The following is a 72,089-nucleotide window of genomic DNA, read 5'->3' on the forward strand; positions in this document are numbered from 1 at the left end:
AGCTCATAGCTAATATGATACTGAAATATAATATTGAACATTTTAAAGATTGACCTTAATGTCAAATTATGATTTTACAGCAGAACTTAAATAGCTCATGATAAAAACTGACAGTATGAAACAAACATTCTCATATTTTCGTTACATTCACTTTTTAACCAGACAAGTAACTTCAGGTTTTTGTTCAACACACAGTTTTATGTCACTTTATGTTTGATGGTGTCTTGTGTTTGAAGCATCATCCAGCTGGTTTGTCATTGATGTGGATTTGCTGCTCATGTGAATCCTCCCACAGTGTTTCATTAGCAGCTGTAACCACAGTGACTCTGATAAAACAGGAATTAGCAGAATCCATCTGATATGAAGCTGTGGTTTGAATACCACTTCCCTCCTCTTTGAAGAGTAGTCAGATATCTGTGTTCAGGTTTTTGTACAGCCTCTTCTTCACTTTCTATCGCTGTGGGCCTCAAAGCACAGTAGTAGAGAGCTGTGTCTGCCAGGATTAGACTCTGTATGGTCAGCTCAGTTGATGTAGCTGATCTCATTAATACATATTGTCCATTTCGTATAACCTGAGGTGACTGAAGGTCAGAATGATGTTTGAACCAGTTAAGGTTTACATCCCCTGGACTTGTCTGATAGGTACATGTGAGTGTGACAGATTCTCCTTCTCTTCCACTGACTTCATCCTTTACAGGAGAGATTGTGTCTCCAGCTATTAGTCCTGGAAAAAGTAGAGAAAATGAAGCCATTAGACTAACATTGTTCATGAGGCTGAGAGGAGAAGACAGTGGAAAATGTCAACTGTACAGTGTTACTCTGTGGACACAAACTGATCAACTGTTCATTTGACTGATTTCTATAGAAATCATCTTCCAAGGTGTTACCTAGTGAAGGAAACATGTTGTATTAAAGTTCTGTTCCAGAGTCAAATATCCATCATTTGGAAAATATCACACAATGACAAAAACATACGTACCCACAAGAGCTGAAAACAGTAAAATGACAGCCAGTGTTTCCATGGTTACACAAGTGAAATGTGCTGTAAGTGAATGTTGAGTTTGAATAAGTGTTGAGTGGTTTTGTGAGTTGTGTTTGGTCTGATGTTCACAGCTGGAATCAAACAGCTCTCTGCCATGCAGCCACCTCTGCAGTCAGTAGGAGGAGACTCATATGTCAAATGACACTCATTTGTAAAACTCTTCATCACAACTGTGTCTCATGAGGGAAAAGAATCTAGACTGTTTGATAAGAAACCACTGAAGTTTAACAGTGTGTGACTCCCTCTAGTGGATGTTGTGGAGTATTCTGTTGTCTTTGCTCCAAAGGTTTTTGTACAGAGTTTTGGTGTTTCCTGTCACTGTGGGCTGCAGAGCACAGTAGTACACAGCAGAGTCAGACAGCTGCAGCTTCTGGATCTTCAGAGGAACTGAATTGGAATCCAGTGTAGATGAAAATCTTTCTTTAAACTCATTTGGTGTGTTCCCTTCATCCAGTTTAAATCGGCTCAGGATGAATTTGGGGCTGTTTTTTCCATCCTGTTTGTACCAGCACAAAGTGGGACCTGAGTAACTGGTCTCAAATGTACAAGCAAGTGTAACTGTGTCTCCTTCAGCAGCAATGACATCTCCTGTTGGCTGGGTCACGCTGTCTTGTCCTTTACACTCTGGGGAAGAACAGAACATGCAGAGGAAGAGATGAATCAATAAAGATCATTGATTAAAGGAGAACAATCAGCAGGTTTGTTTGTGAATTTACTTCCACAAAATCATCCAGCTATGAAAAACAGATATCTGGTTAATACATCAGGTAAAATGAGACTTTCATCTCTGTTCTAACACTCACTTATAAAGTGAGATAAAAGTATAAAGAGGTAAAGCAACATGTCTTTGGAGTTGTTGAAACCAAACAGACAGCAGATGATCAATGTTCTTCCACTGCAGTAGAATGAAGAAACTAAACAGCCTCTCTGCTGCACAGCCCTTCTCCTCAGCATCAAGCTGATTGGGATTTTACTTCCTCAAACATTTCTGCTCTGCAGACAGAAATAATCTCATTGGTTGAGTCGAACCTCAGTGGGCGGGGCCAGGAAATCACCTCTATAGGTTGTTGAACCATCACAGTTTGTGTTTGAAGCCTCATCCAGCTGGTTTGTCATTGATGTGGATTTGCTGCTCAAGTGAATCCTCCCGCAGTGTTTATTCAGGCTCTGACTGTAAAATTGACCATCAGACTTTTCACAGACTTTGTTCTGCTGCAACAAATACTTCACACATATCCTCAAGTTTATCTGATCATCATGTATCATCTATCTGCTCACCAGGCAGGAATCCAGTCCATGCAACTGAAAGACCTCATAGACCATTTTAAAATCTAATTCAACAAATCTCAGTCTCTTATAAGACCTCATATGCATCCCTGCATCCAGTAGCTGTTACCAACCACTTACAGATCAAAGCAAGACAGTAAATCTGCAAATAGCACTTTTAAATATCAGGTCCCTCAGCAGTCAAACCTTTTAAATGAATGATCTTATTGTAGAGCCTCAGTTTGACTGTCTATTTTTAACTGAAACCTGGCTAAACACAGATGCTCTTAATGAAATTTAACCTGCAAACTTATAATTTCTCCTACTCCATTAGACAAGGGAAGAGGGGCGGAGGGATAGCCGCCATATGTATCGATGCTCTGAGGCTGAGGGATGTTTCTTTAGATGTTTTTAGTTCATTTGAGTACCATGCTGTCATACTGAAATGTCTTTTTGCTGTTATTGTCTGTAGACCACCAAAGCATTGCCCAAATGTCTTGTCTGATCTCTCTGAGCTCTTATCTATCATCAGCTCTAACTATGACAATATAATCATCATTGCTGACTCTAATTTACACACTGACAATAACACAGACAAGAAGGCTTCTGACTTTTCACATCTATTGGAAGATCTGAGCTTCATACAACATGTCAATGAACCAACTCACAGCTGTGGTCAAACCTTAGACCTTGACAACCAAAGTGACAAACGTGCATCTGAATTCCTTGATCTTATCAGTACTTTTGACTGTATTCAGCATGTCTCTGGCTCTACTCACCAACATGGTCATACTCTTGACCTAATTATTACTTATGACATTAATCCAGTAAATCTACAGTCCTTAAACAAGCATGTTTCTGACCTTGCAGCTATCCTTTTTAACATCCCATTAGTGCCTATGGTTTCGAACCCTAGAGGCCCTCGTTATTTTAGACCCATCACGCCACAAACCTGTGAGAATTTCTGTAATACTCATCATGCTTCTCAGCAGCTTGACCCTTTAGATTATTCCTGCTCTGTAGAGGAGCTGGCTTCTGAATATTAGCAATGTTGTGCTACTACACTGGACACTGTAGCACCTGTTAAATTGTCCAAAGTCCTATTTTGACAAAACCATCTCCATGGTTTAATGAGTGTGTCCAGAACATTAGAAGGGCATGTAAACGTGCTGAACGGAAATGGAAAGTTTCCAAATTAAGACATGATTTTAATGCCATGAAAGAGCTTTTAAAAGAATTTAATTACACTGTAAAGGACAAAAGATCAAAATTCTTCTCTCATCTTATTGCTGCAAATCCCCAACAAGTTACTTTTTAGTACCATTAACTCCCAATTCCATAGAAGTCTCCTCAATTGAACGGTGTGTGAGTTTTCATTCGTTTTTTGTCAATAAAGTTTTCAACATTAGAGCCCAAATCATACCATTTCTGCTTAGTTTGCCACACTGTGAAGTGCATCAGTTTTTTAATTCTTTAAGTTAGATTTACTGAGGATAATCAGTGGCATGAAATCTTCCACCTCTCCCTCTGATGTTTTACCCACTAGATTTTTAAAGGAGTTTTCTGCCTTTTTATCCTCAGATACTTTAACAATTTTTAACAAATCTATGTCTTCAGGGATTGTGCCTCCGATTTTTAAATCTGCTGTTTTTCACCCCCTTCTCAAAAAATCAAATCTTGACACCACTAATCTAAATAATTTTAGATCTATATCCAAATTACCCTTTCTCACCAAGGTGCTGGAGAAAGTGGTTTACTCTCAGCTTATTTCTTTTATGAATGACCACTCTCTCTTTGAAAAGTTTCAGGCTGGTTTTCACACTCATCATAGCACAGAAACTGCACTTTTAAAGTAAGTTTTAAATGACATTAGAATGAATTTGGATGCTGGCTGCTGTACTGTTCTGGTACTTTTAGACCTTTCTGCAGCATTTGACACAGTCGATCATGGAATATTAATTAATCGACTAGAAAACTGCATCGGCATGACTGGTACTGCTCTAGACTGGTTTAAATCTTATTTGACAACAGAACATTCTCAGTTTCAATTGGAAATGTCTCTTCCAAATCCTCAATTATCAGCTGTGGCGTTCCTCAAGGATCAGTTCTTGGCCCTTTACTGTTTTCCATTTACATGTTACCACTGGGTCAAGTCATTCACAACTCCAATATTTCCTTCCATTTTTATGCAGACGATACACAGATATGTCTATCCATAAATCCATCAGACATTACCTCACTCACAACGTGTCTTGCAAGTATTAGATCTTGGATGTCCAATAATTTCTTAATGCTCAATAATGACAAAACTGAAGTGATGGTGTTTGGGCCCAGAGCACACAGGGACTCTATAAGCAAGACCTTAGTTTCCCAGGGTTTGCAGTGCACCCATGAGGCCAGAAATCTGGGTGTAATCTTTGATTCAGACTTGAATTTTTCTAAACATTTTACCAAAATTACCAAATCAGCTATCACTCAAATCAGGAACATTGCAAAGATTAGATCTTTTCTTTCTTTCAGTGATGCTGAAATACTCATTCATGCTTTTGTCTCTAGTCATTTAGATTACTGCAACTCCTTATTTGCTGAACTGCCCCTAAAATCAATCAACCACCTACAGCTTGTACAGAATACTGTGGCTAGGCTTCTTACAAGAGCTAGAAAATATGATCACATTTCCCCTGTTCTCGCCTCATTGCACTGGTTACCTGTGGTTTTTAGAATTGATTTTAAAATTTTACTGCTTGTTTTTAAATCTCTGAACGGCCTAGCCCCGTCTTAAATCACTGACCTTCATCCCTTGCACCCCAGCTTGTTCTCTAAGATCTGTGGACCAGCTGTTACTCTCAGTCCCCAGGGCAAAGCTTGAGACGGGGTAGAAGGGCATTTGCTGTTAGAGCTCCCCAATTGTGGAATAACCTTCCTCTGGAAATCACACAAGCTACCTCAGTGTCCTCTTTTAAAACTCTTTTAAAAACTAATTTTTATACAAGTTCATTTAATTAGAGTTTTTTTGTTCTTTTTATTTGTTTATTTGGTCTTACCTTTGTTTCCATTTCTTACTGTCTTTTAGCTTTTCGATATGTAATTGCATTGTGTATTTTGTTTTATGTCTGTGAAGCACTTTGTAAACTTGTTTTTGAAAAGTGCTATATAAATAAAGTTTATTATTATTGTTATTATTATTTGTTTTTTTCATTTAATATTTTTTGTCTCTGAAATGGTGTCTTGTGTTTGAAGCATCATCCAGCTGGTTTGTCATTGATGTGGATTTGCTGCTCATGTGAATCCTCCCACAGTGTTTCATTAGCAGCTGTAACCACAGTGACTCTGATAAAACAGGAATTAGCAGAATCCATCTGATATGAAGCTGTGGTTTGAATACCACTTCCCTCCTCTTTGAAGAGTAGTCAGATATCTGTGTTCAGGTTTTTGTACAGCCTCTTCTACACTTTCTATCACTGTGTGTCTAGAGCACAATAGTAGAGAGCTGTGTCTGCCAGGGTTAGACTCTGTATGGTCAGCTCAGTTGTTGTAGTTGATGTTTGGGATGTATATCGTTTATTAGGAATATATCCACCACCACTCGCTGATTTTGCTCCTTTCCAGAGTATAAACTGAGGTGCCTGAAGGTCAGAATGATGTTTGTACCAGTAAAGTGCAGGGTAATCTGAGCTTGTCTCATAGGTACATGTGAGTGTGACAGATCCTCCTTCTCTTCCACTGACTTCATCTTGTTCAGGAGAGATTGTGTCTCCAGCTATTAGTCCTGGAAAAAGTAGAGAAAATGAAGCCATTAGACTAACATTGTTCATGAGGCTGAGAGGAGAAGACAGTGGAAAATGTCAACTGTACAGTGTTACTCTGTGGACACAAACTGATCAACTGTTCATTTGACTGATTTCTATAGAAATCATCTTCCAAGGTGTTACCTAGTGAAGGAAACATGTTGTATTAAAGTTCTGTTCCAGAGTCTAATATCCATCATTTGGAAAATATCACACAATGACAAAAACATACTTACCTACAAGAGCTGAAAACAGTAAAATGACAGCCAGTGTTTCCATGGTTACACAAGTGAAATGTGCTGTAAGTGAATGTTGAGTTTGAATAAGTGTTGAGTGGTTTTGTGAGTTGTGTTTGGTCTGATGTTCACAGCTGGAATCAAACAGCTCTCTGCCATGCAGCCACCTCTGCAGTCAGTAGGAGGAGACTCATATGTCAAATGACATTCATCTGTAAAACTCTTCATCACAACTGTGTCTCATGAGGGAAAAGAATCTAGACTGTTTGATAAGAAACCACTGAAGTTTAACAGTGTGTGACTCCCTCTAGTGGATGTTGTGGAGTATTCTGTTGTCTTTGCTCCAAAGGTTTTTGTACAGAGTTTTGGTGTTTCCTGTCACTGTGGGCTGCAGAGCACAGTAGTACACAGCAGAGTCAGACACTGCAGCAGAGGACATCTGCAGATCAACACGTTTCTCTTTCTCTGTTTTGTTAATGTGAGCTGAGAATTCAGAAACAGTTGGATGAATCAATCCCCCCTCAGTGATGTAGAGCAGGAATTCTGGTCTGGATCTCTGGTATTGTCGGTACCATTGGATATTGTTGATCAAACCCTCATATTTACAGGTCAGGTTGATGTTTCCTCCCTCTGCAACACGTTCTTCAGTATTTTCTGGCTTTATGCTGTTCATGGAACCCATGGCTGCAAAATGAGTCATTCATGTCAGTTAGTCTGCAAGAGATTTTAAAAGAGACTCAACAGAGGTTCTTGACTTTTACTGTCATCTTTGATCATTTTAAAATGCATTAAAAACCCAACATGTTCTTTCTGTTTGTGAATTTACTTCCACAAAATCATCCAGCTATGAAAAACAGATATCTGGTTAATACATCAGGTAAAATGAGACTTTCATCTCTGTTCTAACACTCACCTATAAAGTGAGATAAAAGTATAAAGAGGTAAAGCAACATGTCTTTGGAGTTGTTGAAACCAAACAGACAGCAGATGATCAATGTTCTTCCACTGCAGTAGAATGAAGAAACTAAACAGCCTCTCTGCTGCACAGCCCTTCTCCTCAGCATCAAGCTGATTGGGATTTTACTTCCTCAAACATTTCTGCTCTGCAGACAGAAAGAATCTCATTGGTTGAGTTGAACCTCAGTGGGCGGGGCCAGGAAATCACCTCTATAGGTTGTTGAACCATCAATGACATCATGAACTTCATCACAGTTTAACACGGCTTTCAGTTCTGTTAAGTTTGAGTTGAACACTGAGATCCATCAGCCTCCTGACAAACTCATCATTTTTACTTGGAGCTCCTGACAGTTATCTCAGGCCAAACACTCGCTCCAACTATTTATAATGTCAGAAAATGTCTTTCTGTGTGCATGAAAAAGAACAGCTTACCTGAACTAAAACTTGTTACTGATTATGTTTGTTATATTTCTGTGTCATGGAAGCAGCAGGAGACGTTCTGTTGTTCAGGAGGACTGTGTGGAAAAAGCAGTGCTGGACCAGCACAAAGGGGAGATTCTGTTAAAACAGTTTCCCACCGTGAAACTAGAGGCCTCAGTGTTATACGATACAGCAAACACTCCCTCAGTGTTTGCAATAGATCTGCAGCCATCAATCAACCAGTCAATCGACAGGAAATTAATCAGCATGTATTTTGATAATCAAATAATAATTTCAGCCATTTTTTCAACAGAAGTACCAAATATTTGATGGTTGCAGCTTCTTAAATGTGAGGATCTGAAGCTTTTCTGTGTCATACACGATCATACACTGGATTTCTTTGGTTGTCAGACTGCTAATCAGACCAAACAGGACATGTGAAGACGTCAACATAGTCTTAAAGATGTAGGGTAAAGTCCCTGCATGTTTTGAAGGCAGACAGCACAATCCTCAAGCAACAGACCAACTCTGTCTTCAACCCCCCAGGAATGCTGGCCAATAATATATAAGTGAGAGTCCCAAACTCCTCACTGACCAGATCATCTAAACCACCTCCTGCTAACAGAAAGGATCGGATAAGGATCCCCCATCTCCTGCATGGTCACCAAACCAGACCACTGACCCAAACCATCTTTGATCCTTCAAGCTACAAGAGCCAGCAAGATGGAGAGACCAATTCACACCCCAATGTGAACTGATGGTACCATCTGGATAAAAGACCCCCACCATTGGAATCTAGGATCGTGAGTTGAGGGTCAAGCCGAGGAGAGCATGAGAGCATAAACCAGGAGCTCTCTTCCAATGGGAACCCTTCAAGTTCAGACCGGCCGATTTACTCATCATTACAAGATCCAGACTCCAGCTCCTCACCCCAGCACATCAGACTCGATTCTCCGTAAGAAGCCACCCCAGAGAGCAAGCAAGTATTCATACAAAACCTTCATCAACTTGCTTAAACCCTGGTGCTTTCATGATTTCTCATTTCAATTGGCAATTCAGAACTCAGTTGTTGTACCATTGATTTGACTCACTGCTTCTCAGGTAACAGTCATCTCATCTGTTTATCAGGTCTCTCATACCAACTACACAATAGATAACTCTGCATCATGCATTTCAACCATTCACTAGCCATAGCATTGTGTACCAGTTTCTCTTTCCCTCTTGTGTCTTGTCTGTAAAATGTTGTAGTGTTTAGTACTATTATTAGTAATAAATGTGAATGTAACTAAAGTGAACTTGTTTCTGTTGTCTTGTGCTTGCATGTTAGTCACTTAACCTTAAAAGACCTTATACTCTTGCAAAATCATAATTAATATTAATAACAATCATAATTCTAATTGACCTTTCTTGTGCGGCCAACAAGGAGGACTATTTCCCTGTTATTATACCTACTCTAATATGAGTGTAGCCCGTCTACCCTCTATATTATGTAGATGGGGCCCTGAGTTCTTTATCCTAATTTCCTTTGTTATATTATCTCTGATTAATTTAATGTTTTTTGCTTGGGTCACTTTGGAAATCCTATACCTCTTGAATATACCTTATTGTAAGACCACAGTGTAACAAACAATTGAGTGTACTAACCCTTTAACACAGTACAATACCACACTCTAATATAAGTTGGTATAGAGTATGAAGGCTATATAGCTTTTAACCTCTGAAATAGTAAACACACTCAGAAACCATTTAAAATTAGAAGTAATAATTTCCTCCTTTAATTTTAAAGCTAAATTAAATGAAAATAATATTAAATTAAATACCAGGAGTGTTCACTGCTTTTGTTTCACAAGTCTCTATCACATGTAAAACCAGTTCAAGTGTTGGTGCCTACCTCAACTGGTACCTTCAAAAAGATGGAGAATGACCCAAACTCCTGATTTATCAGGCTACAAATCATCGGTCTGGAGTTTCAGACCATTTTAGTAGAAGTGGATATGAGACTGACTACACTTTGACCATCAGTAGAGTTCAGACTGAAGATACAGGAGTTTAATACTGTCAGGAGTTTATTACAGGAAATTCAGGATTTTACTACATTCAGTAGTGTGACAGTTTTCTGTTCACACAGTGATACAATATCATACAAAAACCCCCCTTAGTTGGAGAGGAACTGATCTGACTCAAGCTGCACAGAGATTTAATCACTAGAGGTTTGATTAAATTACAGTTTATGGTAGAACACCAACACTAAAAACTCATTAAACTTTCAGCATGATGATATTGTTCATGTTTTACATCAATGTACATTTAAAGTTACTCTTTGTGGAATTTTTATAATGCAAGTTATCAAAACATTACAGTGTTAGTAACCGAACACAATCAATAAATTAATACATTTGGGAGTAAAACTTAAAAGAAGTAAAAGCTTCTCTTTTCATCTTTGTTCTACTTTTAAAAAAGTCAGAAGCTTTATTATCTCAAACTGATTCATGCTCTCTTAAACTGCATAGTAATATTTGTAACTTTTAACATTTTTAGTGTGTTTGTAGTTCATATTGTGATTCATTGTGGAGAATAATAATCGCAACACGTAATCTCAACAAACTAATACAGTAGAATCCAGTGGCGGGCAAGGCCTGGAGCATTATTTCTTTGTAAAATCATCACCTGAAATCCTTGTGACCTTAACCTTTAACCTAATTCTGTGTGCGTGGATGAAATATATCTGTTTTCAGTAGTTATAGTAACATACAGTATAACAGCAGTTATATTTTTAACAATATGGACACAACTGATTTCATGTATAGATCTGCATAGTTTTAACATATAAAGCACATCAATATTACTGCAAGAAATAAAAAAGATAATGTGAAGACTGCTGACAGAGAGAGAGACTGTGCTATCTTCTTCTCTCAGTCTGTCGCTGAAGTGGAACTTACTTATGACTTGGTTTAAATCTCAGATCAGAGACATTTTATATCACATGATGCTGATGATACCCTGATTTCTCTATCTAATGTTGAAAATGAAAAAAACATGTCCCTCTTCAAGAAGATCCATGTTTTTAACCAGATATTTAGTGGTGACAGATACCCTAGATTGGTGGATTACCGTTGCATCAATAGAGATGATACTGCCACATGAAGAACATATTCCATGGTACACAATGGAATTAAAAGGTGATCTGGGAAAAAGACTGACTTGTTTCTATCGTGGATGTGTATATTAACTGAGTTAATGCTCCTAATGGATTCTATATATGGAATAGAAAAAAGGTCAAACAACATGTCACTCTTATTGTAAAATACACCTTGACAGTTGCATTTTTGATGAAACTTTATTGTTTTAAAATTTTGAAACATTCAACATTACAGCAAACCAGAACACTTAAATGTTGAAACATGCAACGAGAGAAAGAAACAGACAAAGTGCAGACTGAAAGCAGTAGCAGAGTAAAACCAGTAGCAGAGTCCCAATGAGTCAGGTCAGGACTGGGAACACTGGTCTCTCCTCAGTGTCTCTGAGACTGGAGTCTGGGAGCCCTGGGTGGCCTCACAGGTCACAGAGCCCACCTTCCTCCACTGGTCTGCAGGGAGCCTCAGGGTGCTGCTCCAGCTGTAGCGGCCGTCCTTCTGCAGCACCCCGGGGCTCCTGCTCTCCTCCCCGCTGCTGCTGCTGCTGCTGCAGTCCACCTTCCAGGCCAGACTCCAGTCTGAGGGGTAGCCCTTGTTGGCCAGACATATGAGCGTGGCCTTCCCCTGCTGCAGCTCCTCGCTGGAGGGCGGCAGCACCGTCAGGGTGGGGGTGACTCGACCCACTGCAGGGAGAGAGATTGATCACATTTCTGCTCTACAGTGTTTCACTTCCCTCTTTGAGCTCAGTAACCATGGCAACAGAGAGGCATCACTGCTGAACCATGACAACAGACAGGTTTCAGTACTAAAGATAAAAAGTTGAAAGTGCTCTGTCTTACTCCGATGTATCATTTTCAACAACTAAACTAATAGTTTACATCTTCATCATTTCAGAAATCGCCTGTTAGCAAGAGTGTAAAACTTTAGTTTCACTATATTAAAATGATTTCACTGAAGCTTAACGTTTGCACAAGATACACATGTTTGCTGTCCTCATGTAAGCAGGTATCTCTACTGAATAACAAGGTTTCATTACTGGAAATATAAAAATGAGCATTTTAAACAACTTTAATTGTGTTTTTTAAATCCAGTTTAATTCTAATAATCCAGAATATGATTCATCTCCTACAGTGGGATTATATTTACTGTCAATTCTGAAATTAATCTTTCATTAGTGTGAAAGTAAGACTGAGTAAAACCAATAGAACATTTACAGAAACTGTAATTACTCATTAAGCAGGTTGGAAGATTTCTTCATGTAAAATGTATAAATTGGTTGTTTAAAACTTTACAGAATGTTTCTCAGACATTAATTAATTTAACCAATTAAATAATGAGAATTTACAAACTGTCAAAACCTTTTTGTATAAAAGTTTTTAGTCTCTTTGAATGGATTTAAGGAAAGAAGAAAAAGACGTCTTCATAACTTCAACAATGTTCAAATATAAATTGTTAAATACTGAACATGTTACATTTATTCATTAAAATATATATAATTAGATTGATCAAGTTCATGGAGAAAGAAAATGTACTTACAGTCAACATCCAGTCTGGTTCCTCCACCGAACGTGTACCACAGTGATACAAACTCATGGAGCCGTCGTACAAAAACCTCTCAGTGTAGAGAGACACGGCTCTCTGACTTTGACACAAACAAACTCATCACGATTAGTCTGTTTGTAACATTTATAAGATCATTTAAAAACAACAACAAAGTGCCACAAATGTAATAAATGTGTCATTTTATTTATACAGTATAGTAATTTTAAATGAAATTGAGTTTCATTCTTTTAGCGATAAATTTAAATATAACAAAATACATACTGAAGAAAAGCCCAAACCACATAAAAATAAGCACTGACACATCCTAATCAATACTCTGATAAGTTGATTGATCTACATTGTTGAAATAAATTTTAATTCAATGTCATAATAGTTCCTTACTAAAAGGAACATTTAAATACATATTTTGGTTAACATTTTAAAGTTAAAGTATTCTTCTTTTATCTTTTCTTCATTTCAAGCTGTTCACGTTTGAGTTTTTTTTTTTTCAATGCAATTCAATTTTATTTATATAGCGCCAAATCACAACAAAAGTCATCTCAGGGCACTTTCACATGGAGCAGGTCTAGACCGAACTCTTTAATTTACAGAGAGAGAGACCCAACAATTCCCCCCATGAGCAGCACTTGGCGACCGCGGTGAGGAAAAACTCCCCTTTAAGGAGAAGAAACCTCAAGCAGAACCGGCTCTAGGTGGGCGCCATCTGCCCTGACTGGTTCGGTTGAGAGAGAACAACAACAGCAACAACAACAACAACAACAACAACAACAGATACATGACTAGCAGCAACAAACAGCAACCACAGGAGGAACAGCTGGTGAAGGACAGGAGAAGGACGTCAACACGTCAGCATGGTTTATGGGGTTTCCTGCGGATGAGAAAGCACAAAGAACTGCAGGTTAGAGGTCAAGTTAGTAACATGCATTAATGGTAAAAGAATACATACAGATGGAGAAGAGGAGAGAGGAGCTCAGTGCATCATGGGAAGTCCCCCGGCAGTCTAGGCCTATAGCAGCATAACTAAGGGCTGATCCAAGGCGAGCCTGGTCGGCTCTAACTACAAGCTTTATCAGAAAGGAAAGTTTTAAGCCTACTCTTAAACGTAGAGAGGGTGGTGGTAGCAAATATTCAAACGAGAACTTTGAAGGCCGAAGTGGAGAAGGGTTCCATGTGAACAGCAGTTGAACATGTGAGACAATAATGTTTAAAGATCAGTTTATTGAAGCTGCTCTGAGTTACTCCATGATTAAAGTGATGAAATTAGAGACACGGCTCTCTGACGTTGAAACAAACAAACTCAACAAAATTAGCCTTTAATATTAAAAGAAACATCCACCGAGTGCCACAGATTCACAAAGGTAAACTTTTATTTCATAAATTTTAGTGTTAAATTAATTTTATACTAAATTCTATAGAAATAAACTTTCATACACAATCCAAGTCCCTGTTGGAGTCAGTCAGAGCATTTCCATAAAGAGCCACTTTGCATCAGCGGCACCATGCTCCAGTGCTCTGGGAGAGTTTATAGTCCTGAGAGTTGAACACTGGATGACTGACAGCTGTCCTTCATCACAACAGAAGCCACAGAAATCCTCCTCATCAACAACATGACTTTGATCTCCGTCCTCATCTGGACTCTCCTCTGCTGCTGCTTCACAGGTAAAGTCCAGAGAATCAAACTCCTCTCCTCTATGAACATCCGTCCCTCTGAAATGAAGCCCACAAAACCATCAAAACCATGACGCTGCTTTATGTTTTTGTCTCTGTATCCTCAGAGTCCAGAGGCCAGATCACAGTGACTCAGCCTGCAGCAGTGACATCTGCTCTGGGAGGCTCCGCAACCATCAGCTGTAGGACCAGTCAGGATGTTTATAGTTGGACTTATAGTGGGAGCACCTACTACGCTTTAGCCTGGTACCAACAGAGAGATGGAGAAACTCCTAAACTTCTCATTTACTCTGCTAATCAGCGAGTATCAGGGATTCCAGGTCGTTTTGCAGGCAGTGGAAGAAAATCTGACTTCACTCTGACCATCAGTGGAGTTCAGGCTGAAGATGCAGCAGTTTATTACTGTAAGAGTCGCCATGATATCAACAGTCAAGTTGTGTTCACACAGTGAAAAAGCGTCGTACAAAAACCTCCCTCAGTCAGACTGAACAGAAACTGACTGATACAGTTCACTGAACACACACACACACACACACACACACACACACACACACACACACACACACACACACACACACTTTATTAATTATTATCAAAACTACAAGTATATTCAAACAATGAAATAAATGACTCACACAAACATTTTTATTTATAAGGAGATTCCTCTGAAATCAGTGAAGTTTACCATCACAGCTTCTTAGCATCAACTCAACAATGATCCCATTGATCCCTGAGCTCAGTGTTTCCTCTTTGAAGAGAGAGAATATACCTTTATATGACCTTTAACCAAAACCATCAAAACAGGTGATATACTGTGGTTATTACATATGTAACAACAGCTCACATGTTGTAACAAGATCATTAAGGAACAGAAACATGTCAGGTATTTGGGCGGAAAAAAAATCAAGGTGGTTAAGCTGTTTCCTTAATATCAAATATTTTATTTGTGCAGGTTTTGAGACACACAGCTCTGAGATTTGTCAGGCCAACAAAGGAAGCGGGAGTCATTTTCACAGACCTATCTGTATGGAAAGATATCACATGAAAGAGCCGACCAGCAGTGTGTTTGAGAAGGAAAAAAACTACTAAACATTGACATACATTAGTATTAAACTGTATCATCCTTATGATGGTATGGTATATATGGCTGTGAAGTCAGAAGGAGGAGGATGGAGTGGATGGCAGGCGTACAACATGCAGGACTCTGGCAGCAGAGACCCGGGTTTGCATCCTGAGTCCCGTGTGTAGTTGGGTTTAGGCAACAAGTCAGGGTGGGGGCGACTCCACCCACTGCAGGGAGAGAGACTGATCACATTTCTGCTCTTCAGTGTTTCACTTCCCTCTTTGAGCTCAGTAACCATGGCAACAGAGAGGCATCACTGCTGAACCATGACAACAGACAGGTTTCAGTACTAAAGATAAAAAGTTGAAAGCGCTCTCTCTTACTCCAATGTATCATTTTCAACAACCAGACTAATAGTTTACATCTTCATCATTTCAAAAATCACCTGTTAGCAAGAGTGTAAAACTTTAGTTTCATTATATTAAAATTAAAAAATAAAATTTCTGGACCAAAACCTTCAGGTTGTGTGAATCAGTTTCAGTTTGAAGGATAAACAGCAGCAGAGAGAGAGAGAGAGAGAGAGAGAGAGATAGAGAGAGAGAGAGAGAGAGAGAGAGAGAGAGAGAGAGAGGACACCTTTAGTGGATGTTCCTCAAACATTTGTTGTTTAATATCCTTAAAGTTTAACAGTGTGTGACTCCCTCTAGTGGATGTTGTGGAGTATTCTGTTGTATTTGCTCCAAAGGTTTTTGTACAAAGTTTTGGTGTTTCCTGTCACTGTGGGCTGCAGAGCACAGTAGTACACAGCAGAGTCAGACACTGCAGCAGAGGAGATCTGCAGATCCATTTGGGTTTTGTCTTCACTCACTTTAAAAGATAGTCTAGGTACTGCAGCTGATAGTGGATTTCCTGTGCCATAATGAGAAATAAGGAATTCTGGTGGTTTTCCTGGATATTGTCGATACCAGAAGAATTGATCAGTGCCAGCAGCTTGTTTGGAGTATTTGTAGGACAGAGTAACAGTGCTGCCTTCTAAACTGTACTCTTCATTGTTGACTGGAGTGAGTTCTTCACAGCTGACACCTAAAAGAAGAGATAACTCTGTTATAACATGTTGTCTCAGTAAATGAATCACATCCAGATACTATTAGTATTCAACTTTTATAAAATACAGAATCCAACATACCTGCAAGAATGGCCAGAAATAGTAAGTAAAATACGGAGTATTGCAAAGCCAGCATGTTGAATGAAGGTAATGTTTGTGGTTTGTGTATTGAACTCTGCTGAATATGGAAGTTCGTCTCTCTTCTATAGTTCAGTAACAGTTTAGCTCCTCCCTGAATCTCTCCGTCTCTTTGTAGTTCTGTATTTATAGTTCTCTCTGTTAGGAAAGGCAAGTTTATTTGTGTAGCACATTTCACCAACAAGGCAATTCAAAGTGTTTTACATAGAGCATAAAAGGCATCAAAACAGAATGTAAAGGCAACACAAGTAAAAAGACATTTAAATACAATAAAAAGTGTTAAATTTGGAAATAAAAAGAAGCTAAAAAAAGAATAAGACAGATAAAACAGGAGAATAAAATTTACAGTGCAGTGTAAAATATTGACCCTTAAATTTGGTTCAATAAAACTCAAACAGAAAAGTCTTCAGCTGTGATTTAAAAGAACTGAGAGTTGCAGCAGATCTGCAGTTTTCTGGGAGTTTGTTCAGATATGTGGAGCATAAAAACTGAACGCTGCTTCTCCATGTTTAGTTTTGACTCAGGGGACAGAAAGCAGACCTGATCCAGATGACCTGAGAGGTCTGGATGGTTCATAATGAAGCAGCAGATCAGAAATGTATTTTAAACCATTCAGTGCTTTATAAACATACAGCAGTATTTTAGATTCAATTCTTTAACAGACAGGAGCCAGTGTAAAGATCCAAGAACTGGACTGATATGATCCACTTTCTTGGTCTTAGTGAGGACTCAAGCAGCAGCATCTGAATCAGCTGCAGCTGTCTGTTTTTTAGGGAGACCTGTGAAGACAGCGTTACAGTAGTCGAGTCTACTGAAGATAAATACATGGACAAGTTTTTCCAAATCCTGCTGAGACATAAGTCCTTTAATTCTTGATATATTCTTCAGGTGATAGTAGGCTGACTTTGTAATTGTTTTAATGTAGCTGTTGAAATTCAGGTCTGAGTCCATGACTACACCAGATTTCTGGCTTGGTTTGTAGTTTTTAACATTATCGATTGAAGCTGAATGCTGACTTTTAAACGTTCTTCCTTTGCTCCAAAAACAATTACTTCAGTTTTATCTTTGTTTAATTGAAGAAAATTCTGGCACATCCAATCATTGATTTGTTCAGTGCACTTACTCAGTGCTTGTATTGGACCATAGTCCCCTGGTGATGTGGTTATGTAAATTTGTGTATCATCTGCATAACTAGTAACATATTTAGTTGTTTTCCATAACCTGAGCTAGTGGCAGCATGTAGATGTTGAACAGAAAAGGCCCCAAAATGGAGCCTTGAACAGACAAACACTGACAAACTACATCAGTATCTGCAGTAATACTCAGGTGATTCATCAGATCAAGTATCTGCCATGATGAGACCAATCTACCTGTAATACAGTCTCTTCTTCCATGTCATTATAATACTTCAGTGTTTTCACTACCAGTTATATTCATTCAGTCACGTCAGCAATCCATGACCTCATGAGACCTCATGTTGAAGTTGTTCCAATGAGTTTCAAGCAGTGGGGTGCACAGGTTTGAATGTGGGAAAAAGAGAGCACTGCTATGGGATCAGTACTCTGCATCAGCAGATACTCTGAGCTGAGAGACAGGAATCCTTATCAAGAGAGAAAGAGTCGGACCCATTCATCCCTTCTGTTACACTTCTATGATTCAACTGTGGAAATGACACTGATGCTGCAGTCACCATCATAATCCAGGTTTCACACATGTTGGATACAGATGAGTCTTTTGTAGGGCTGAGTCAAATATGTGAAGATTCAAACCACTGAAGTTTAACAGTGTGTGACTCCATCTAGTGGATGTTGTGGAGTATTCTGTTGTCTTTGCTCCAAAGGTTTTTGTACAGAGTTTTGGTGTTTCCTGCCACTGCCACAAGGAAGCCTTACAAACACACAGCAGTGAAAACAACATCAATAAATCCAAAAAAGCAGCATCATACAAAATAGGTTTAAAATAGTAAATAGAAGTATAAAATTATCATCAATGCAAAGTTGATTTGAATAAAGCAATCAGAGAGAATAAGCCACTTTGAAAAGGTACGTTTTGAGACGGGATTTGAAGGTTGGGAGAGAATCAGTGTTGCGTATGTCTGGGAGACAGAGGTCCAGAGGTGAGGGGCAGCACAGCTGAAGGCTCTGGACCCCATGGTTGTCAAGCAGGCAGGAGGTGTAGTGAGGAGAATGGCAGAGGATGATCTGAGAGTACAGGAGGGTGTGAAGGTGTGAAGGAGGTCAGAGAGATACAGAGGTGCTAACTTATGAAGGGCCTTGAAGGTGAGAAGTAGAATCTTAAAGTCAATACGGTGTTTAACAAGAAGCCAGTATAGTTGCTGGAGAACAGAGGTGAAATGTTCTTTGGAAGAGGTTCTGGTAATGATACAGGCGACAGAATCTTGAACCAGTTGAAGTTTATGGAGGAACTTGTGAGGAAGACCAGAAAGGATAGAGTTGAAGTAATCAATACAGGATGTAATCAGAGCATGAGTGAGAATGGCGGCACTGTTGGATGTAGAGCCAGAAAGGATAGAGTTGAAGTAATCAATACAGGATGTAATCAGAGCATGAGTGAGAATGGCGGCACTGTTGGATGTAGAGACAGACAGAGATGAGAGATATTGTGTAAGTGGAAGTCAGCAGACAGGGTGATATTATTGATGTGTGGCTCAAAGGATAATGTGCTGTCAAGGATGACGCCCAGACTCTTAACCTGGGGGGAAGGGGTGACTGTGGAATAATCAATAGTCAGTGAAAAACTGGTGAGTTTGGATAAAGTAGATTTTGTACCCACGAGGAGAATCTCTGTTTTATCACTGTTAAGTTTGAGGAAATTATGTGAAAGCCAGGATTTGATTTCCAGCAGGCAAGCGGAAGAGGAAGAGGATGCAAGAGTGGAAGTAGGTTTGGTAGACAGGTAGAGCTGGGTGTCATCCGCATAGCAGCGGAACTGTATTCCAAATTTTCTGAGAATATGGCCAAGTGGTAAGAGATAAATGATAAAACGAAGGAGGCCCAAGACAGAGCCCTGAGGAACACCGCTAATAATAGGGAAGGAAAGGTAAGAAATACTTCATCTACATATTTAATATCCCACAACTTTGGGTAAAGATGAAGATGAATTCCCTGGTTTTCTATATTAAACATCCTTGTAACAGTCTTTTCTGCTGACGTTCTTATCCAGAACAGCTCATGAGAGGCTTGAAAACCTGGAAACAGTGAAAGTTTGTGTCTTTTCTGTCCTGGTTTACATAACTTAAAACTTTTATCAGGTAGATAATAGTAAAACACTGACAACTGACAGTTCTTATGTCAACAAATATACCTGAAGACAACATGAAGTCAGTGACCATATCTCATTCACACTCGTATTTCCAACAGTGGAGGCAGCAGACACCCTTGTTGAATGTCTAATGGAAACAGCTCATGATAAAAACTGACAGTATGAAACAAACATTCTCATATTTTCATTACAATCACTTTTTAACCCGACGAGTAACTTCAGGTTTTTGTTCAACACACAGTTTTATGTGACTTTATGTTTGATGGTGTCTTGTGTTTGAAGCATCATCCAGCTGGTTTGTCATTGATGTGGATTTGCTGCTCATGTGAATCCTCCCACAGTGTTTCATTAGCAGCTGTAACCACAGTGACTCTGATAAAACAGGAATTAGCAGAATCCATCTGATATGAAGCTGTGGTTTGAATACCACTTCCCTCCTCTTTGAAGAGTAGTCAGATATCTGTGTTCAGGTTTTTGTACAGCCTCTTCTACACTTTCTATCACTGTGTGTCTACAGCACAGTAGTAGAGAGCTGTGTCTGACACTGCAGCAGAGGAGATCTGCAGATGGATTTGGGTTTTATCTTCACTCACTTTAAAAGACAGTCTAGATACTGCAGCTGATAGTGGATTCCCCGTTCCTGTGTGAGAGATGAGGAATTTTGGTGGTTTTCCTGGATATTGTCGATACCAATAGAAATAATCGTAGTTTTCAGCTTTTTTGTAGTATGTGTAGGACAGAGTAACAGTGCTGCCTTCCAAACTGTTCTCTTCATTGTTGACTGGAGTGAGTACTTGACAGCTGACATCTAAAGGAAGAGATAACTCTGTTATAACATGTTGTAAAAGTTTCAATGAATGATTCAGAATTTAAAAAATACAGGAATGAAATATAACATACCTGTTAGAATTACAAGAAAAAACACAGGAAATACATAATAGTCCAATGCCAGCATGTTGAATGAAGGTAATGTTTGTGGTTTGTGTATTGAACTCTGCTGAATATGGAAGTTCGTCTCTCTTCTATAGTTCAGTAACAGCTTAGCTCCTCCCTGAATCTCTCCGTCTCCTCTTAGATCTGTATTTTCACTTCTCTCAGTTACTCTTCCTCCTGGTTAACAGACTGGTTACATTTATAACTGGAGTTGCAGAAAGGTAGCTTATCACCTTTTCAAGCTTTACAAACACAAAAAGGACCTGATTGTTTGCTTCAAACGTGGAGACGACATTATTTCATCACTATTCAACTTAACTCAGCTGATGATGAAAGTAAAACACAGCATCAAATATTATACCCAGACTATGAGCAGTAAGATTAACATCAACAGACAGTTTCAGCAGGATTTACTTTACTTACTTACACCACTTTCCACACATATTCCACTGCAGCTTGAATATTATGTAACAATATGATAACCATGTTATTCATATACTGAATATTTTACTCAAATATATTGTTCACATTATTAAAACAGTTTTGTATTTGGGCAGTTATGAAGAGTGCCTCATAAAAATAGTTGATTCACAGAGTTTAATGTGAGCTCTATTAGATATCAGAGGTTTTGCTGTAACACTCAGTTATGATGTTATTGTTTATATAAATAATACATGTTTTATCTGTAGTGTTTCATTTTCTGATGTTTTTATCACCACTACAAGAAATCTAGACTGTTTGATAAGAAACCACTGAAGTTTAACAGTTTCAGTACTAAAGATAAAAAGTTGAAAGCGCTCTCTCTTACTCCAATGTATCATTTTCAATAACCAAACTAATAGTTTACATCTTGATCGTTTCAAAAATCGCCCGTTAGCAAGAGTGTAAAACTTTAGTTTCACTGTATTAAAATAAAAAAATAAAATTTCTGGACCGAAACCTTCAGGTTGTGTGAACCAGTTTCAGTTTGAAGGATAAACAGCAGCAGAGAGAGAGAGAGAGAGAGAGAGAGAGAGAGAGAGAGAGAGAGAGAGGGGACACCTTTAGTGGATGTTCCTCAAACATTTATTGTTTTATATCCTTTAAGTTTAACAGTGTGTGACTCCCTCTAGTGGATGTTGTGGAGTATTCTGTTGTCTTTGCTCCAAAGGTTTTTGTACAGAGTTTTGGTGTTTCCTGTCACTGTGGGCTGCAGAGCACAGTAGTACACAGCAGAGTCAGACACTGCAGCAGAGGAGATCTGCAGATCAACTCGCTTTGTCTTCAGTTCAACAGTCAGTCGAGGGTGTGGAGGTGTTGCATTCACCACAGTAGGAGATGTTGTATCAGTGATCAGGAGAAGGAACTGAGGAGCTGATCCAGGATCTTGTCGATACCACTGGAGATTATCAGCTTTAACTGAATAGTTACAGGACAGAGTAACACTACGGCCCTCTGATGAAAACACTTCAGCACTGCTGGCAGTAATATCATCTTCCAAGGTGTTACCTAGTGAAGGAAACATGTTGTATTAAAGTTCTGTTCCAGAGTCAAATATCCATCATTTGGAAAATATCACACAATGACAAAAACATACGTACCTACAAGAGCTGAAAACAGTAAAATGACAGCCAGTGTTTCCATGGTTACACAAGTGAAATGTGCTGTAAGTGAATGTTGAGTTTGAATAAGTGTTGAGTGGTTTTGTGAGTTGTGTTTGGTCTGATGTTCACAGCTGGAATCAAATAGCTCTCTGCCATGCAGCCACCTCTGCAGTCAGTAGGAGGAGACTCATATGTCAAATGACATTCATTTGTAAAACTCTTCATCACAACTGTGTCTCATGAGGGAAAAGAATCTAGACTGTTTGATAAGAAACCATTGAAGTTTAACAGTGTGTGACTCCCTCTAGTGGATGTTGTGGAGTATTCTGTTGTCTTTGCTCCAAAGGTTTTTGTACAGAGTTTTGGTGTTTCCTGTCACTGTGGGCCTCACAGCACAGTAGTACACAGCAGAGTCAGACACTGCAGCAGAGGAGATCTGCAGTTTGACTCCACGCTTGTCTTCAAACAGATCAGTAAAGAATCTGGATTCTGACTTCAGAGAATCTGCTGGTCTTGTTTTGTTCAGTCCTGAGATGTACATGAGGAACTCTGGTGGTTTTCCTGGATATTGTCGATACCAGAAGAAATTATCAAAGCTATCAGCAGCTTTGGAGTATTTGTAGGACAGAGTAACAGTGCTGCCTTCTAAACTGTTCTCTTCATTGTTGACTGGAGTGAGTTCTTGACAGCTGACACCTAAAGGAAGAGATAACTCTGTTATAACATGTTGTCAAAGACTCATAACATGAATACATACAACTGCATGCTCAGTTTTCAATCAAACATCAATAGAAGTAAATATTAAGTGTGTCACCTACCTGTTAGTGTGATCAGAAACAAAGTTGAAAACAGACTTAATTGCATTGACACCATCTTGAAGATAAGAAGAAACTGTCTGTGTTGTTTAGTATGAAACACCACAGTGAAAGTTTGTGTCTTTCTGTACTTCAGTGACAGTTTTGCTCCTCCCTTAATCTCCTCCTCCCTGCTCTCACAGCTCTGACTAATAATGTGTTCAATGTACTTTTCAGATTGATATAATATCAATCATTAAGAAAATACTATTTATAATTAATTAAAATATAATATTGAACATTTTAGTCAAACACAAATATCAGTAATGTTGTATTTGTGTTACATGTCAGGACTAATAAACACATAAAACTCAAATTTATTGATAAAGCACATTTAAAAACAACAAGTTGACCAAAGTGCTGAACAATCAAGATAACAAAAGCCATAAACAACACAATAAAGACACAAAGACCAGTTTAACAGACAAAAAGACAACGCAATGCAACTCTCATACTGAGTTAAAAGTCAAGGAATAAAAATGTGTTTTAAGACGGGATTTAAAAACAGGCAGTGTGGGAACCAGTCTAACATGCAGAGGCAACTGGTTCCAGAGTTTGGGGGCTACAACTGCAAAGGCACCATCTCCCCTGTGCTTCAACCTGGATCTTGGAACAACCAGAAGCAACTGGTCAGCAGACCTGAGTGACCTTGATGGGACATGTGGTTGTAAAAGATCAGAGAGACAGATTGGAGCTAGCCCATTTAATGATTTCTAGACAAACAATAAAATCTTCAAATCAATCCCGAAAAAGTGGAGGGAGGCCATTACGGGGGAAAGCTGCTCTCACTAGTGTTCCTGTTAAAAGACCAGCTGCATGAAAGAAAACCTGAACATTATATTTTACCTAAAAAGACAAAGATTGACTTTAATGTCAAATTATGATTTTACAGCAGAACTTGTTCAGGTCGTCCATGGAAGAGGTTTTTTGGTCATTTATTTATGTGTCTTGTTTAGTTTATTTTTAGTTTCCAGAGGGATCACCTATATTTCACAGCTGCTACACTTCCGAAGGATAAAACAGTGGACAGAAAGGTAAGAAATACTTCATCTACATGTTTAATATCCCACAACTTTGGGTAAAGATGAAGATGAATTCCCTGTTTTTCTATATTAAACATCCTTGTAACAGTCTTTTCTGCTGACGTTCTTATCCAGAACAGCTCATGAGAGGCTTGAAAACCTGGAAACAGTGAAAGTTTGAGTCTTTTCTGTCCTGGTTTACATAACTTAAAACTTTTATCAGGTAGATAATAGTAAAACACTGACAACTGACAGTTCTTATGGCAACAAATGTAAATACCTGAAGACAACATGAAGTCAGTGACCATATCTCATTCACACTCGTAGTTCAAACAGTGGAGGCAGCAGACACCCTTGTTGAATGTCTAATGGAAACAGCTCATGATAAAAACTGACAGTATGAAACAAACATTCTCATATTTTCATTATATTCAATTTTCAACCTGATGAGTAACTTCAGGTTTGTTTTTCAACACAGTTTTACGTCACTTTATGTTTGATGGTGTTTTTCAGAGTAAAATGAAAACAGCTAAAGTCATACCCATATATAAGGCTGGAGATAGACACATACTCTCAAATTACAGACCTGTTTCTTTGCTTTCACAATTCTCTAAAATATTGGAAAAAATATTTTATTCGAGATTAGACGACTTGATCACAAAACACAATATACTGTGTGATCAATAATATGGATTTAGAAACAATAGGACTACTTCATATGCACTCATGGACATTGTGGAGGAGATAATAACTGCTATAGAAAATAAAGAATATGCTGTAGGAGTATTCCTAGATCTGAAAAAAGCATTTGACACAGTTGACCACGACTTATTATTAATGAAACTTCAAAAATATGGAATCAGAGGAGTAGCACTTTCTTGGCTAACCAGTTACCTAGAGAATAGGAGTCAATATTTCCAAATTAATCATGTTAAATCACAACCACTGAAGGTTAAGTGTGGGGTTCCCCAAGGCTCAGTGTTGGGACCATTGCTGTTTATTTTGTACATTAATAATATATGTGAGGTTTCCAGAACACTTTTATTTGTAGATGATACAAACTTACTCTGCTGTGGGGATAACTTGGAACAACTTTTGGAGACAGTAGGAAATGAACTGAAGAAACTGAAGAGTTGGTTTGATTCAAATAAAATAACACTAAATTTAAGCAAAGCAAAATTTATAATATTTGGGAATCGTTCAACTAACTCATGCAAGAAACTGATGATAAATGATGTACAAATCAATTTCTTGGAGTAAAAATAGACAATAAATTATTATGGAAGCCACACATAAATTATATTAAAGCAAAAATATCAAAGTCAGCTGAAATATTATACAAAGTCAAAGATCTTCTAAATCAACCATCACTATACACCTTGTACTGTTCCTTCATACTCTCATACATTACCTACTGTGTGGACGTGTGGGGGAACACATACAAAACAAACACAGATCCAATTATCATCCTCCAATAAAGAGCCATAAGAATCATAAATAAAACCACTAACAGAGAACCAACAAACCAACAAACTCTTCATCAAACTAAATGCACTGAAATTTAAGGACCTGGTTGATTTCAAAACTATTCAAATCATGTACAGAGTAAAAAATATCAGCAGTTACCAAACAAACATTATCCAAAGGCTGTTTCAAATGAAGGAAAGTAAATATGATTTCAGAGGAAGATGTATGTTCAAAAAACAATTAGTGAAGACAAATGCAAAACTTCACTGTATCACAACAAAGAGAGTTGATCTATAGAACAACTGTAGTGAAGAAATGACAACATGTGCAACATTAAGTAAGTTTAAACAAATCTTTATAAATAACTTATTGAACAGATATAGAATGAATGAACAAAGAGGTGGAACAATATGATTTAGTACAGAGTGTCTTTTTGACTTGTGTTGTTTTTATTTGTTGTTATTGTTTCCATGCAAGTTATATTTATTTTCTTGTGTTGTTCTGAATGGTTTTTTTTTGGCTTTGACTTGATCAATACAGTCAATTAAAAAATAAAAAATAAAATGAAATAAAAAAGACGTAGGACTAGAAAAGTTCTCTACTTCATCCTACACCCTTTTCTAAAATTGAAAGGTTATTATTTGTGTGGTTTACTGAAAGTTTGCTGTTATTTTTGTCATTGATGTGGATTTGCTGCTCATGTGAATCCTCCCACAGTGTTTCATTAGCAGCTGTAACCACAGTGACTCTGATAAAACAGGAATTAGCAGAATCCATCTGATATGAAGCTGTGGTTTGAATACCACTTCCCTCCTCTTTGAAGAGTAGTCAGATATCTGTGTTCAGATTTTTGTACAGCCTCTTCTACACTTTCTATCACTGTGTGTATAGAGCACAGTAGTAGAGAGCTGTGTCTGCCAGGGTTAGACTCTGTATGGTCAGCTCAGTTGATGTATATGATGTTTGGGATTTATATCGTTTATCAGGAATATATTCTCGGTGACTCTGTGATCCTCTTCCTTTCCAGAGTATAAACTGAGGTGCCTGAAGGTCAGAATGATGTTTGTACCAGTAAAGCCAAGGAGTAGTCTCGGTTGTATCATAGGTACATGTGAGTGTGACAGATTCTCCTTCTCTTCCACTGACTTCATCTTTTACAGGAGAGATTGTGTCTCCAGCTATTAGTCCTGGAAAAAGTAGAGAAAATGAAGCCATTAGACTAACATTGTTCATGAGGCTGAGAGGAGAAGACAGTGGAAAATGTCAACTGTACAGTGTTACTCTGTGGACACAAACTGATCAACTGTTCATTTGACTGATTTCTATAGAAATCATCTTCCAAGGTGTTACCTAGTGAAGGAAACATGTTGTATTAAAGTTCTGTTCCAGAGTCAAATATCCATCATTTGGAAAATATCACACAATGACAAAAACATACGTACCTACAAGAGCTGAAAACAGTAAAATGACAGCCAGTGTTTCCATGGTTACACAAGTGAAATGTGCTGTAAGTGAATGTTGAGTTTGAATAAGTGTTGAGTGGTTTTGTGAGTTGTGTTTGGTCTGATGTTCACAGCTGGAATCAAACAGCTCTCTGCCATGCAGCCACCTCTGCAGTCAGTAGGAGGAGACTCATATGTCAAATGACATTCATTTGTAAAACTCTTCATCACAACTGTGTCTCATGAGGGAAAAGAATCTAGACTGTTTGATAAGAAACCACTGAAGTTTAACAGTGTGTGACTCCCTCTAGTGGATGTTGTGGAGTATTCTGTTGTCTTTGCTCCAAAGGTTTTTGTACAGAGTTTTGGTGTTTCCTGTCACTGTGGGCCGCAGAGCACAGTAGTACACAGCAGAGTCAGACACTGCAGCAGAGGAGATCTGCAGATGAAATATCTTTGTTTTTTCATCATGTTTCAAAGACAACCCTTCTTTCTCTGAATAATCCGTGATGAGCAGCTGTGGAGACAAACTGGACTTCTGTTGATACCAGTAGAGGTTGTTAACAGAACCAGAATAGTTGCAGGAGAGAGTCACATTGTCTCCTTCCAAAGCCAGCATTACATCTTTAAATGGTTTCAGTAAATCCTCAGAGGATCCTGAAAACAACAAATATATATTTCACCATGAAATTTGTATTCTTAAAATGATAAAATATCTTTAAACTGAGTTTAGTAGTTAAAACAGGAAATAAATTCTAAAGAAAATGAAATGTTTATTGAATGATGTCTAGCATCTCTTTTTACATGCTGATTGGTGTCCTGAGTACTTACCAGTATGAAAAGTGAGCATCATCATCCAAATGAAATGAAGTAACATTATTTGACTTGTAGTGAATGAACAATAGAAAGAACACAGTATCTCTTCAGTTCCAAATGAAGCCTTTCATATTCAGTTGTGTAGCTCCTCCTCTTGCTGTGGTCTGTTTACATTCAGGCTGATGGAAGCTTTAGAAATGACAGTGATGCTGCAGTCATCATCATCCAAGAAGGTCAGACTGAAGGAGGAATCTGCAGAAAATTCACCACAATCAATCTGTAGAGAAACAACTTTCTGACAAGTCAAAAAGTCCAAACTGCAAACTGTACAGAAAGTAACTATGTTGTGAGTGTGAAACATGTTCAGGTTAACAGCGTTTTAGTCACATACAATCTGCCTGCTGGATGAACACATCATGGATACTGAACTACATGACTACTCACTTTCATTTCATTTATTAGTTGATTTGTCAGGGACAGTGCTCATTGATGAACATATTAATGAGCCAGTGTTAGTCTGAGAGGATTAGTTTCATCTGTTGTCTCTGACCAGATATTAAAGCCTATAACTACATGAACAGAATAAGGTAATAACTGAAGACATATGATAAAACAGAATTACATGTATCACATTAAAAACACAAGATGGCAGCAGAGGTGGCTGTCGACAGACTAATGTCGGCAAACCTGGTTTTCAATGAGCCACATCGTCAGCTGGTCTGTGAAAGTGTGATATGTATGAATTTCCTTGATGAGCTTGAGGAGCGAGTTCCACTGTTTAGCTGCAATGACAGAATACTGACTGACTGAAAGCACTTTTTCTGATGGGAACGATGCGTTCTGTGTTGTGTTCATCTACTGACACATCATGGCTGAATAGTGACAACAAACACTTGAAATCTTTATACAAACCAAAACAAGGAAAAATGAACAAGGCTGCAAATATCAAAACGTTTTAATTTTGAATAATCTGTTGATTAGTTTCACTAATTTAATTAGTGCATATAACTGGCACGGACCCGATATTATAGCCTCCTCTTCTATTTCACCTCATCCCGTAGGTTTATGCCTGAACTCTGCAGCTAGCTATCCTCTGAGTGATGACGGTGTTTCTGATTCTCCTTCACTGGTGTCAACTATTCCAGTACATTATACTGCAAGGCTATCCAAAAAATGGACTGGCAGACACAAAAGGGTCCCGTCTGACCTCATTTCTATTAAGACTCAGTCTGCCAGTTGTTGCAGTGCATCGTTTTTAAATGGTTGTCTGTGGAATTTAAGATCTATCACCAATAAGTCTTTTACTGATAAAGATTTTATTTCTTCTAATGATTTAGATTTTATCTTTATGGTTGAAACTTGAGCAGACACCGATGTCTCATTGAAGCATGTCCCTCCGGATATACATTTTGGAATAGTCCTAGGTTAAGTGGAGGTGGAGGTGGACTTGCTGTCATTTATAAAGCTGACAACAAATGTACACCAACTGCTATTGGCAATTTCATCTCATTTGAGTTATTCTCATTCACTATTTCCCACCATATGATCTTTTTTGGGCTGTTATATCGCCCTCCTAGCTCAAAAGGCAACTTTCTTTCAGAATTTGGTCACTTGCTTTCAATAACTACCACTAACTGTGAGAAAGTTATTTTATTGGGAGACTTAATATTCACATTGACAACCAAAGTGACAAACATGCATCTGAATTCCTTGATCTTATCAGTACTTTTGACTGTATTCAGCATGTCTCTGGCTCTACTCACCAACATGGTCATACTCTTGACCTAATTATTACTTATGGCATTAATCCAGTAAATCTACAGACCTTAAACAAGCATGTTTCTGACCTTGCAGCTATCCTTTTTAACATCCCATTAGTGCCTATGGTTTCGAACCCTAGAGGCCCTCGTTATTTTAGACCCATCACGCCACAAACCTGTTAGAATTTCTGCAATACCTCAGAAACTGCACTTTTAAAAGTTATAAATGACATTAGAATGAATTTGGATGCTGGCTGCTGTACTGTTCTGGTACTTTTAGACCTTTCTGCAGCATTTGACACAGTCGATCATGGAATATTAATTAATCGACTAGAAAACTGCATCGGCGTGACTGGTACTGCTCTAGACTGGTTTAAATCTTATTTGACAACAGAACATTCTCTGTTTCAATTGGAAATGTCTCTTCCAAATCCTCAATTATCAGCTGCGGAGTTCCTCAAGGGTCAGTTCTTGGCCCTTTACTGTTTTCCATTTACATGTTACCACTGGGTCAAGTCATTCACAACTCCAATATTTCCTTCCATTTTCATGCAGACGATACACAGATATATCTATCCATAAATCCATCAGACATTACCTCACTTACCTCACTCACAACGTGTCTTGCAAGTATTAGATCTTGGATGTCCAATAATTTCTTAATGCTCAATAATAACAAAACTGAAGTGATGGTGTTTGGGCCCAGAGCACACAGGGACTCTATAAGCAAGACCTTAGTTTCCCAGGGTTTGCAGTGCACCCATGAGGCCAGAAATCTGGGTGTAATCTTTGATTCAGACTTGAATTTTTCTAAACATTTTACCAAAATCACCAAATCAGCTATCACTCAAATCAGGAACATTGCAAAGATTAGATCTTTTCTTTCTTTCAGTGATGCTGAAATACTCATTCATGCTTTTGTCTCTAGTCATTTAGATTACTGCAACTCCTTATTTGCTGAACTGCCCCTAAAATCAATCAACCACCTACAGCTTGTACATAATACTGCGGCTAGGGTTCTTATAGGAGCTAGAAAATATGATCACATTTCCCCTGTTCTCGCCTCATTGCACTGGTTACCTGTGGTTTTTAGAATTGATTTTAAAATTTTACTGCTTGTTTTTAAATCTCTGAACAGCCTAGCCCCGTCTTATATCACTGACCTTCATCCCTTGCACCCCAGCTTGTTCTCTAAGATCTGTGGACCAGCTGTTGCTCTCAGTCCCCAGGGCAAAGCTTGAGACGGGGTAGAAGGGCATTTGCTGTTAGAGCTCCTCAATTGTGGAATAACCTTCCTCTGGAAATCACACAAGCTACCTCAGTGTCCTCTATTAAAACTCTTTTAAAAACTCATTTTTATACGTTCATTTAATTAGGTTTTTTTTTTAATTTGTTTATTTGGTCCTTTGTTTCCATTTCTTACTGTCTTTTAGCTTTTCAATATGTAATTGCATTGTGTATTTTGTTTTATGTCTGTGAAGCACTATGTAAACTTGTTTTTAAAAAGTGCTATATAAATAAAGTTTATTATTATTGTTATTATTATTTGTTTTTTTCATGTAATATTTTTTGTCTCTGAAATGGTGTCTTGTGTTTGAAGCATCATCCAGCTGGTTTGTCATTGATGTGGATTTGCTGCTCATGTGAATCCTCCCACAGTGTTTCATTAGCAGCTGTAACCACAGTGACTCTGATAAAACAGGAATTAGCAGAATCCATCTGATATGAAGCTGTGGTTTGAATACCACTTCCCTCCTCTTTGAAGAGTAGTCAGATATCTGTGTTCAGGTTTTTGTACAGCCTCTTCTACACTTTCTATCACTGTGGGCCTCAAAGCACAGTAGTAGAGAGCTATGTCTGCCAGGGTTAGACTCTGTATGGTCAGCACAGTTGATGTATATGATGTTTGGGATTTATATCGATCATCAGGAATATATTCAGCTGTGCTCCCCTTGGCTCCTTTAAGGACTATAAACTGAGGTGCCTGAAGGTCAGAATGATGTTTGTACCAGTAAAGGTCAATATATCTGTCACTTGTCTCATAGGTACATGTGAGTGTGACAGATTCTCCTTCTCTTCCACTGACTTGTTCTCTTACAGGAGAGATTGTGTCTCCAGCTATTAGTCCTGGAAAAAGTAGAGAAAATGAAGCCATTATACTAACATTGTTCATGAGGCTGAGAGGAGAAGACAGTGGAAAATGTCAACTGTACAGTGTTACTCTGTGGACACAAACTGATCAACTGTTCATTTGACTGATTTCTATAGAAATCATCTTCCAAGGTGTTACCTAGTGAAGGAAACATGTTGTATTAAAGTTCTGTTCCAGAGTCAAATATCCATCATTTGGAAAATATCACACAATGACAAAAACGTACGTACCTACAAGAGCTGAAAACAGTGAAATGACAGCCAGTGTTTCCATGGTTACACAAGTGAAATGCTGTAAGTGAATGTTGAGTTTGAATAAGTGTTGAGTGGTTTTGTGAGTTGTGTTTGGTCTGATGTTCACAGCTGGAATCAAACAGCTCTCTGCCATGCAGCCACCTCTGCAGTCAGTAGGAGGAGACTCATATGTCAAATGACATTCATTTGTAAAACTCTTCATCACAACTGTGTCTCATGAGGGAAAAGAATCTAGACTGTTTGATAAGAAACCACTGAAGTTTAACAGTGTGTGACTCCCTCTAGTGGATGTTGTGGAGTATTCTGTTGTCTTTGCTCCAAAGGTTTTTGTACAGAGTTTTGGTGTTTCCTGTCACTGTGGGCTGCAGAGCACAGTAGTACACAGCAGAGTCAGACACTGCAGCAGAGGAGATCTGCAGATGCATTTGTTTTTCCTTCACTGTAATCTCCAGTCCAGAGATTGGAGCATTTACTGTTCTTCCAGTTCCTGAATGATAGATGATGAATTCTGGTGGTTTTCCTGGATATTGTCGATACCAGAAGAAATAATCACTAGATTTAAGTTTTGGGTATTTATAGGACAGAGTAACAGTGCTGCCCTCCAAACTGTTCTCTTCATTCTTGACTGCAGTGAGATCTTCACAGCTGACACCTACATGAAAATATTTAAATCCAGAAGTTAGTGAACAAATTTACATTTTCTTGGGCTTCTTGTTCTGTGCTTCAGTAACTATGTAGCTGCTTTAATTACATTATCAGATATGAATGTTCTTGCCACTGAATTCAACTAATTAATAAAGTTAATAAAATGTGACTTACCAGTGAATATACAGAGGAGCAGAGCTGGCACTAAAAGCAACATGTTCAAAGATAAACAGCTCAGTAATCCTCAAAGTCAACTTACTGAAGTCTGCTTACTTTCTGATGGGGACAGCTGGGCTTCTCCTATCTGTAGAGGAAGCCCCTCCTCCCTTAATGACATCACTGTGACATCACTGATCCCAGTAAGGAGGATGTGTATACTGACATGCTACCAGTTATATCACCATCGCAGGACTCTTTCTCTTCTCTTATGTCTTCATTGTCAACATAAAAACTTTGCCTGGAGCAGCTTTTACATGACTGATCTGTTGTCATGTGAAACTACAGAAGCATCAAAAATCTGTCAGGTTGTGTTTGAGTTTTGGTGTTTTCTGTCACTGTGGGCTGCAGAGTCAGACTGGGAACAAAATTCTGCCCTGGCAATTCTCATCTGGACCGGCAACATTTATCCCCAACAAACACACTTATGAGTTGCATAAAGCAATAACAGGGTATTTATAACATATAAGCTGAGCAATAGATATCAAGTTAGAACCCAAACAACAGGTGTACTTACAGGGTTTCATAAAATAATATAATAAATAAATAAATAGACAAGAAATAGCTTAGAGGACAAATCAGCACCCCAAGAGGCGTATTTAGGATTTAATTCATTGATGATCTGGAATTGTGAGAACTATTAATAGTCAATCATCCAACATTGTGTTTGCAGCTGATCTGATGCAATTCACACATCAGGCTTAACAGTCAGGATTTCATGCTACCGACACTATTTAAACATTCACTCACTGGTATTGTCAGGCTGTGACAAGCAGCAGGCCTGCAGCCTAATGGAGTGGACCCAGTGTGACCAATCAGCTGACATCATTTAAAAAACAGCATAAGCAACAAATAGAATAGAATAGAATAGAATAGAATAGAATAGAATAGAATAGCATGTCCTACCTTAGGCGGTGAGAAGACGTCTCTTCTCTGCCATCCTGTGGATTACATCATTCCATCAGTGTCTAAAGCTATAAGAAAGTTTTATTCTGTAGCCATAAACATGAACGCTTCTAAATGTAGTGCTCCGTAATCTATTCTTGATGAAGCTGCTCTTGCATGCTACTTGTGTAACAGAGAGCGTCAGGTTCAGAGCTCCGCTGTTAACACTGTCACTACATGAGCTAACGTTAGCAGTATCACCTGCTGGAGGTTATCATGCAGCTTTCACTCGTCCTCGGCAGCGTCCTCCTCTTCTTGCTCCTGCTCTCCACTGGAATCAGCCTGCTGCTCATCTGTCCAGACTCTTCCTCCTCCTCTTCATCTGGTGATGGACTGTTAATGTTATCACTGCAGCTAGCCATGCTAACGCTAACAGGATTTTGGTTGGCAGTGGGATCGGTATTTTGAATAAATGTGTTAACTTGAAACATTTTGCAGCATCAGCCTCAAGATCTTTTTTCTTTTTCTCTCTGACCTTTTCTGCTCCACCTTTTTGTTTTTTGGGACCTTCATCCATTTGTATCAGGTAGCGTTATTTTAGATTCAAACTCCACTCTTTCCATTCCACATTACATGGATGGACGCATCCAATTGAAGCGATGGGGGGAGGACGATGGTAGCACTTCCTGAACCTGCCTTACAGTATAGGCAGCCTATTGACAGTTGGGACTGTGTAACCCCCAGAAGGTTGAATTTCCCCCCACATTGCTGGTGACTTTGCTGCTGTCCATCTCAAAGTTATTCCATGACAGAAGTAGGTTTTCTCTGCATAATGCTGGTGTACACACCAAACACATTTATAGCACAGTTCCTCCAAAGCATTACTCCACTCATGAGTAGTTTTTCATCACAATCAGCAATGTTGTGGTTCCAAACATTGAAAAGCCAACGCTCTGCATACAAATCTTCATGGCAGGAAACACACAATGCCTTGATTTGAAGGAACTGACGTTAACCAGGATTCCTCCAAAGCGTTACTCCTGCTGAATGTGCCCGTAATAAGCAGAGCGAGGGTGCCGAATATTTACAGGTACCCCCTCTGATACAGATGTTAATCACAGGAAACACATACTTCCTGTAAGTTCCTAAAGCCAAACACTTTGTTTAATCTGCTGCGTTTCTGTGACTACTAGCAGATTTTACCCATGATCAGCAATGTCACATAGGTTGATGTACATGTTCACAGCCTCTCGTTGGGATTTTCTTCACTCAACTGACACATATGCAATGCAAGCAGGGATAGCCAACCACGAAGGAATCCAAAGTCAGACGCCTCGTCCTTTAGGCCACGTGGTCATGTGGAAAGGGAAGTGTACATTTCAATGTGGCTACAGTAGTAGTCTCCTGACAAAGAGTAAGAAGGAGCAGGACTTTGGACATGAAGCTTTCACAGGATACATGTGTGAGATGATGTGGCACTGTTGGTCATTCCATGGGTTAGAAACAGGGAAGTTTACATCAACTTTCTTTCCATCTGCAGGCGGCACAAGAACTTCTCCCTTTACAACAACTGATCCTGGCCAGTATAGAGATCGAACCTGTGACCTTGACGTTATCAGCACCACGCTCTCAGTGTATTCCGGGAGTGATGTCCAAATAAGGAAATGTGAGTCATGTAGCAGGTGGATGTGACTCCCCTCATTGAGACCTGCTGATAGACGTAACAGCAGAGCAGAGGAGAGACACTGAGATAGTGATGTAACCGACCTGCGCGCTGGTATTTCACATGTTTTTTGTGCTTTGCCGAATAACGTCTTTGTATTCGGGCACACCCCTAGTAGACATATTTTATAGTTGCCTTTAAATACTATCAAATAATGTTTATATAAAGTAAACCTCATACATTAATGGGAAAAGCCTGTAAATATATTGGAGAGTTGCTTGTTTTTACCGTCAAATGATGTTTATATAAAGTAATGATTATCATAATTATGTTTCTATAAACTATTATCACATGATCTTATATTTTTGTACAGTATAAAATCAATTTTACCAGGAATTTACTGTAAATAGACTGGATAATCACATAAAATAAAAGCCTAAAGCTCTCAAGATACAGTTAATGGGTGTTATAGGAGGGTAATTTAAATGTAATTTTACATAATTTTTCTGTGTTTTACATCCAGAAATCTGTACTTTGATGGGGAGTTCTTGTGAATGGATTGGATAATCCTATGAATTTAACAAAGATTACTGTATGAAAACAACAGTCTTCATTTAAATTAGGTAATTCTAAGATATTTCTGCAATCATTTAAAAATTTTTTGTGCAGGTTAATACATTTGTTTAACATTCTAGCGATGTTTTATAATGATATTTTCTTTTCATTATACAATGGTTGGACTGTAAAAATGCAGACAATGTCCGAAGTAAATATCCGTATTTTTAAAAGAAATCTCTGTAGAATAATTAAAGGTTTTTTACTGTTATTTGATGGTAAGTGTTTGGCAACTTTTGCTGATAGACGTTTTACCGTTTTTACGATATTTTTGTTATATACACATATATACACAACAGCATGAACAGAATAAGGTAATAACTGAAGACATATAATAAAACAGAATTACATGTATCACATTAAAAACACAAGATGGCAGCAGAGAGGGCTGTCGACAGACTAATGTCGGCAAACCTGGTTTTCAATGAGCCACATCGTCAGCTGGTCTGTGAAAGTGTGATATGTATGAATTTCCTTGATGAGCTTGAGGAGCGAGTTCCACTGTTTAGCTGCAATGACAGAATACTGACTGACTGAAAGCACTTTTTCTGATGGGAACGATGCGTTCCGTGTTGTGTTCATCTACTGACACATCATGGCTGAATGCTGACAACAAACACTTGAAATCTTGATACAAACCAAAACAAGGAAAAATGAACAAGGCTGCAAATATCAAAACTTTAATGTGAATAATCTGTTGATTTGTTTTTCTCATTTAATCTTTTGTTCCATGAAATGGTTTTGAGTTTGAAGCATCATCCAGCTGGTTTGTCATTGATGTGGATTTGCTGCTCATGTGAATCCTCCCACAGTGTTTCATTAGCAGCTGTAACCACAGTGACTCTGATAAAACAGGAATTAGCAGAATCCATCTGATATGAAGCTGTGGTTTGAATACCACTTCCCTCCTCTTTGAAGAGTAGTCAGATATCTGTGTTCGGGTTTTTGTACAGCCTCTTCTACACTTTCTATCACTGTGTGTCTACAGCACAGTAGTAGAGAGCTGTGTCTGCCAGGGTTAGACTCTGTATGGTCAGCTCAGTTGTTGTATCTGATGTTTTGGATCCATGTCGTATAAACTGAGGTGACTGAAGGTCAGAATGATGTTTGTACCAGTAAAGGTAAACATCACCATATGCAGTTGTCTGATAGGTACATCTGAGTGTGACAGATTCTCCTTCTCTTCCACTGACTTCTTCTTTTACAGGAGAGATTGTGTCTCCAGCTATTAGTCCTGGAAAAAGTAGAGAAAATGAAGCCATTAGACTAACATTGTTCATGAGGCTGAGAGGAGAAGACAGTGGAAAATGTCAACTGTACAGTGTTACTCTGTGGACACAAACTGATCAACTGTTCATTTGACTGATTTCTATAGAAATCATCTTCCAAGGTGTTACCTAGTGAAGGAAACATGTTGTATTAAAGTTCTGTTCCAGAGTCAAATATCCATCATTTGGAAAATATCACACAATGACAAAAACATACGTACCTACAAGAGCTGAAAACAGTAAAATGACAGCCAGTGTTTCCATGGTTACACAAGTGAAATGCTGTAAGTGAATGTTGAGTTTGAATAAGTGTTGAGTGGTTTTGTGAGTTGCGTTTGGTCTGATGTTCACAGCTGGAATCAAACAGCTCTCTGCCATGCAGCCACCTCTGCAGTCAGTAGGAGGAGACTCATATGTCAAATGACATTCATTTGTAAAACTCTTCATCACAACTGTGTCTCATGAGGGAAAAGAATCTAGACTGTTTGATAAGAAACCACTGAAGTTTAACAGTGTGTGACTCCCTCTAGTGGATGTTGTGGAGTATTCTGTTGTCTTTGCTCCAAAGGTTTTTGTACAGAGTTTTGGTGTTTCCTGTCACTGTGGGCCTCACAGCACAGTAGTACACAGCAGAGTCAGACACTGCAGCAGAGGAGATCTGCAGTTTGACTCCACGCTTGTCTTCAAACAGATCAGTAAAGAATCTTGTTTCTGACTTCAGAGAGTCTGCTGATCTCGTGTGATTTAGCCCTGAGATGTACATGAGGAACTCTGGAGGTTTTCCTGGATATTGTCGATACCAGAAGAAATAATCAGTGCCAGCAGCTTGTTTGGAGTAGTTGTAGGACAGAGTAACAGTGCTGCCTTCTAAACTGTTCTCTTCATTGTTGACTGGAGTGAGTTCTTGACAGCTGACACCTAAAGGAAGAGATAACTCTGTTATAACATGTTGTCAAAGACTCATAACATGAATACATACAACTTCATGCTCAGTTTTCAATCAAACATCAATAGAAGTAAATATGAAGTGTGTCACCTACCTGTTAGTGTGATCAGAAACAAAGTTGAAAACAGACTTAATTGCATTGACACCATCTTGAAGATAAGAAGAAACTGTCTGTGTTGTTTAGTATGAAACACCACAGTGAAAGTTTGTGTCTTTCTGTACTTCAGTGACAGTTTTGCTCCTCCCTTAATCTCCTCCTCCCTGCTCTCACAGCTCAGAGAGTGGCTGCACCAGAGATGGGCTCCTGAATACATCTCAAACTTGGACCTACAAAGTGGGACATTTTGCAAAATAACCTTCAAATAATCTTCAGAGGATACTCTACAGAAGAGGTAACAAAATGAATTAACAGTAAAGGAAATGTCATCTTTAGATATATTTTTAAATAAAAACAGCTAGCTAGCTGTCAACTGCTACCTGCTACTGTTACCTACATTCCAAAGGAGAAACTGCACTGAGGAAGCTAACAGAAGAGTTATTCTGTGAAGAAGAGAAAGAGACAAGAAGAGAAATTAAGGAATCCTTGTTGGTGGTATTCTCTCTCTCCATGAACTGGTGTGATGGTGGCACAACCAACGTTTGCAGCGGCCTCTTGCAGTATCGTTGTCCATGTCTACATCTGTGTCATCCTGTGGGGTGTAGAGGAAATGATGGCGTTTGGTCTGCTGCACCCAGTGGACCCAAAGCAAGCGCAGATGAGTGCAAGCTAGGCTAACTGCTAACCTATACATACCGGTCATGCAACAACAATCATGTTGCCAAATGTTCTCTGGACAGCATAATGGATTATATAACTCCCCCATCAGTGCTGGTCAGTCGTTGACATGCAAGAGCTGTCTACATCCAATTGAGACATGTACTTTTCTCTCTAAATGCACTTTAATGCACTCTGCTGCTAACTGCTAGTTCTTTTTTTGTTTTTTTTCTCTTGGGATTCATGTGTTTTTATCATTTTTTTAAATAGAATTTTTGCATACACAGTATATCTTTATCCTTTATGTTGTTTTTACATTGCTGTGAGCTGGGAGGAACAGCATTTTGTTTTTTGTGTATGCAAATACACAAGAAAATGTCAAGAAACTAAATCTTGAATCTTGAAGTAAAGATTTAGTTATGTAGTTAAATAGTGCCTCAAAACCTCTGTTGTATCATCATTGAATAAGAAAGTTAAAGAAGTTTTTAAACATCCAGCTTCTCATGGAGTCCAGGCAATCCTTTAAACAGACAGTTTGCTGAAATTGCCACATCTGAGGGAAATGTACAGCTGTTTGTCGTCTGCATAAAAGTGAAAAGATATGTTAAAACAGTAGTATATGAATAGAAAATAAGATAGGACCAATAACAGACCCTTGAGGCACTCCATAACTCAAGACAGCAGCATCAGACATATCATTAGCAACCATCACAAATAATTGTTTATTTGATAAATATGATATAAACCAGCTTAAATCAGAAACAGATGGGCCAACCCACCGTTGTAGCCTGTCACTGAGGACTCCATGATCCACTGTATCGAAATGTGGGCTAAGATCCAACAACTCAACATATTTTTTGAAATAAAAGGTCATTTTGAGCTAGACCTGAAATGATTGCATACAGTTGGATCCAGATCAGGTTTCTTAAGCAGACACTGCACACTAGTTAACTTTAAACAGTTAAGAAGCATTAATCATGGCCAATAACCAAAGACCTACAGTGGCTACAACCTGTTTGAGAAATGTACTGTAACTTGTACTGAAATTCTTCAAGAAATTCATAATGTAGTACCATGTTAATAGATATTGATATGTAGCACAAGAAGCTAGCGAAGCTCTGTTAACAGAATAGCGTTCCCGCACATGCTCAGTAGTCAATGACCATATCTCATTCACACTCGTAGTTCAAACAGTGGAGGCAGCAGACACCCTTGTTGAATGTCTAATGGAAACAGCTCATGATAAAAACTGACAGTATGAAACAAACATTCTCATATTTTCATTACATTCACTTTTTAACCCGACGAGTAACTTCAGGTTTTTGTTCAACACACAGTTTTATGTGACTTTATGTTTGATGGTGTCTTGTGTTTGAAGCATCATCCAGCTGGTTTGTCATTGATGTGGATTTGCTGCTCATGTGAATCCTCCCACAGTGTTTCATTAGCAGCTGTAACCACAGTGACTCTGATAAAACAGGAATTAGCAGAATCCATCTGATATGAAGCTGTGGTTTGAATACCACTTCCCTCCTCTTTGAAGAGTAGTCAGATATCTGTGTTCAGGTTTTTGTACAGCCTCTTCTACACTTTCTATCACTGTGTGTCTAGAGCACAGTAGTAGAGAGCTGTGTCTGCCAGGGTTAGACTCTGTATGGTCAGCTCAGTTGATGTAGCTGATGTTTGGGATTTATATCGTTTATCAGGAATATATTCACTACTGCTCCATGATTTTGCTCCTTTCTTGAGTATAAACTGAGGTGCCTGAAGGTCAGAATGATGTCTGTACCAGAAAAGCATATCACCGTCTGCAGTTGTCTCATAGGTACATGTGAGTGTGACAGATTCTCCTTCTCTTCCACTGACTTCATCTTTTACAGGAGAGATTGTGTCTCCAGCTATTAGTCCTGGAAAGAGTAGAGAAAATGAAGCCATTAGACTAACATTGTTCATGAGGCTGAGAGGAGAAGACAGTGGAAAATGTCAACTGTACAGTGTTACTCTGTGGACACAAACTGATCAACTGTTCATTTGACTGATTTCTATAGAAATCATCTTCCAAGGTGTTACCTAGTGAAGGAAACATGTTGTATTAAAGTTCCGTTCCAGAGTCAAATATCCATCATTTGGAAAATATCACACAATGACAAAAACATACGTACCTACAAGAGCTGAAAACAGTAAAATGACAGCCAGTGTTTCCATGGTTACACAAGTGAAATGTGCTGTAAGTGAATGTTGGGTTTGAATAAGTGTTGAGTGGTTTTGTGAGTTGTGTTTGGTCTGATGTTCACAGCTGGAATCAAACAGCTCTCTGCCATGCAGCCACCTCTGCAGTCAGTAGGAGGAGACTCATATGTCAAATGACATTCATTTGTAAAACTCTTCATCACAACTGTGTCTCATGAGGGAAAAGAATCTAGACTGTTTGATAAGAAACCACTGAAGTTTAACAGTGTGTGACTCCCTCTAGTGGATGTTGTGGAGTATTCTGTTGTCTTTGCTCCAAAGGTTTTTGTACAGAGTTTTGGTGTTTCCTGTCACTGTGGGCTGCAGAGCACAGTAGTACACAGCAGAGTCAGACAGCTGAAGCTTCTGGATCTTCAGAGGAACTGATCTTAAGTTGGAATCCAGTGTGGATGAAAATCTTTCCTTAAACTCATCTGGTGTGTTCCCTTCATCCAGTTTAACTCGGCTCAGGATGAATTTGGGGCTGTTGTTTCCATCCTGTTTGTACCAGAAGAGGTAATAATTTGTACTACTGCTGTTATATTGACAGTCAAGTGTTACTGCCTCTCCTTCAGCAGCAGTCACATCTCTTTTTGGTTGCAGCACGTTGTCTTTTTGTGCTCTGCATTCTGTAAAACAGCAACAAACAGTATCAGTGAGCTGTTAAAGAATCATGTCAATGATGGATTGATATGACAGAAACAGAGCTGTGTTCATACCAAGGCACATAGCAGCCAGCAACACTGAGATGAACAGAGACGTCATATCTGCAGTGTTGAGTAACTCTGAGCTACAGCGAGTATAAAGAAGACTCTGATCTCTGTTTAGTCTTCATCAACACTAAGTTGGTGGATTTAAAGGAGGAGTCTGATCACAGTGACAGAGCTCATTCACAGCCCTGTGTTATTCCTCCTACTGACAACTTTACACTAAACACATGTTTGTGCCTCTCTCCTTTCCTAGCATAGCTTGTCTCGTATGTAGTCATCACTGGAGATTGAATGTTTCCTGTTTTACATCTGGTGCAGACTCACTTTGATCCTCAACATATAAAAGGTGATAATATTCCTGAACCTGCTGCTGCTCCTTTAATGATTTTCATCTTAAAAGCTGCAAATAATTTGAACAATGTTTGACCTTCTATGCTCCTTTTAGAATTTGCTTCCTCTTGAGTCTTTTGAATATAAATGAACAGTTTAGTGTGTTCTGGTCGTCTGCAGCTGTCAGAGGTCAAATGCAAAGACGGTGGAGTTGTTGTTGACGCGTCAGTTTTTATGAATCTTGGTAAAAACTCTGACTGTTAAACTGTAATCCTGCTGGGTTTGTCATGTCTGAAAATATAAATTAAGAGTAATTCCATACTTTCAATGTTTTAACCAGTAAGTGCCTGTTTATTTTTCATTTTGTCTTGTGTTTGAACCAACTGCTGAAATTACAGGAATTTATATGAACGTTTAAACATTTGTCGTCTGTTTGACGGGAGACCTAGTATTGACCCCTGAGGTACACCACAAGAATTCCCTTCTTCTGAAAGAACAGCTGAGAAACTGGTATTACAGAGAAAATAATAAAACCAATCAGGAGCTGAGTCTTTGATGTCAACAAATATATATGCAGATGATTGAATATATGTCAAATCAAACAAGACAATTCAACTAAACTTTGAATCTGCGATTGCAAACAATCAAAAATTCAGTCTATAGTCCCTTGTATGAAAATCAAATGTATATAGCATATAAACATATAGAGTATTTAACATCAACGGACAGCATAACAAGATTAGATTTCACTTAATTGACAGGATTTTAGGGGCAAATTAAAGGATCTCACCAGCACTTAACTTGTAATAAACCAGCTGCTATAATGACTATATTTTGATGGAATATATAATCTCATATGATCAGAAAAACAATGGAAATTTGTGCCATGTTTAATACAAATTTGATCCAAGACAACATGTTGATTAAAAGTGAGAGGACCTAGGATTGAACCCTGTGGTACACCACAAGAAATCACAGCTTGAGAGAAACTTGTTTTATTAAGATAAAAATGAAAGAACTGAGTTTCTGATGTGAACCAGTTCATGAAGATACTACATTTAAATTGAGTGATCTTTGAATAGTGGAGTTCAATATAACAGTTAATATATTTAGACACTATTATAAATGATAATTATGTTGTTCATGTGCTGAACATTCCTATTAAAGTTGTTTCTCATTTGGGCAGTTATGGAAATGTAAGAGTGTCTCACAAACATAGTTGATCCACAGAGTTGAGTTTGAGTTCTATTACATATCAGATGATTTGCCATTTAATTCAATTATGATGAGGTATTCTTAACAAAAAACAATACATGTTTTATCTGTAGTTTTCATTTTGTTGTTTTTATCACCACTACAAGAAATCTACACTTTTCTACAACAGTGTGTGACTCCCTCTAGTGGATGTTGTGGAGTATTCTGTTGTCTTTGCTTCAAAGGTTTTTGTACATAGTTTTGGTGTTTCCTGTCACTGTGGGCTGCAGAGCACAGTAGTACACAGCAGAGTCAGACACTGCAGCAGAGGAGATCTGCAGAGGAACTAATTTGTCCTTAATCTCAGCGTCAAATCTCTCTTCATGGAACTCTGCAGCATTATCTCCTCCACCAGAGTAACGTTGCAAAATATACTTTGGGAAATCATTTACTTCTTGTTTGTACCAGAACAAAGTGGGATTTGGGTCACTGGTCTTAAATGTACAGCCAAGTGTAACTGTGTCTCCTTCAGCAGCAATGACATCTCCTGTTGGCTGGGTCACGCTGTCTTGTCCTTTACACTCTGGGGAAGAACAGAACATGCAGAGGAAGAGATGAATCAATAAAGATGATTGATTAAAGGAGAACAATCAGCAGCTTTAAAGAGTTACCTAGCCAGAGAGTCAGAATCAGGATGTTTCTCAGCCAGTGTTTCATGTCTGCAGTGAGAGGGGAGGAGAGAGAGGAAGAACATTGATACTCTGATGGATCTGGGCCTTCACATCATTGGCCCTTCCTCTTTATCATCTGTTGAGGAACTCTCAACATTTACATCACATTTACATTTCAGCTGTTTAGCTGACGCTCTTATCCAGAGCAGCTCATCATGAGGAGATTCAACCTGTCAACTGTTTTAAACAGGAAGGTCTCTTTAATCAGTGAACCACTCTGGTATTCCACCACCATCATCATCATCATCATCATCATCATCTCAATAAGTTTCTTTTGGAGATATAAAAGAGATGTTTCTATCAAAGTGCTCAGTGTCCTATCATATAACGTCTCCTGGAGCTAACATGAGATCTGTCACCACATTTGATCAACAATGACAGGAACACAAACTGTGGAGAAAAAGGACGTTCTTGTCAAGTTCTTCTGTGTAGAGAAAATTATAATCAAGCTCACTATGACCTGGATTAGACGTGTTTATGAAAATGCAAAAAGAAATTGTTTTTTAGACACAGTAGTAAGATTTCATTTCATTAATCTGGCCTCTCAGAATCCCGACCATCAGCAGATTCATTATAATTATATGCACAGAATTTACCTGACGCCCCTGAAGCTTTATCTCATCAAAGTTATCAGTGATGCCTCGTGCACCTTGTTCTTGTTAAAGACCCCCGACACATTTCTTCACATGGGAATGTCCGCCTGGTGCCCAGTTCTGGCAGGATGTTGCCTCCAAACTGACAGCATTTATTTCATACCAGTTTTGGTTTTGAACATCATTTCCTCGCTTCAGGTCTCTAAACATCAGAAGTGTATAGTGCTTTCAGGTCTGACAGCTGCTAAGAAAATGATTGCAGTATGTTGGAAGCCCCCAAACAGGGGTGGAGCAGCGATTTTAAAAGTGTGGGGGTTCTAGAGGTGGGACATGAGCACGGTAACCCCCCGCCTTCGAGCCCTGTTCCAGTCTCAACTTGCCAAATCAAAATGAATGCCATGAATTTAAACAATGTTTTCTACTACTGTAGTTGTAACCACTGCTTCAGCTTACCATTAAATAATTACTGAGACCATATGAGTGTAAAAACTCAGCAGAATTTATTTAGGGTCTCATAGCAGTTTACTACTTACATCCAGTTATTTGTATGAATTGCTGTACTGGAGCATAGTTATCCTTATTATACTTAAGATAATCACAGAGTATCTTCATCCTACTTCCTCACACACCTCATAGACATGAAATTAAAGGAAACTTACACTTCCATTAAAATGAAATGGATAGTATATGGATGCATAACAACCTGAACCCTGCTAACAAATCAGTATCAGTAAAGAGTCATTTCTGAGTCCAGGGACTAGTGCAACCTAAATTGTCTTCAATTAAAAAAAAAAACCCAAAGGGGACCTTTAATTGTCTTTAATTGGGAAATTAAATACCAAAAGTTGTCCAGGAGGTTTTGTATCAGCAGGCGTCAGTTCCTCTCCAACAGCCACAGGGAAGAAGCTGTTCCTCTTCATCTGAAGTCTTCCTCAAAGCTAACAGGAGAAAAATCACATAAGCAGGTGATTTGAGGCTAGTGAGTGCAGAGAGTGAGCAACTAGCTCTCACAGACCACAGCTACAACCATCTGAACCCTTTTTAAGCTCAATAATAAATAGTAATATTACTGTGGTCTAGCTTTAATCCACAATACAAACTATAGCTCATTCTAACTTATATTAAATGTAAAACACACATAACTCTGACATGAGGAGTAAAACTATGACGTCTAAAGCAACATATTCCTTTGACATTTAGCTTAAAACAGCATAAACTATGTGAGTTTACATTCTGGACACAGAGGTAACTTGTACATATTCTTGCTAAAGTCCACCTAGCATGGTGGCTAATTAGCGATTAGCTTAACTCACGATTAGCGATTAGCATGCTAACAAACATTAATTTGGTCATTAAGACTTTACAATGAGGCAGGCAACACATTTCCCTATGACAGACAGATGTTACACATCTTAAATATGAAAGCTCACCTTTGTCTTTGACTATTTAAAACTACAATAGAAGTGACTTTACAAACAAATTTGCCACCTGGCTCACATTTAGGATAGCCTATTTCATTTGTGTTCAATGATGTTAGCTGAGCTGATACATCACATAACAAGACAGTTACAAAAGAAAATTCTACATTACTAACTAGTTAAATAGCTGTTTCATACCTCTGATCTGTTATTCTCTCATCAACCAGCAGCGAGTAACAGAAGCACCGTTGCTGAATGCACAAACGTAACTTTACTGTACTTTAACTGTTTACTCTTCTCTGGCCTGGTGGGTTGGTCAAATGTTAACAGAACCAGAACATTTGCAGGAGAGAGTCACATTGTCTCCTTCCAAAGCAAGCATTACATCTTTAAATGGTTTCAGTAAATCCTCAGAGGATCCTGAAAACAACAAATATATATTTTACCTAAAAAAATTCTATTTTCAAAATGATAAAATGTCTTTAAAATTAGTTTAGTTGTAAAAAAAAAAAAAAAAAGAAAAGGTTAATAATTGTTTATTGAATGATGTCTATCATCTCTTGTTACATGTTGATTGGTGTCCTGAGTACTTACCAGTATGAAAAGTGAGCATCATCATCCAAATGAAATGAAGTAACATTATTTGACTTGTAGTGAATGAACAATAGAAAGAACACAGTATCTCTTCAGTTCCAAATGAAGCCTTTCATATTCAGTTGTGTAGCTCCTCCTCTTGCTGTGGTCTGTTTACATTCAGGCTGATGGAAGCTTTAGAAATGACAGTGATGCTGCAGTCATCATCATCCAAGAAGGTCAGACTGAAGGAGGAATCTGCAGAAAATTCACCACAATCAATCTGTAGAGAAACAACTTTCTGACAAGTCAAAAAGTCCAAACTGCAAACTGTACAGAAAGTAACTGTGTTGTGAGTGTGAAACATGTTCAATCTTAAGGAGCCCCCCCCGCCCCCCATGGGTCATATGGTAGGAAGAAACTTATTGATCTGGAAACCCATGTGAACAGATTGATAAACCACTTGTTCAGATTACCAAAGTGTAAGAGATGAAATATTTAGAGGAACAAACACCTGCATGTGATGCTCGACTCTGCCTGACCACATTTATTTTTTATTTTATTTTATTACTTTATTTGACAGGGACAGTGCATATTAATAACATTTCTGAAAATTTGCCAGAGTTAGCCAGAAAGGCTAATTTTCATCTGTTGTCCCTGGGCAGGCAAAAGTTAGAAGCAGAAATATTCTGAATAAAAGCATCGAAAATACAATCAACAATAAAAGCAGTGAGAATATGCCGATACAAACAAGCCTGCACTGCATAGAGACAAGAAAGACAGCTCTTAAAACACACAAAATCAACAATAGCACGACAACAATAAACAAATCAACAAATAGGTTGACAGCACAATGTCAGGACTGGTAAAATGTGGATGTTACATACAAAGCCGGTGATAAACAAGAGCAGCTCTTACACTAAGCATAATAATGACAAGTAAGACTGTTATAGTGTTCACAAGTTTGATTTCTAATGAACCAGGCTCTTAATGTTGTGGTCAATGAATGATAGTTGACACAGTTTCTTATGTGTTGTGGTAAATTGTTCCAATCTTGCGATGCTCTGACAGAAAAAGCAGATTGGCCAAAACTACTTTGTCTTCTTGGAATAAGACAATCTCCTCTAGTTGTTGCTCTGGTAGTTCAGCTTGTTTTTAATGTGATGTATGTACAGAGTGGTGGAGGAGCCATATTGTGTATTACCTTGAAAACAAGACACAGTCTACTGTACTTAACCAGCTTAATAAGTTGTGATTTTTCAAAATATTGCAATGATGGTGTCCTTGTGGCTTCATTTTTGATGAGTCTTTTGTAGGGCTGAGTCAAATATGTGAAGATTCAAACCACTGAAGTTTAACAGTGTGTGACTCCCTCTAGTGGATGTTGTGGAGTATTCTGTTGTCTTTGCTCCAAAGGTTTTTGTACAGAGTTTTGGTGTTTCCTGTCACTGTGGGCCTCACAGCACAGTAGTACACAGCAGAGTCAGACACTGCAGCAGAGGAGATCTGCAGTTTGACTCCACGCTTGTCTTCAAACAGTCCAGTGAAGAATCTTGTTTCTGACTTCAGAGAGTCTGCTGGTCTTGTTTTGTTCAGTCCTGAAATGTACATGAGGAACTCTGGTGGTTTTCCTGGATATTGTCGATACCAAAAGAAATGATCACTAGATGAAAGTTTTGGGTATTTATAGGACAGAATAACAGTGCTGCCTTCTAAACTGTTCTCTTCATTGTTGACTGGAGTGAGTTCTTGACAGCTGACACCTAAAGGAAGAGATAACTCTGTTATAACATGTTGTCAAAGACTCATAACATGAATACATACAACTTCATGCTCAGTTTACAATCAAACATCAATAGAAGTAAATATTAAGTGTGTCACCTACCTGTTACTGTGATCAGAAACAAAGTTGAAAACAGACTTAATTGCATTGACACCATCTTGAAGATAAGAAGAAACTGTCTGTGTTGTTTAGTATGAAACACCACAGTGAAAGTTTGTGTCTTTCTGTACTTTAGTGACAGTTTTGCTCCTCCCTTAATCTCCTCCTCCCTGCTCTCACAGCTCTGACTAATAATGTATTCAAGGTGCTTTTCAGATTGATATAATATCAATCAATAAGAAAACACTGTTAAAAAATAATTAAAATATAATATTGAACATTCTAGTCAAACACAAATATCAGTAATGTTGTATTTGTGTTACATGTCAGGACTAATAAACACATAAAACTCAAATTTATTGATAAAGCACATTTAAAAACAACAAGTTGACCAAAGTGCTGAACAATCAAGATAACAAAAGCCATAAACAACACAATAAAGACACAAAGACCAGTTTAACAGACAAAAAGACAACGCAATGCAACTCTCATACTGAGTTAAAAGTCAAGGAATAAAAATGTGTTTTAAGACGGGATTTAAAAACAGGCAGTGTGGGAACCAGTCTAACATGCAGAGGCAACTGGTTCCAGAGTTTGGGGGCTACAACTGCAAAGGCACCATCTCCCCTGTGCTTCAACCTGGATCTTGGAACAACCAGAAGCAACTGGTCAGCAGACCTGAGTGACCTTGATGGGACATGTGGTTGTAAAAGATCAGAGAGACAGATTGGAGCTAGCCCATTTAATGATTTCTAGACAAACAATAAAATCTTCAAATCAATCCTGAAAAAGTGGAGGGAGGCCAGTACGGGGGAAAGCTGCTCTCACTAGTGTTCCTGTTAAAAGACCAGCTGCATGAAAGAAAACCTGAACATTATATTTTACCTACAAAGACAAAGATTGACTTTAAAGTCAAATGATAATTTTACAGCAGAACTTGTTCAGGTCGTCCATGGAAGAGGTTTTTTGGTCATTTATTTATGTGTCTTATTTAGTTTATTTTTAGTTTCCAGAGGGATCACCTATATTTCACAGCTGCTATACTCCCGAAGGATAAAACAGTGAACAGAAAGGTAAGAAATACTTCATCTACATATTTAATATCCAACAACTTTGGGTAAAGATGAAGATGAATTCCCTGTTTTTCTATATTAAACATCCTTGTACAAGTCTTTTCTGCTGACGTTCTTATCCAGAACAGCTCATGAGAGGCTTGAAAACCTGGAAACAGTGAAAGTTTGTGTCTTTTCTGTCCTGGTTTACATAACTTAAAACTTTTATCAGGTAGATAATAGTAAAACACTGACAACTGACAGTTCTTATGTCAACAAATGTAAATACCTGAAGACAACATGAAATCAGTGACCATATCTCATTCACACTCGTAGTTCAAACAGTGGAGGCAGCAGACACCCTTGTTGAATGTCTAATGGAAACAGCTCATGATAAAAACTGACAGTATGAAACAAACATTCTCATATTTTCATGACATTCACTTTTTAACCCGACGAGTAACTTCAGGTTTTTGTTCAACACACAGTTTTATGTCACTTTATGTTTGATGGTGTCTTGTGTTTGAAGCATCATCCAGCTGGTTTGTCATTGATGTGGATTTGCTGCTCATGTGAATCCTCCCACAGTGTTTCATTAGCAGCTGTAACCACAGTGACTCTGATAAAATAGGAATTAGCAGAATCCATCTGATATGAAGCTGTGGTTTGAATACCACTTCCCTCCTCTTTGAAGAGTAGTCAGATATCTGTGTTCAGGTTTTTGTACAGCCTCTTCTACACTTTCTATCACTGTGTGTCTAGAGCACAGTAGTAGAGAGCTGTGTCTGCCAGGGTTAGACTCGGTATGGTCAGCTCAGTTGTTGTATCTGATGTTTGGGATTTATATCGTTCATCAGGAATATATTCACTTGTATATCCCTTTGCTCCTTTCTTGAGTATAAATTGAGGTGCCTGAAGGTCAGAATGATGTTTGTACCAGTAAAGGTAAATAAAAGTATCGGTTGTCTGATAGATACATGTGAGTTTGACAGATTCTCCTTCTCTTCCACTGACTTTATCTCGTACAGGAGAGATTTGTTGTCCAGCTATTAGTCCTGGAAAAAGTAGAGAAAATGAAGCCATTAGACTAACATTGTTCATGAGGCTGAGAGGAGAAGACAGTGGAAAATGTCAACTGTACAGTGTTACTCTGTGGACACAAACTGATCAACTGTTCATTTGACTGATTTCTATAGAAATCATCTTCCAAGGTGTTACCTAGTGAAGGAAACATGTTGTATTAAAGTTCTGTTCCAGAGTCAAATATCCATCATTTGGAAAATATCACACAATGACAAAAACATACGTACCTACAAGAGCTGAAAACAGTGAAATGACAGCCAGTGTTTCCATGGTTACACAAGTGAAATGCTGTAAGTCAATGTTGGGTTTGAATAAGTGTTGAGTGGTTTTTTGAGTTGTGTTTGGTCTGATGTTCACAGCTAGAAATCAAACAGCTCTCTGCCATGCAGCCACCTCTGCAGTCAGTAGGAGGAGACTCATATGTCAAATGACATTCATTTGTAAAACTCTTCATCACAACTGTGTCTCATGAGGGAAAAGAATCTAGACTGTTTGATAAGAAACCACTGAAGTTTAACAGTGTGTGACTCCCTCTAGTGGATGTTGTGGAGTATTCTGTTGTCTTTGCTCCAAAGGTTTTTGTACAGAGTTTTGGTGTTTCCTGTCACTGTGGGCTGCAGAGCACAGTAGTACACAGCAGAGTCAGACAGCTGCAGCTTCTGGATCTTCAGAGGAACTGATCTTAAGTTGGAATCCAGTGTGGATGAAAATCTTTCCTTAAACTCATCTGGTGTGTTTCCTTCATCCAGTTTAAAGCGGCTCAGGATGAATTTGGGGCATATGACAGAAACAGAGCTGTGTTCATACCAAGGCACATAGCAGCCAGCAACACTGAGATGAACAGAGACGTCATATCTGCAGTGTTGAGTAACTCTGAGCTACAGCGAGTATAAAGAAGACTCTGATCTCTGTTTAGTCTTCATCAACACTAAGTTGGTGGATTTAAAGGAGGAGTCTGATCACAGTGACAGAGCTCATTCACAGCCCTGTGTTATTCCTCCTACTGACAACTTTACACTAAACACATGTTTGTGCCTCTCTCCTTTCCTAGCATAGCTTGTCTTGTATGTAGTCATCACTGGAGATTGAATGTTTCCTGTTTTACATCTGGTGCAGACTCACTTTGATCCTCAACATATAAAAGGTGATAATATTCCTGAACCTGCTGCTGCTCCTTTAATGTTTTTCATCCTTAAAGCTGCAAATAATTTGAAAAATGTTTGACTTTTTATGATCTTTTCAGAATTGATTTCCTCTTGAATATAAATTGACAGTTTAGTGTCTTTTGGTCCTCTGCAGCCGTCTGTGGAAGCTTCAGTTTTTATGAATCAGCTGGTAAAACTTGGTAAAAGCTTCAGCTGTTAAACTGATTCTTTTGAGTTTTTGATGTGTGAAAATAGGAAAACAGTGATTTTAGACTGGTAGCATTGACATCAATTGAAGGCATTATGGTAGGGAACCTATGAAGCGAGGTACCAATTTGCTTATAATGATGGTGGAGGCACTGATGATGCTCTAAACACGACAACTTATTTTAAAACACCTTGAAAATCCTACAGCTTATGTTAGACTAATGTTTATAGACTTTAGTTCACTATTTAATATCATACTCCCTCAGACCCTGTTAAACAAGCTGGAACAGATGGAGCTGAACCCCTATATAATCAGATGGTTCCTTGCATTTCTCATAGAAAGACAACAGCAGGTGAAAGTCAACTCAACTCTCTCTGACATACAGGTTATAAGTACTGGAGCTCCTTAAGGCTGCGTAAGCTCTCCTGTTCTTTAACATTATATATGAATGATTGTAGAAACCAGTACACAAACAACTACATGATGAAGTTTTCTGATGATACAGCCATACTCAGTTTACTGACAAAAGATTTAGACATTGCTGTGTATAAGTCACAGATAGAAAAGGTTGTGCAGTGATGTGAGGGGTAAAACCTGATGTTAAACGTTAAAAAAACTAAAGAAATGGTCTTCGATCCCAGGTCTGATGATGATCACAGCCCCGTTTGAATCAATGGGGAGAGTTGAGCAGGTAACAACATACAAGTATTTGCTTTGATTTTCAGTTACATTGGGCTCATCAAGTGGAGTATGTCTGTTCACAAATGAGTCAGCGTCTGTATTTTCTGTGGAGGCTCAGGGTCCATGGAGTGGATAAAAGCATTATGTTACTGTTCTACAGGGCAGCCATTGATCTATTATTCGTTACAACATCACAACATGGTTTGGTAACCTGTCCCTTAAACTCAAATAACAACTCCACAACCTGATCAAAGGGACTGGAGAAATACGTGGCTTGCTGCCCCCATCTTCTCTCCAGGAGATATTTGAGGAGACAGCGTGGAGGCAGGGCCTTAAAATCACCTGTGACCCAAACCACATCCTTCACCGAGAGTATGAGCTGATGCCTTCTGGCAGAAGCTACAGGTTACCAAACTGTAAGTTTAACAGGTATAAATTCTCTTTAGTTCCACTATCAATCAAACTACTAATCAGTAAGAGATTAAGTTAGGGGGGGAGGGGTGTTATGGCTTTTACAAGGGGGGATGTGCAATGTCCTCATGTAGTGCATTGTTTAATATTCTTGGTAGGTATGTTCTGGTGTATACAGATCTGTGTGTGATACAGCATGTTGACTGTAGTTTGACTGTATATGAATACAGATGTATTGTGTGTATATGGTGAGGCTAAGTGCTGTTATGTTCTCTTAAATGCCCAAGACAAATTTCTGTCAAGGGAGACAATAAAGGCTAATTTGATGTAATAAATGAGCAGCAATGTCAGAGTTTTTATGCTTCAGTGTGTATTTGGGGTGAAGCTCAACATGTTGCCAAGGATAATGAACAATGGAAGGAGCTGATTGTGGCCTGATGTCCCACAGGGAACAAAGAGAATGAAGTCAGTCAGTCAGTGTCCATTTATTATGTTTGATGGTTTCTTGTGTTTGAAGCATCATCCAGCTGGTTTGTCATTGATGTGGATTTGCTGCTCATGTGAATCCTCCCACAGTGTTTCATTAGCAGCTGTAACCACAGTGACTCTGATAAAACAGGAATTAGCAGAATCCATCTGATATGAAGCTGTGGTTTGAATACCACTTCCCTCCTCTTTGAAGAGTAGTCAGATATCTGTGTTCAGGTTTTTGTACAGCCTCTTCTACACTTTCTATCACTGTGTGTCTAGAGCACAGTAGTAGAGAGCTGTGTCTGCCAGGGTTAGACTCTGTATGGTCAGCTCAGTTGATGTAGCTGATGTTTTGGATTTATATCGTTTATCAGGAATATATTCTTCATCACTCCGTGATTTTGCTCCTTTCCAGAGTATAAACTGAGGTGCCTGAAGATCAGAATGATGTCTGTACCAGTGAAGCCAAACATCAGTATAACTTGTCTTATAGGTACATGTGAGTGTGACAGATCCTCCTTCTCTTCCACTGACTTCATCTCGTACAGGAGAGATTGTGTCTCCAGCTATTAGTCCTGGAAAAAGTAGAGAAAATAAAGCCATTAGACTAACATTGTTCATGAGGCTGAGAGTACAAGACAGTGGAAAATGTCAACTGTACAGTGTTACTCTGTGGACACAAACTGATCAACTGTTCATTTGACTGATTTCTATAGAAATCATCTTCCAAGGTGTTACCTAGTGAAGGAAACATGTTGTATTAAAGTTCTGTTCCAGAGTCAAATATCCATCATTTGGAAAATATCACACAATGACAAAAACATACGTACCTACAAGAGCTGAAAACAGTGAAATGACAGCCAGTGTTTCCATGGTTACACAAGTGAAATGTGCTGTAAGTGAATGTTGAGTTTGAATAAGTGTTGAGTGGTTTTGTGAGTTGTGTTTGGTCTGATGTTCACAGCTGGAATCAAACAGCTCTCTGCCATGCAGCCACCTCTGCAGTCAGTAGGAGGAGACTCATATGTCAAATGACATTCATTTGTAAAACTCTTCCTCACAACTGTGTCTCATGAGGGAAAAGAATCAAGACTGTTTGATAAGAAACCACTGAAGTTTAACAGTGTGTGACTCCCTCTAGTGGATGTTGTGGAGTATTCTGTTGTCTTTGCTCCAAAGGTTTTTGTACAGAGTTTTGGTGTTTCCTGTCACTGTGGGCTGCAGAGCACAGTAGTACACAGCAGAGTCAGACAGCTGCAGCTTCTGGATCTTCAGAGGAACTGATGTTTTGTTCAATGTAGCATCAAATCTGTTTTTCTGGAATTCTGCAGCATTATCTTCAGCTCCAGACAATCGTCGCAAAACGTACTTTGGGAAATCATTTACTTCTTGTTTGTACCAGAACAAATAGGGAGTTACACTGCTCTTATATTGACAGCCAAGTGTAACTGTGTCTCCTTCAGCAGCAATGACATCTCCTGTTGGCTGGGTCACACTGTCTTGTCCTTTACACTCTGGGGAAGAACAGAACACGCAGAGGAAGAGATGAATCAATAAAGATGATTGATTAAAGGAGAACAATCAGCAGCTTTAAAGAGTTACCTAGCAGACACTGACACATCTAGAATAGTCTGTTTTTTACTGACTGCTGTCTGTCAGACTGAACCACATCTTGTTTTCTAAAAAAGTTATAAATGGTGGCAGAAATAACTTGTTCCCTCTATGATGGACATTTAAAGCACTTATAGCTCAGTTCTGTGTTAAAAACTGTCGAGGAAGGAAACACATTCTGCTTTCTGTCTTACCAAAGAAAAGAGCAGCGAGAATAATCCACAGCCAATGTTCCATCTCTACAACAAGGTTTAAATCAACAGGAGAACTATCTGATGTTCAACATTCAGTCTGAGAATTGTTCTCTTCACAGCAGCAGTTATTATTGACAGAATGGTTGAACACAGTGCAGAAGTAGTGCACCGCCTACTTGATGATGTGGCCCTCTAGTGGAGGTAAAAAGTTCAGTACAACAGTGTGGAAAAAAGGCTTCCAGCAGCTTGTCAGTGTGTCAGCTTGTGTTTTTGTACAGAGACTGTGGGTTTCCTGTCACTGTGGGCCTCACAGCACAGTAGTACAGAGCAGAGTCTGTCACTGCAGCAGAGGAGATCTGCAGATCCATTTGGGTTTTATCTTGAATCACATTAACAGACAGTCCAGATACTGGATTTTCAACCACTTCTCCGCTTTCCATGTGAGAGATGAGGAACTCTGGTGGTTTTCCTGGATATTGTCGATACCAGAAGAAAAAATTAGCAGCTCCTTTCGTATATGTACAGGACAGAGTAACAGTGCTGCCTTCTAAACTGTTCTCTTCATTGTTGACTGGAGTGAGTTCTTCACAGCTGACACCTAAAGGAAGAGATAACTGTGTTATAACATGTTGTCTCAGTAAATGAATCACATCCAGATACTATTAGTATTAAACTTTTATAAAATACAGAATCTAACATACCTGCAAGAATGGCCAGAAATAGTAAGTAAAATACGGAGTATTGCAAAGCCAGCATGTTGAATGAAGGTAATGTTTGTGGTTTGTGTATTGAACTCTGCTGAATATGGAAGTTCGTCTCTCTTCTATAGTTCAGTAACAGTTTAGCTCCTCCCTGAATGTCTCTGTCTCTTTGTAGTTCTGTATTTATAGTTCTCTCTGTTAGGAAAGGCAAGTTTATTTGTGCAGCACATTTCAACAACAAGGCAATTCAAAGTGCTTTACATAGAGCATAAAAGGCACCAAAACAGAATATAAAGGCAACAAAAGTAAAAAGACATTTAAATACAATAAAAAGTGTTAAATTTGGAAATAAAAAGAAGCTAAAAAAGAATAAGACAGATAAAACAGGAGAATAAAAGTTACAGTGCAGTGTAAAATATTGACCCTTAAATTTGGTTCAATAAAACTCAAACAGAAAAGTCTTCAGCTGTGATTTAAAAGAACTGAGAGTTGCAGCAGATCTGCAGTTTTCTGGGAGTTTGTTCAGATATGTGGAGCATAAAAACTGAACGCTGCTTCTCCATGTTTAGTTTTGACTCTGGGGACAGAAAGCAGACCTGATCCAGACGACCTGAGAGGTCTGGATGGCTCATAATGAAGCAGCAGATCAGAAATGTATTTTGACCCTAAACCATTCAGTGCTTTAGAAACATACAGCAGTATTTGACATCAGTTGTTTGACAGACAGGAAGCCAGTGTAAAGATCTGAGAAGTGGAGTGATTTGATCCACTTTCTTGGTCTTAGTGAGGACTCGAGCAGCAGCGTCTGAATCAGCTGCAGCTGTCTGATTGTTTTTTAGGGAGACCTGTGAAGACAGTGTTACAGTAGTCGAGTCTACTGAAGAGAAATACATGGACAAGTTTTTCCAAATCCTGCTGAGACATAAGTCCTTTAATTCTTGATATATTCTTCAGGTGATAGTAGTCTGACTTTGTAATTGTTTTAATGTAGCTGTTGAAATTCAGGTCTGAGTCCACGACTACACCAAGATTTCTGGCTTGGTTTGTAGTTTTTAACATTATCGATTGAAGCTGAGTGCTGACTTTTAAACGTTCTTCCTTGGCTCCAAAAACAATTACTTCAGTTTTATCTTTGTTTAATTGAAGAAAATTCTGGCACATCCAATCATTGATTTGTTCAGTGCACTTACTCAGTGCTTGTATTGGACCATAGTCCCCTGGTGATATGATTATGTAAATTTGTGCATCATCTGCATAACTAGTAACATATTTAGTTGTTTTCCATAACTATAACTTCCATAAGCTAGTGGCAGCATGTAGATGTTGAACAGAAAAGGCCCCAGAATGGAGCCTTGAACAGACAAACACTGACACACTACATCAGTATCTGCAGTAATACTCAGGTGATTCATCAGATCAAGTATCTGCCATGATGAGACCAATCTACATGTAATATAGTCTCTTCTTCCATGTCATTATAATACTTCAGTGTTTTCACTACCAGTTATATTCATTCAGTCACGTCAGCAATCCATGACCTCATGAGACCTCATGTTGAAGTTGTTCCAATGAGTTTCAAGCAGTGGGGTGCACAGATTTGAATGTGGGAAAAAGAGAGCACTGCTATGGGATCAGTACTCTGCATCAGCAGTTACTCTGAGCTGAGAGACAGGAATCCTTATCAAGAGAGAAAGAGTCAGACCCATTCATCCCTTCTGTTACACTTCTGTGATTCAACTGTGGAAATGACAGTGATGCTGCAGTCACCATCATAATCCAGGTTTCACACATGTTGGATACAGATGAGTCTTTTGTAGGGCTGAGTCAAATATGTGAAGATTCAAACCACTGAAGTTTAACAGTGTGTGACTCCCTCTAGTGGATGTTGTGGAGTATTCTGTTGTCTTTGCTCCAAAGGTTTTTGTACAAAGTTTTGGTGTTTCCTGTCACTGTGGGCTGCACAGCACAGTAGTACAGAGCAGAGTCAGACACTGCAGCAGAGGAGATCTGCAGTTTGACTCCACGCTTGTCTTCAAACAGATCAGTGAAGAATCTTGTTTCTGACTTCAGAGAGTCTGCTGGTCTTGTTTTGTTCAGTCCTGAGATGTACATGAGGAACTCTGGTGGTTTTCCTGGATATTGTCGGTACCAGAAGAAATGGTCAAAGTTATCAGCTTGTTTGGAGTAGTTGTAGGACAGAGTAACAGTGCTGCCTTCTAAACTGTTCTCTTCATTGTTGACTGGAGTGAGTTCTTGACAGCTGACACCTAAAGGAAGAGATAACTCTGTTATAACATGTTGTCAAAGACTCATAACATGAATACATACAACTTCATGCTCAGTTTTCAATCAAACATCAATAGAAGTAAATATGAAGTGTGTCACCTACCTGTTAGTGTGATCAGAAACAAAGTTGAAAACAGACTTAATTGCATTGACACCATCTTGAAGATAAGAAGAAACTGTCTGTGTTGTTTAGTATGAAACACCACAGTGAAAGTTTGTGTCTTTCTGTACTTCAGTGACAGTTTTGCTCCTCCCTTAATCTCCTCCTCCCTGCTCTCACAGCTCAGAGAGTGGCTGCACCAGAGATGGGCTCCTGAATACATCTCAAACTTGGACCTACAAAGTGGGACATTTTGCAAAATAACCTTCAAATAATCTTCAGAAGATACTCTACAGAAGAGGTAACAAAATTAATTAACAGTAGAGGAAATATCATCTTTAGATATATTTTTAAATCAAAACAGCTAGCTAGCTGTCAACTGCTGACTGCTACTGTTACCTACATTCCAAAGGAGAAACTGCACTGAGGAAGCTAACAGAAGAGTTATTTTGTGAAGAAGAGAAAGAGACAAGAAGAGAAATTAAGGGGTCCTTGTTGGTGGTATTCTCTCTCTCCATGAACTGGTGTGATGGTGGCACAACCAACGTTTGCAGCGGCCTCTCGTAGTTCCGACTTGCAGTATTGTTGTCCATGTCTACGTCTGTGACATCCTGTGGGGTGTAGGGGAAATATGTCTATAATATGTTTATATCAGTTTTTTTGGACATTTGTAACAAAGACTTTTGCTTCGAGAGATACTGGCTGGGAGCTAAATCAGCTGATGGCGTTTGGTCTGCTGCACCCAGTGGACCCAAAGCAAGCGCAGATGAGTGCAAGCTAGGCTAACTGTTAACCTATACATACCGGTCATGCAACAAGAATCATGTTGCCAAATGTTCTCTGGACAGCATAATGGATTATATAACTCCCCCATCAGTGCTGGTCAGTCGTTGACATGCAAGAGCTGTCTACATCCAATTGAGACATGTACTTTTCTCTTTAAATGCACTTTAATACACTGTGCTGCTAACTGCTCGTTCGTTTTTTGTTTTTTTCTCTTGGGATTTATGTGTTTTTATCATTTTTTTAAATATAATTTTTGCATACACAGTATATCTTTATCCTTTATGTTGTTGTTGCACTGCTGTGCATTTTGTTTTTTGTGTATGCAAATACACAAGAAAATGTCAATAAACTAAATCTTGAATCTTGAAGTAAAGATTTAGTTATGTAGTTAAATAGTGCCTCAAAACCTCTGTTGTATCATCACTGAATAAGAAAGTTAAAGAAGTTTTTAAACATCCAGCTTCTCATAGAGTCCAGACAATCCTTTAAATCAGACAGTTTGCTGAAATTGTCACATCTGAGGGAAATGTACAGCTGTTTGTCGTCTGCATAAAAGTGAAAAGATATGTTAAAACAGTAGTATATGAATAGAAAATAAGATAGGGCCAATAACAGACTCTTGAGGCACTCCATAACTCAAGACAGCAGCATCAGACATATCATTAGCAACCATCACAAATAATTGTTTATTTGATAAATATGATATAAACCAGCTTAAATCAGAAACAGATGGGCCAACCCACCGTTGTAGTCTGTCACTGAGGACTCCATGATCCACTGTATCGAAATCTGAGCTAAGATCCAACAACTCAACATATTTTTTGAAATAAAAGGTCATTTTGAGCTAGACCTGAAATGATTGCATACAGTTGGATCCAGATCAGGTTTGTTAAGCAGACACTGCACACTAGTTAACTTTGAACAGTTAAGAAGCATTAATCATGGCCAATAACCAAAGACCTACAGTGGCTACAACCTGTTTGAGAAATGTACTGTAACTTGTACTGAAATTCTTCAAGAAATTCATAATGTAGTACCATGTTAATAGATAGTGATATGTAGCACAAGAAGCTAGCGAAGCTCTGTTAACAGAATAGCATTCCCGCACATGCTCAGTAGTCAATGACCATATCTCATTCACACTCATAGTTCAAACAGTGGAGGCAGCAGACACCCTTGTTGAATGTCTAATGGAAACAGCTCATGATAAAAACTGACAGTATGAAACAAACATTCTCATATTTTCATTACATTCACTTTTTAACCCGACGAGTAACTTCAGGTTTTTGTTCAACACACAGTTTTATGTCACTTTATGTTTGATGGTGTCTTGTGTTTGAAGCATCATCCAGCTGGTTTGTCATTGATGTGGATTTGCTGCTCATGTGAATCCTCCCACAGTGTTTCATTAGCAGCTGTAACCACAGTGACTGATAAAACAGGAATTAGCAGAATCCATCTGATATGAAGCTGTGGTTTGAATACCGCTTCCCTCCTCTTTGAAGAGTAGTCAGATATCTGTGTTCAGGTTTTTGTACAGCCTCTTCTACACTTTCTATCACTGTGTGTCTACAGCACAGTAGTAGAGAGCTGTGTCAGACACTGCAGCAGAGAAGATCTGTAGATCCATTTGGGTTTTATCTTCACTCACTTTAAAAGACAGTCTAGATACTGCAGCTGATAGTGGATTCCCCGTTCCTGTGTGAGAGATGAGGAATTTTGGTGGTTTTCCTGGATATTGTCGATACCAATAGAAATAATCATTGTTATCAGCTTCTGTGTAGTATGTGTAGGACAGAGTAACAGTGCTGCCTTCTACACTGTTCTCTTCATTGTTGACTGGAGTGAGTACTTGACAGCTGACATCTAAAGGAAGAGATAACTCTGTTATAACATGTTGTAAAAGTTTCAATGAATGATTCAGAATTTAAAAAATACAGGAATGAAATATAACATACCTGTTAGAATTACAAGAAAAAACACAGGAAATACATAATAGTCCAATGCCAGCATGTTGAATGAAGGTAATGTTTGTGGTTTGTGTATTGAACTCTGCTGAATATGGAAGTTGGTCTCTCTTCTATAGTTCAGTAACAGCTTAGCTCCTCCCTGAATCTCTCCATCTCCTCTTAGATCTGTATTTTCACGTCTCTCAGTTACTCTTCCTCCTGGTTAACAGACTGGTTACATTTATAACTGGAGTTGCAGAAAGGTAGCTGATCACCTTCTCAGACTTTATAAACACAAAAAGGACCTGATTGTTTGCTTCAAATGTGGAGACGACATTATTTCATCACTATTCAACTTAATTCAGCTGATGATGAAAGTAAAACACAGCATCAAATATTATACCCAGACTATGAGCAGTAAGATTAACATCAACAGACAGTTTCAGCAGGATTTACTTTACTTACTTACACCACTTTCCACACATATTCCACTGCAGCTTGTATATTATGTAACAATATGATAACCATGTTATTCATATACTGAATATTTTACTCAAATATATTGTTCACATTATTAAAACAGTTTTGTATTTGGGCAGTTATGAAGAGTGCCTCATAAAAATAGTTGGTTCACAGAGTTTAATGTGAGCTCTATTAGATATCAGAGGTTTTGCTGTAACACTCAGTTATGATGTTATTGTTTATATAAATAATACATGTTTTATCTGTAGTGTTTCATTTTCTGATGTTTTTATCACCACTACAAGAAATCTAGACTGTTTGATAAGAAACCACTGAAGTTTAACAGTTTCAGTACTAAAGATAAAAAGTTGAAAGCGCTCTCTCTTACTCCAATGTATCATTTTCAACAACCAAACTAATAGTTTACATCTTGATCATTTCAAAAATCGCCCGTTAGCAAGAGTGTAAAACTTTAGTTTCACTGTATTAAAATAAAAAAATAAAATTTCTGGACCGAAATCTTCAGGTTGTGTGAACCAGTTTCAGTTTGAAGGATAAACAGCAGCAGCAGAGAGAGAGAGAGAGAGAGAGAGAGAGAGAGAGAGAGAGAGAGAGAGAGAGAGAGAGAGGGGACACCTTTAGTGGATGTTCCTCAAACATTTGTTGTTTTATATCCTTAAAGTTTAACAGTGTGTGACTCCCTCTAGTGGATGTTGTGGAGTATTCTGTTGTCTTTGCTCCGAAGGTTTTTGTACAGAGTTTTGGTGTTTCCTGTCACTGTGGGCCTCACAGCACAGTAGTACACAGCAGAGTCAGACACTGCAGCAGAGGAGATCTGCAGATCAACTCGCTTTGTCTTCAGTTCAACAGTCAGTCGAGGGTGTGGAGGTGTTGCATTCACCACAGTAGGAGATGTTGTATCAGTGATCAGGAGAAGGAACTGAGGAGCTGATTCAGGATCTTTTCGATACCACTGGAGATTATCAGCTTTAACTGAATAGTTACAGGACAGAGTAACACTACGGCCCTCTGATGAAAACACTTCAGCACTGCTGGCAGTAATATCATCTTCCAAGGTGTTACCTAGTGAAGGAAACATGTTGTATTAAAGTTCTGCTCCAGAGTCAAATATCCATCATTTGGAAAATATCACACAATGACAAAAACATACATACCTACAAGAGCTGAAAACAGTAAAATGACAGCCAGTGTTTCCATGGTTACACAAGTGAAATGTGCTGTAAGTGAAGTTGTTGAGTTTGAATAAGTGTTGAGTGGTTTTGTGAGTTGTGTTTGGTCTGATGTTCACAGCTGGAATCAAACAGCTCTCTGCCATGCAGCCACCTCTGCAGTCAGTAGGAGGAGACTCATATGTCAAATGACATTCATTTGTAAAACTCTTCATCACAACTGTGTCTCATGAGGGAAAAGAATCTAGACTGTTTGATAAGAAACCACTGAAGTTTAACAGTGTGTGACTCCCTCTAGTGGATGTTGTGGAGTATTCTGTTGTCTTTGCTCCAAAGGTTTTTGTACAGAGTTTTGGTGTTTCCTGTCACTGCCACAAAAAAACCTTACAAACACAAACTAAAATGAAACACTCAGCAGTGAAAACAACCTCAATAAATCCAACAAAGCAGCATCATATAAAATAGGGTTAAAATAGTAAATAGAAGTATAAAATTATCATCAGTCCAAACTTGATTTGAATGAAGCAATCAGAGAGAATAAGCCACTTTGAAAAGCTGCGTTTTGAGACGGGATTTGAAGGTTGGGAGAGAATCAGTGTTGTGTATGTCTGGGAGACAGAGATCCAGAGGTGAGGGGCAGCACAGCTGAAGGCTCTGGACCCCATGGTTGTCAAGCAGGCAGGAGGTGTAGTGAGGAGAATGGCAAAGGATGATCTGAGAGTACAGGAGGGTGTGTAGGTGTGAAGGAGGTCAGAGAGATACAGAGGTGCTAACTTATGAAGGGCCTTGAAGGTGAGAAGCAGAATCTTAAAGTCAATACAGTGTTTAACAGGAAGCCAGTATAGTTGCTGGAGAACAGAGGTGAAATGTTCTTTGGTAGAGGTTCTAGTAATGATACAGGCGGCAGAATCTTGAACCAGTTGAAGTTTATGGAGGAACTTGTGAGGAAGACCAGAAAGGATAGAGTTGAAGTAATCAATACAGGATATAATCAGAGCATCAGTGAGAATGGCGGTACTGTTGGATGTAAGAGACAGAGATGAGAGATATTGTGTAAGTGGAAGTCAGCAGACAGGGTGATATTATTGATGTGTGGCTCAAAGGATAATGTGCTGTCAAGGATGATGCCCAGACTCTTAACCTGGGGGGAAGGGGTGACTGTGGAATAATCAATAGTCAGTGAAAAACTGGTGAGTTTGGATAAAGTAGATTTTGTACCCACAAGGAGAATCTCTGTTTTATCACTGTTAAGTTTGAGGAAATTATGTGAAAGCCAGGATTTGATTTCCAGCAGGCAAGTGGAAGAGGAAGAGGATTCAAGAGTGGAAGTAGGTTTGGTAGACAGGTAGAGCTGGGTGTCATCTGCATAGCAGCGGAACTGTATTCCAAATTTTCTGAGAATATGGCCAAGTGGTAAGAGATAAATGATAAAACGAAGGAGGCCCAAGACAGAGCCCTGAGGAACACCGCTAATAACAGGGAAGGACTGGGATGACCTTGTTCAGGTCGTCCATGGAAGAGGTTTTTTGGTCATTTATTTATGTGTCTTGTTTTGTTTATTTTTAGTTTCCAGAGGGATCACCTATATTTCACAGCTGCTACACTCCAGAAGGATAAAACGGTGGACAGAAAGGTAAGAAATACTTCATCTACATATTTAATATCCCACAACTTTGGGTAAAGATGAAGATGAATTCCCTGTTTTTCTATATTAAACATCCTTGTAACAGTCTTTTCTGCTGACGTTCTTATCCAGAACAGCTCATGAGAGGCTTGAAAACCTGGAAACAGTGAAAGTTTGTGTCTTTTCTGTCCTGGTTTACATAACTTAAAACTTTTATCAGGTAGATAATAGTAAAACACTGACAACTGACAGTTCTTATGTCAACAAATGTAAATACCTGAAGACAACATGAAGTCAGTGACCATATCTCATTCACACTCATAGTTCAAACAGTGGAGGCAGCAGACACCCTTGTTGAATGTCTAATGGAAACAGCTCATGATAAAAACTGACAGTATGAAACAAACATTCTCATATTTTCATTACATTCACTTTTTAACCCGACGAATAACTTCAGGTTTTTGTTCAACACACAGTTTTATGTCAGTTTATGTTTGATGGTGTCTTGTGTGTGAAGCATCATCCAGCTGGTTTGTCATTGATGTGGATTTGCTGCTCATGTGAATCCTCCCACAGTGTTTCATTAGCAGCTGTAACCACAGTGACTCTGATAAAACAGGAATTAGCAGAATCCATCTGATATGAAGCTGTGGTTTGAATACCACTTCCCTCCTCTTTGAAGAGTAGTCAGATATCTGTGTTCAGGTTTTTGTACAGCCTCTTCTACACTTTCTATCACTGTGTGTCTAGAGCACAGTAGTAGAGAGCTGTGTCTGCCAGGGTTAGACTCTGTATGGTCAGCTCAGTTGATGTAGCTGATGTTGTGGATCCATATCGTTCATCAGGAATATATTGATCTGTGCCTCCCTTTGCTACTTTCCAGAGTATAAACTGAGGTGCCTGAAGGTCAGAATGATGTTTGTACCAGTAAAGCAAAATACGAGTTTCAGTTGTATCATAGGTACATGTGAGTTTGACAGATTCTCCTTCTCTTCCACTGACTTGTTCTTTTACAGGAGAGATTGTGTCTCCAGCTATTAGTCCTGGAAAAAGTAGAGAAAATGAAGCCATTAGACTAACATTGTTCATGAGGCTGAGAGGAGAAGACAGTGGAAAATGTCAACTGTACAGTGTTACTCTGTGGACACAAACTGATCAACTGTTCATTTGACTGATTTCTATAGAAATCATCTTCCAAGGTGTTACCTAGTGAAGGAAACATGTTGTATTAAAGTTCTGTTCCAGAGTCAAATATCCATCATTTGGAAAATATCACACAATGACAAAAACATACGTACCTACAAGAGCTGAAAACAGTGAAATGACAGCCAGTGTTTCCATGGTTACACAAGTGAAATGCTGTAAGTGAATGTTGAGTTTGAATAAGTGTTGAGTGGGTTTGTGAGTTGTGTTTGGTCTGATGTTCACAGCTGGAATCAAACAGCTCTCTGCCATGCAGCCACCTCTGCAGTCAGTAGGAGGAGACTCATATGTCAAATGACATTCATTTGTAAAACTCTTCATCACAACTGTGTCTCATGAGGGAAAAGAATCTAGACTGTTTGATAAGAAACCACTGAAGTTTAACAGTGTGTGACTCCCTCTAGTGGATGTTGTGGAGTATTCTGTTGTCTTTGCTCCAAAGGTTTTTGTACAGAGTTTTGGTGTTTCCTGTCACTGTGGGCTGCAGAGCACAGTAGTACACAGCAGAGTCAGACAGCTGCAGCTTCTGGATCTTCAGAGGAACTGATGTTTTGTTCAATGTAGCATCAAATCTGTTTTTCTGGAACTCTGCAGCATTATCTCCTCCACCAGACTTGTAACGCTGCAGCATATACTTTGGAAAATCATTTACTTCTTGTTTGTACCAGAACAAAGTGGGACTTCCACTGCTCTTATATTGACAGCCAAGTGTAACTGTGTCTCCTTCAGCAGCAATGACATCTCCTGTTGGCTGGGTCACGCTGTCTTGTCCTTTACACTCTGGGGAAGAACAGAACATGCAGAGGAAGAGATGAATCAATAAAGATGACTGATTAAAGGAGAACAATCAGCAGCTTTAAAGAGTTACCTAGCAGACACTGACACATCTAGAATAGTCTGTTTTTACTGACTGCTGTCTGTCAGACTGAACCACATCTTTTTTTCTAAAAAAGTTATAAATGGAGGCAGAAATAACTTGTTTCCTTTATGATGGACATTAAAAGCACTTATAGCTCAGTTCTGTGTTAAAAACTGTTGAGAAAGGAAACACATTCTGCTTTCTGTCTTACCAAAGAAAAGAGTAGCAAGAATAATCCACAGCCAATGTTCCATCTCTACAACAAGGTTTAAATCAACAGGAGAAACTATCTGATGTTCAACATTCAGTCTGAGAATTGTTCTCTTCACAGCAGCAGTTATTATTGACAGAATGGTTGAACACAGTGCAGAAGTAGTGCACCGCCTACTTGATAATGTGGCCCTCTAGTGGAGGTAAAAAGTTCAGTACAACAGTGTGGAAAAAAGGCTTCCAGCAGCTTGTCAGTGTGTCAGCTTGTGTTTTTGTACAGAGACTGTGGGTTTGCTGTCACTGTGGGCCTCACAGCACAGTAGTACAGAGCAGAGTCTGTCACTGCAGCAGAGGAGATCTGCAGATGGATTTGTTTTTCCTCCACTGAAATCTCCAGTCCAGAAATTAGAGCATTCAATGTTCTTCCAGTTCCTAAATGAGAGATGATGAATTCTGGTGGTTTTCCTGGATATTGTCGATACCAGTAAAACTCATCACCACCACCTGGTTTTTTGGAGTAGTTGTAGGACAGAGTAACAGTGCTGCCTTCTAAACTGTTCTCTTCATCGTTGACTGGAGTGAGTTCTTGACAGCTGACACCTAAAGGAAGAGATAACTCTGTTATAACATGTTGTCAAAGACTCATAACATGAATACATACAACTTCATGCTCAGTTTTCAATCAAACATCAATAGAAGTAAATATGAAGTGTGTCACCTACCTGTTAGTGTGATCAGAAACAAAGTTGAAAACAGACTTAATTGCATTGACACCATCTTGAAGATAAGAAGAAACTGTCTGTGTTGTTTAGTATGAAACACCACAGTGAAAGTTTGTGTCTTTCTGTACTTCAGTGACACTTTTGCTCCTCCCTTAATCTCCTCCTCCCTGCTCTCACAGCTCTGACTAATAATGTGTTCAATGTGCTTCATAACATGTTGTAAAAGTCACAATAAATTATTCACATTAAAGTAAAGTGAGTTACAGAAAGGTAGCCATGATGATTTAAAGGATGGATCACCTTTTCATGTTCAACCTAATCTATGTTCCTACAGTTGATACAACATTATTTGTCACTTTATGACGTAAGTCAGCTGAAAAGCTGAAAGGAAAATTCAGCAGCAATTACATCCAGCCCATGAGCAGTATGCTTAATATTAATGGACACCTTAGCAGGTTTGAGTTAAACCGGTCTAAAGAATTTTAATGGCAAGTTAAATGATCTCTTTTCTAGAATCACTCAAGTGCTGTTGTTCCACACTTTCCTGCAACTAACTGATTAAATAAATCAAATTCCATAATTACTGGACTTTAATGGAATCACGTATTGTTAGCCAAACAATGGATATTGATGATGTTTGTTAAAAATAATTTGATCCAATGGCAACATATGAACTGAAATTGAGAGGACCTAGGATTGATCCCTGTGGTACACCAGAAGAAATTGTGACCCGAGAAAACAACAGAGAAACTTCTATTATAAAATGAAGAATAAAATGATTCAGTACCTGAGTCTGAAGTCAAACAGTTTATGGAGATGATGGATTCAAGTTGTTTGATCTTCCAGTAGTAGAGTTTAAATTGAGAAAGATCAGCAAAACCTAAAAATTGTTGTTTCAAACAACCATAAAGGCCCTCTGTAGCAGCGACATTCTCACCATAATGTTCCCCCTCACTCTCTCTCCCCCCACCTGAACTCTGCCTCACATGACATGAACTTTGAGCTAATCAGAACTGAGCTAGGTTTGCTCACACTTTTCCTCAAAAAAGTAGTCTGAAGTCTGCCACCATTCAGATGCTTTTCTGGATTGAGGACTTTGCCTTTTTATAAGTGTCATCTGGAGTTAAGTGCATCTAGTGTGAGTGAGTGACGTGTTTGAAAATGATTGTTACAGTTGCTGTTTGCTAGTGAATTGTTTCCGTGTTTAGTCGACCTAACGGGGCCCATGTTCATGTGTTCTGTTGACTGCGTAGCCTCATATTAGCAGCTACTGTTACTCACAGTTACTAGATGTTAATAGCTATCATGCCTCAGGCATACTGTTAGGACTTTATATTTGGTTTGTGTTGGTTTATAATGTTATCGATAGAACAGCAGACCGAACAGCCACTAGTAGGTCAGCTCGTTAATTAACGAGGCGTGCACAACACGTGTAGCTTAGCAGCTAGTTCAGCCCCCGGTATTGATGCCATGCATGTATACTACTGGCCAATAGAGGGCGGTGCTGCACTGCTGATGGACATTAATCTACTGTTAGAGGGAATATGCTGTTTCAGTATCAGATATGCCTGTTTAATACATAGCCACATTATTTATCTGCTGTTTGCCAGTTGTACAACCTTGTACACTGGAAATTTATACTTTTCAGAAAGCAATGTAGTTATATTTCCTAGATTATATTTTCATATAGATGTCTGATATGTTCATTCTCTGAACCACTGAGTCATCTGCTGTACAAGGATTGTGGTTGTGGTGGTGACAAGAACGACCTAAAAACTGAAGACATCTGTGTGATTCTGATCGATCACCTGCAGGTTCTCCTTGAACAAATCCAGCACATCGTCATAGCAGAGAAACTACACCTTCCGCAAACGAATATTTCATTTAGCATCTTGTATTCAAAGTATGTATTCAGGAATTCTGCTGACATTCTGATCCAGAACAGCTAATGAGACGCTTCAAACCTGTTTTGTTTTAAACATCACAGTGAAAGTTTGAGTCTTTTCTGTCCTTCAGTCATAGTTTTGTTCCTCAATAAATCCCTTCCTACCTCACCTGACAGCTCAACTAAAGGGAACATATTGGACTTGGAGTCATGTTTAACAGACAGCATCTCTGAGCTGATAAATAGTATCTATGAATCATTTTGTACTGTAATACTTGGTGACTGTAACTGATATAATGCACCATACTGCCAATTTATAGTTTGTCTTTGAATGAATTACTGTATACAGACTCTGTACATATATGCAAATTTTTCTGCTGGTTTTATCACAACTATATGAGGTCTAGACTGCATTTATGAAGTTTAACAGTGTGTGACTCCCTCTAGTGGATGTTGTGGAGTATTCTGTTGTCTTTGCTCCAAAGGTTTTTGTACAGAGTTTTGGTGTTTCCTGTCACTGTGGGCTGCAGAGCACAGTAGTACACAGCAGAGTCAGACAGCTGCAGCTTCTGGATCTTCAGAGGAACTGATGTTTTGTTCAATGTAGCATCAAATCTGTTTTTCTGGAATTCTGCAGCATTATCTTCAGCTCCAGACAATCGTCGCAAAACGTACTTTGGGAAATCATTTACTTCTTGTTTGTACCAGAACAAATAGGGAGTTACACTGCTCTTATATTGACAGCCAAGTGTAACTGTGTCTCCTTCAGCAGCAATGACATCTCCTGTTGGCTGGGTCACGCTGTCTTGTCCTTTACACTCTGGGGAAGAACAGAACATGCAGAGGAAGAGATGAATCAATAAAGATGATTGATTAAAGGAGAACAATCAGCATGTTCGTTTGTGAATTTACTTCCACAAAATCATCCAGCCATGAAAAACAGATATCTGGTTAATACATCAGGTAAAATGAGACTTTCCTCTCTGTTCTAACACTCACCTATAAAGTGAGATAAAAGTATAAAGAGGTAAAGCAACATGTCTTTGGAGTTGTTGAAACCAAACAGACAGCAGATGATCAATGTTCTTCCACTGCAGTAGAATGAAGAAACTAAACAGCCTCTCTGCTGCACAGCCCTTCTCCTCAGCATCAAGCTGATTGGGATTTTACTTCCTCAAACATTTCTGCTCTGCAGACAGAAATAATCTCATTGGTTGAGTTGAACCTCAGTGGGCGGGGCCAGGAAATCACCTCTATAGGTTGTTGAACCATCAATGACATCATGAACTTCATCACAGTTTGTGTTTGAAGCCTCATCCAGCTGGTTTGTCATTGATGTGGATTTGCTGCTCAAGTGAATCCTCCCACAGTGTTTATTCAGGCTCTGACTGTAAAATTGACCATCAGACTTTTCACAGACTTTGTTCTGCTGCAACAAATACTTCACACATATCCTCAAGTTTATCTGAACATCATGTACCATCTATCTGCTCACCAGGCAGGATTCCAGTCCATGCAACTGAAAGACCTCATGGACCATTTTAAAATCTAATTCAACAAATCTCAGTCTCTTATAAGACCTCATATGCATCCCTGCATCCAGTAGCTGTTACCAACCACTTACAGATCAAAGCAAGACAGTAAATCTGCAAATAGCACTTTTAAATATCAGGTCCCTCTGCAGTCAAACCTTTTAAATGAATGATCTTATTGTAAAGCCTCAGTTTGACTGTCTATTTTCAACTGAAACCTGGCTAAACACAGATGCTCTTAATGAAATTTAACCTGCAAACTTATAATTTCTCCTACTCCATTAGACAAGGGAAGAGGGGCGGAGGGACAGCCGCCATATGTATCGATGCTCTGAGGCTGAGGGATGTTTCTTTAGATGATTTTAGTTCATTTGAGTACCATGCTGTCATACTGAAATGTCTTTTTGCAGTTATTGTCTGTAGACCACCAAAGCATTGCCCAAATGTCTTGTCTGATCTCTCTGAGCTCTTATCTATCATCAGCTCTTACTATGACAATATAATCATCATTGCTGGCTCTAATTTACACACTGACAATAACACAGACAAGAAGGCTTCTGACTTTTCACATCTATTGGAAGATCTGAGCTTCATACAACATGTCAATGAACCAACTCACAGCTGTGGTCAAACCTTAGACCTTGACACTACACGGGGACTTTCTGCTGACATTTCATCAGTTATGGATGTGCTTCTGTCTGATCATTTATTGAATTAACCGTCTCACTTCATATGCTGCATTGTAATTCTAGACACACTGTAAAAAGATGATATCTTACATCTGAAATAGAAGTAAATTTTATGTTGCATACAAATAATATATCTTTGCCAACTCTCCCTTTATCTGTTGATGATCTAGTGGACAATTTAAATACAAATCAGCTATTGACCATATCGCCCCAGTCAGGGACAAAATAATCCTCAAAAATAGAAACCATCATGGAGAAAACAGGATATCAACCAACTCAAATTAAACTGTCACAAAGCTGAATGGAGATGGAGAAAGACAAAACTTCAGGTCCACCATGATGTCTTTAAAGAACTCAGAGCAGAACACAATGCAGCCATCAGAAACACCAGGCGATCGTATTTCTCTCAACTCATAAATACAAATTCTAACAATCCAA

At 38.7% G+C, this 72,089-nt stretch overlaps 1 protein-coding gene, 1 long non-coding RNA gene and 1 gene segment (V, D, J or C); all 3 read right to left on the reverse strand.

The window, feature by feature from the left end:
• Window positions 1-11,027: 11,027 nt before the first annotated feature.
• LOC137194861 (immunoglobulin kappa light chain-like) lies at window positions 11,028-27,988 on the reverse strand. The gene is made up of 4 exons (XM_067607047.1): window positions 27,795-27,988; window positions 27,289-27,620; window positions 12,380-12,455; window positions 11,028-11,526 (listed from the first exon to the last, which is right to left on the reverse strand). Exons 1-4 carry the CDS (start codon window positions 27,838-27,840, stop codon window positions 11,195-11,197), a joined length of 786 nt encoding a protein of 261 aa, XP_067463148.1. The 5' UTR covers window positions 27,841-27,988; the 3' UTR covers window positions 11,028-11,194.
• Window positions 27,989-45,381: 17,393 nt separating this feature from the next.
• On the reverse strand, window positions 45,382-46,969 carry LOC137194802 (uncharacterized). The gene is made up of 3 exons (XR_010931021.1): window positions 46,737-46,969; window positions 46,341-46,562; window positions 45,382-45,662 (listed from the first exon to the last, which is right to left on the reverse strand). It is a non-coding gene; the product is annotated as an uncharacterized lncRNA (long non-coding RNA).
• Window positions 46,970-57,785: 10,816 nt separating this feature from the next.
• Window positions 57,786-59,133, reverse strand: LOC137194863 (T cell receptor alpha variable 3-like). The segment is given in 4 exon segments: window positions 57,786-57,815; window positions 58,105-58,421; window positions 58,721-58,776; window positions 59,087-59,133. Coding segments are annotated over 4 exon segments (450 nt in total).
• Window positions 59,134-72,089: the final 12,956 nt, after the last annotated feature.

This window comes from Thunnus thynnus, chromosome 12, assembly GCF_963924715.1.
Source record: "Thunnus thynnus chromosome 12, fThuThy2.1, whole genome shotgun sequence".
NCBI classification, from domain to species: Eukaryota; Metazoa; Chordata; class Actinopteri; order Scombriformes; family Scombridae; genus Thunnus; species Thunnus thynnus.

What these genes read in the sequence shown, in the direction of transcription:
- LOC137194861 (XM_067607047.1), bottom strand. Translation starts at nt 27,840, where the DNA reads ATGTTACTTCATTTCATTTGGATGATGATGCTCACTTTTCATACTG. An exon ending in GATGCTCACTTTTCATACTG is followed by an intron (nt 27,621 to 27,794) that starts GTAAGTACTCAG and finishes TGTTGTTTTCAG; the next exon opens with GATCCTCTGAGGATTTACTG. An exon ending in AACCAGACTGGATGTTGACT is followed by an intron (nt 11,527 to 12,379) that starts GTAAGTACATTT and finishes CTCTCCCTGCAG; the next exon opens with TGGGTCGAGTCACCCCCACC.